This window comes from Macadamia integrifolia, chromosome 1 (genome assembly GCF_013358625.1).
Source record: "Macadamia integrifolia cultivar HAES 741 chromosome 1, SCU_Mint_v3, whole genome shotgun sequence".
In the NCBI taxonomy this organism is placed as follows: Eukaryota; Viridiplantae; Streptophyta; class Magnoliopsida; order Proteales; family Proteaceae; genus Macadamia; species Macadamia integrifolia.
This window is the reverse complement of record NC_056557.1, coordinates 4,568,325-4,637,369: the sequence shown is the minus strand read 5'-3', so window position 1 is coordinate 4,637,369 and position 69,045 is coordinate 4,568,325. Positions and strand designations below refer to the sequence as shown.

At 38.3% G+C, this 69,045-nt stretch overlaps 6 protein-coding genes across 16 annotated transcripts in view; 1 reads left to right on the top strand and 5 right to left on the bottom strand.

Moving 5' to 3' along the window:
• The window catches only part of LOC122079709 (protein CUP-SHAPED COTYLEDON 3-like), an 8,679-nt gene extending 8,607 nt beyond the window's left edge, over positions 1 to 72 (bottom strand). The window contains exon 1 of the mRNA XM_042646396.1: positions 21 to 72. Coding sequence (XP_042502330.1) covers positions 21 to 72 — 52 coding nt within the window. The remainder of the gene's footprint in view (positions 1 to 20) is intronic.
• Positions 73 to 16,632: 16,560 nt separating this feature from the next.
• Positions 16,633 to 17,928, bottom strand: LOC122079701 (NAC domain-containing protein 101-like). The gene is made up of 3 exons (XM_042646383.1): positions 17,757 to 17,928; positions 17,136 to 17,416; positions 16,633 to 17,004 (listed from the first exon to the last, which is right to left on the bottom strand). The coding sequence occupies exons 1-3, from the start codon at positions 17,926 to 17,928 to the stop codon at positions 16,633 to 16,635; spliced, it is 825 nt and encodes a 274-aa protein (XP_042502317.1).
• Positions 17,929 to 26,438: 8,510 nt separating this feature from the next.
• LOC122077371 lies at positions 26,439 to 27,711 on the top strand. Its single transcript, XM_042643340.1, has one exon. The coding sequence runs from the start codon at positions 26,469 to 26,471 to the stop codon at positions 27,561 to 27,563; it is 1,095 nt and encodes a 364-aa protein (XP_042499274.1). The 5' UTR covers positions 26,439 to 26,468; the 3' UTR covers positions 27,564 to 27,711.
• On the bottom strand, positions 27,673 to 34,101 carry LOC122077238 (serine/threonine-protein kinase Nek6-like). Of its 2 annotated transcripts, none has more exons than XM_042643233.1 (14): positions 33,971 to 34,101; positions 33,543 to 33,737; positions 32,783 to 32,849; positions 31,747 to 31,812; positions 31,518 to 31,564; positions 31,358 to 31,403; positions 31,178 to 31,258; positions 31,059 to 31,101; positions 30,864 to 30,913; positions 29,720 to 29,801; positions 29,576 to 29,625; positions 29,379 to 29,452; positions 29,143 to 29,194; positions 27,673 to 29,057 (listed from the first exon to the last, which is right to left on the bottom strand). In XM_042643233.1, exons 2-14 carry the CDS (start codon positions 33,659 to 33,661, stop codon positions 27,834 to 27,836), a joined length of 2,001 nt encoding a protein of 666 aa, XP_042499167.1. In that variant the 5' UTR covers positions 33,662 to 33,737; positions 33,971 to 34,101; the 3' UTR covers positions 27,673 to 27,833. The 2 variants fall into 2 exon arrangements, with proteins under 2 accessions (XP_042499167.1, XP_042499088.1); XM_042643154.1 differs by having other exon boundaries at positions 33,543 to 33,759; positions 33,971 to 34,092.
• Positions 34,102 to 37,147: 3,046 nt separating this feature from the next.
• LOC122074103 (chaperone protein dnaJ 6-like) lies at positions 37,148 to 41,940 on the bottom strand. Of its 2 annotated transcripts, none has more exons than XM_042638944.1 (8): positions 41,708 to 41,940; positions 38,734 to 38,832; positions 38,531 to 38,632; positions 38,368 to 38,427; positions 38,155 to 38,261; positions 37,995 to 38,077; positions 37,728 to 37,818; positions 37,148 to 37,646 (listed from the first exon to the last, which is right to left on the bottom strand). In XM_042638944.1, exons 1-8 carry the CDS (start codon positions 41,810 to 41,812, stop codon positions 37,436 to 37,438), a joined length of 858 nt encoding a protein of 285 aa, XP_042494878.1. In that variant the 5' UTR covers positions 41,813 to 41,940; the 3' UTR covers positions 37,148 to 37,435. The 2 variants fall into 2 exon arrangements, with proteins under 2 accessions (XP_042494878.1, XP_042494887.1); XM_042638953.1 differs by having other exon boundaries at positions 37,148 to 37,643; positions 41,708 to 41,937.
• A 9,073-nt stretch (positions 41,941 to 51,013) lies between these two features.
• Positions 51,014 to 59,975, bottom strand: LOC122075602 (chaperone protein dnaJ 6-like). 9 transcript variants are annotated; one of them, XM_042640708.1, is made up of 8 exons: positions 59,812 to 59,975; positions 57,058 to 57,373; positions 56,911 to 56,979; positions 56,688 to 56,786; positions 56,521 to 56,584; positions 56,314 to 56,416; positions 56,154 to 56,236; positions 51,014 to 52,512 (listed from the first exon to the last, which is right to left on the bottom strand). In XM_042640708.1, the coding sequence occupies exons 4-8, from the start codon at positions 56,736 to 56,738 to the stop codon at positions 52,454 to 52,456; spliced, it is 360 nt and encodes a 119-aa protein (XP_042496642.1). In that variant the 5' UTR covers positions 56,739 to 56,786; positions 56,911 to 56,979; positions 57,058 to 57,373; positions 59,812 to 59,975; the 3' UTR covers positions 51,014 to 52,453. The 9 variants fall into 9 exon arrangements, 8 of the variants coding, with proteins under 8 accessions (XP_042496642.1, XP_042496675.1, XP_042496658.1 ...); XM_042640741.1 differs by lacking the exon at positions 51,014 to 52,512 and adding an exon at positions 55,083 to 55,821; XR_006139313.1 differs by lacking the exon at positions 51,014 to 52,512 and having other exon boundaries at positions 55,083 to 56,236; positions 56,314 to 56,418; positions 56,525 to 56,584; positions 57,102 to 57,373.
• Positions 59,976 to 69,045: the final 9,070 nt, after the last annotated feature.

Sequence of the window (69,045 nt, the reverse complement as noted above, 5' to 3'; positions counted from 1 at the left end):
CTGCTGCTGCAACCACTAACCGGAAGCCACTAAACCTGCAACCAAATCCATCCTCACCTTCATTCCTTCCATTATCGACATCTGAACCATATCACCATCATATTCAACCTCCCTTCTCCATGGAATCGATCCAACCTTGCCTAGGGCCTTGTATGTGTTCTTCTACTGTTTCTAACCAAGCTCTATGGCACCACATGTGGTTGACACTTTGGGTTACGAAGGCATCTGATCATGTCAAGAAACCATGAGTAAAGACACTGTTGTTGCTATAATCCTTACTGGAATCTCTGAAATCAGTTTTGTAAATTGCCAATGTGTTTAAGTCTTGTAAAGTTTGATTTTTCACATTTTTTTTTCTTTCTTTTGTTTTGCAATGTAGTTTGATTTAGTTGTTCTATTAGTTTAATCAAACTCCCATTTTATTATAGCTTATTTTATTAATTTGCTTTGTGTAAATGTAGTTAGTAAAATGATTTAGTCTAATTAGCATAATGTTTATCTCATTAGTCCTTTTGGGGCCTTATGATATGTTCATCTCACCTCCTTTTGGGGCCTTATGATATGTTCATCTCACCTTTTAGGATTAGCTTAAAATATTTTCAATTCATCTAATTACATATAATAATGTATTTGAACCTAGATTTAGGTTTAATCAAGTAAAATAGATAGATTACTTAGATCATCAAATCTCATCCATTCGAAGTAGTCTAGTTCAACTTACTTTTCCTTGATTCAAAATTCAAATGATTTTCTTTTTCTTTTTTCCTCTTCATAACATACGTGGGACGTAGTCTAGGACGTAGGGTAGTATGGGCGTGGCTGGCCCCCCTCAAACCGGCTCGTAGCATTAGATGCATTACTTGGGTTATCGGGTTGATAAAAATGAACCCGTTTCGCTCCATTTCTTTTCATCTCAAATAGTGTGGCCTTTTAGAATTAATTGTGTATTTAATTTAGATTCGGATATCTTGCCATATTGATAATCATTAGATTTAGATAGGTTAGTCAATATCATGTTTGCCATGCTTCGTGTTTATTAACATGTCTTTTTTTATACTTGATGATTCGATGTTAAAAAACTTAATTTATTTTAGGATTAGCTCAAGATAAACATAATTAGGACAATTAGGTTTCATAATTTATTTAATTAAATCATAGGTTCAGTTTGATCTTCTTAAACTAGATTAGGTAGACTAGTAAAATGCTTCCATTTAATGTAATTAGCCCATTTAACTTTTCTAATTTAATTAGGCCCCATTTAATTTATAAATCTTTTTACCAATTAGATTAAGTAGGATTGCAATAATTTATTTCACAAATTATTAGGGATTAGAATTAATCATTTTAATTAATTCAATTTAGGATTTCATAAATTCATTAATTATCCATCTAGGTCAGGCTCAATTAATCGAATTAGTTTAATTTAGAGTTTTATAAGTTGCTAAACTAATCCTAGGTTTAGGCTTATTTCATTAGCTTAATCTAAGACTCATAATACATCAATTAAATCATTTAGGTTTTTTTAATTTTAATTAGTGTAATCATTTCACTATTTGCATCATAACCTAGCTAGCATAATTTAGACACTTGGTTTAGGGTTTTCATATGTCATGCTTAGATACCTAGTTTAGGGTTTTCAGTGACCTAGATTTAGGACTAGTTAGTAGGGTACAAACAAACTTTGGTCAAATAAAAAGAGACCGGCCTTAGGGTCGGGCAGACTGGGTGCCTAACACCTTCCCAGTCTGTCACTTGACACTTGTCCAGAATCTTAGTGCAAACCGGCCTTATCCATCAGAGTCATTAGTCTCTCTCCCTTGATTGGGGGAGACATTTATGGGTCATAGACCATTTCTAGGTGGCGACTCCCTTTTACACATAACGTATATCTCCCCTTGGCATTTGATGACCAGGGGATACTATCTCATCTCATTAGGGTCGAACCCTAACGTGTGCACATGCGCTATGACCCATATCGCGATCCCGGGGACGGAGGTCCATGATACCTACATATACACTTGGAGCAATAAGCGTAATGGGTTTGCAAACATTAGAATTCGGCTGGACCGAGCTCCAGCTAATGTCGATTGGCTCACGGAATTTGCAGAGGCTGTTGTGTTTGTTAAATCAGCAATCGGTTCGGATCATGCCCCTATTTAATTGACACAAATGGTCAAGTCAGTACAGGGCCTCGCCCTTTTAGATTTGAGGCAATGTGGGCACGTCAACTGGACTGCAAAAGGGAAGTATCTCAAGCTTGGGCTAAGACTCAACAAGCTCGCACGGCTACCATTCTTCACAACAAATTGAATCATTGTCAAGGGGTTCTCAAAGATTGGAATAGGAGTTGTTTCAGACAAATTCAGGATAAAATCAAATGTCTTAAGGCTGAGCTCTCTAATCTTCAGTCCTCGCCTATTATGGCGGCCTCTTAAAGCAAAGAAAATGATGTTAGTAAGGAGTTGGAGGAGGCCTTAGCATGTGAGGAAATTCTTTGGTAGCACAAGTCTCGGGTGGATTGGCTAAAGAGTGGTGATTGAAACTCGACATTTTTTCATGCTTGCACCATCCAACGGAGACAATAGAATCGCATGTTGAAATTGAAGGTTCCCTCGGGAGAATGGACCAGCTCGGAGCAGGATGTCTATGTGGAAGTTCATCGATTTTACCGGGACATATTTAGGTCCGAAGGCATTGATGACGAGGTGCTCGATTTGATTCTACAACATTTGCAACCAGGGGTTTCAGTTGCTGATAATCAGCTCCTTTGTTCTGTCCCTTCTATGGAGGAAGTCAAAAGAGCTCTCTTTGTATGAAGCCATTAAACGGTCCAGGTGTTGACGGGTACCCCCCTTTCTTTTTCCAACATTTTTGGGATATTACTTCTACAGACCTCTTTGCTTTTATGGTGGATTTTTTCAAAATAGGGTCCCTCCCATCCCACAATGATACGCTTATATGCTTAATTTCTAAGAAGCAAAGCCCTGAATCAGTGAAGGATTACAGACCCATCATCCTATGCGGAGTTGTAGTTAAGGTCATTTCTAAGATATTAGCTGTTCGGCTCCAGTCAATTCTGCCTCAGATCATCTCAAATGCCCAATCGGCCTTCACACCGGGTAGACTCATTTCTAATAATGTATTCACAGCGCATGAAGCGTTTCAATACATCAAGAGAAAAAAGAAGGGGAAGAAGAAGCTCCTGGCTTTGAAATTAGACATGAAACGGGCATATGACTGAATCGAATGGACCTATCTCTCCTTCATTCTTTCTCAGTTGGGTTTTGCTGGTTTCTTTGTCGGTATGGTGATGGCCTGTGTCACTTCGGTCACTTATTTAGTCCTCGTCAACGGCGAAGAGAGATGTGCAATTCACCCTACTCAAGGGATCTGGCAAGGGGATCTGCTCTCACTTGTTCTGTTTATCTTGTGTGGCAAAGGTCTTAGCTGTTTGTTGCAAGGGACTGAAGAGAATGGGTAGCTTCATGGTCTCAAATTCCAAAACCGATCACAACCTCTAACCCAACTTTTATTCTCTGACGAATGCATCTTGTTCACAGAGGTTAAATTACAGGAGGTTCATAATCTGAGGGAATGTATGGATATTTTCTGTCGAGCTAGTGGGCAAGCTATAAATTTAAAGAAATCATCTTTATGCTTCATCCCAATATAGCCCCAAAGCTGAAGTGATGGTTTTCCAGAATTTTCAAGATTGCTTACAGAGAGGGTCCCTTCAAAATATTTGGGTCTACCAACTGATTTTGGTGTTTCCAAAATAGAGCTCTTTCATTCCATAGGTGATAAGGCGGCCAAGCGTGTTCATGGGTGGTCCCAGAGTCATCTAATTTTTTCAGGGAGAGAAGTGTTATTGAAATCAGTTTTTCTTCCGCTTTCTAACTTCACAGCTTCTCATTTCAAAATTCCATCATCGATTCACGACAGAGTCCGAAAGGAGGCTGCGTGCTTCTTCTGGGGAGGGAAAGAAGGGGAGAGGAAGATACATTGGTTTTCATGGGAAAGACTCTATCAATCCAAGGATCATGGGGGTATTGGGTTGAGAGACCCTGCTCTACATAACAAGGTGCTTCTTTCCAAGGTGGCATGGCAGCTTTTGAAGGAATTTGATTATCTGTGGGCTCGTTTTATGAAGGAGCTATATTTTCCCCGCTCAAGTTTTATGGTGGCTAGATCTGGGAGCTCACCTTCATGGGCATGGAGCAGCATCCTTGAAGGCAGGGGATGTTTTGAAAGAAGGCCTTCTATGGAAAATAGGGATTGGTGATCAAGTAAGGATTTGGGGTGACAAAAGGGTCCCCTCTCTCCCAGGATTTTCATTACATGACCCTCCTGATCCGAACTGCAGCCTAGTGTATGTATCTGAGCTTATAAACTAAGATAATTGGTCATGGAATAAGCCCTTAATCCACAGGTGGTGCAGCAAACAGGATAGTGAAGCGATTCTCAAAATTAATATCCCTCTCTTCCCAGGTCCTGATCAACTGATTTGGAGTGCATCTAAAGATGGGAAGTTCTTGGTTAAATCTTTATATCATCTACTATGTGATATCAAACAGAGAAAGGCCTTGGCAAAACCATCAACATCTCATAGAAGCAATTGGGAATCGATTCCCACTGCAACCTGGAAGGCCAACTGGAGATGTAAGTCCTTGCCCAAAGTCATGTCTTTTTTGTGGAGGGCGTGCGCGAAGGCTTTAGCAACTAAAGAAGGTTTGAGGAAGAGGATGCTACCGATTCATGCCCCTTGCCCCCATTGTGGTTCCAATGCAGAATCTATAAACCATGTCCTATTCCATTGCCCGTTTGCGAAGGTGGTATGGTTTGGGTCTCCACTATCTTTAAAATTTGTAGTGGGTTCGGATGTCACTGTTATTGATTGGGTTGAAGGGTGGGGGAAGTTTCATCAGTCGGGTAAGAAGGCTGGGCAGGAGCAGGTAAGCCTCTGTACATTCATTGCCTGGATGTTTTGGCGCTTGGAATGACGCAATGTTTGGGAGGAAAAAGTGGCAGCCGGGGGAGGTCATTGAAACTGTAAGTAAGCTTTGCCATGAATTCTGTTCAGCTCAACTAGGTTCTCTGCCTTCCTTGAAAATTGATAAGGATCAAGATACCAAGAAGTGCAACTGGACGACCCCTGCTCCTCCCTTTGTTAAGCTCAATTGTGATGCCTCCTGGATCCCGGCTAAGTTAAAGAGTGGGGTCGGATTTATGTTTCGTGACCACAACGGCAAGGTCATCGTTGCAGTGTCAGAGCCTCTCTCTTTTAGCTCCATCTTAGAGGGAGAAGTTCTAGCCATTAGAAGGGGTTTACTTGAAGTGCTTTCCTTTGCCCTTGAGGATGTCATCGTTGAATCAGACTGCAAAGAAGCCATCGACTACATTCTCGATACCAATTCTGCCACTCCAATCCCGATCCAGCCGCTAGTTACAAATATATTGCATATCTCGTCCTACTTCCATGAGTGTCGGTTCACTCATATTCCTCGGGAATCCAACCATGTGGCAGTTACCTTAGCCAGAAAGGCCGTGTCTAGCTCATGTACAATGGTATGGCCAAATTCCTCTCCATGGCTTTTGGAGATTTGTAATATCCCCAACCCCATGAGTTTAACATAAGATGAATGAAGTTCTATTTACCAAAAAAAAGCAACACGTCTGCCCTATTTGTTAGAATTAAGTGTCCATTACTAACTGCCTCTTCTTTGCATCCTCTCTCTCTCCATTATTGGAATAATATATGAAGTGTAAGATATATATACTAGCGGAACCCCTTAAGGGTTGTGAATAGACCCTTATACCGTTTAATCAAAACAAGGGAAGTTTCCTTCTTTTTCATTGTTGAACAACTCTCCACTGTTTCTACAAAAAAAAAAAAAAAAAAAAAAGAACAACTCTCCACTGTAAAACCTCTCTTTGTTCTATGGTGATTTGTAGGCATCAGAGAAGAACGAAGCCCCAACCTAGGTTGTGATCTACCGCAAGAAGAACAAAGCCCCTCCCTCTTCTCCAAAACCCTAACCTATGACCCTTCACCACAAGCTCTACTTGCATCTGTGCACCACTGACAGAAATCCTAACCTGCAGATCATATCCTACAAGCTTTCTGTCTAACAAGCAAAAGATAAAAATGAAGAAACCATTGCTTAAGAAGTTCGGAAGCCTGCTAAAAAATGGTGCAACCAATGGCAACAAGTAGGAGAATTGTTATCTTTGCCGGATCATAAAAGGTTTTCGCCGAAAGTTTCATAGCTGGCCACCACTTGATGTGACTGCCATATGAAACTGAAATCAGACAAAATCCTAATTTTGTTTGTTCTGTTTCGTGTTATCTCAAGGTCAAAGATATGGGCATGTTGGTCATTATTGATATTCTTTTGGACTTTTTAGGTCCTTTAATGATATGAACTTTGAGCATGTCTTATAATTAAGGCTAGGGGTGAAACAGAGTCAGGTTTCTTAAAGCCCAAGCCCAACCCTACATCCCTTTATTTGGGCCCGAGCCTGGCCCAACCTTGCTAAGGCCTGGAAAAATTCAACCCTAAATCGCCCTCAGGGCGGGCTGGGTTGGGTCTGGTTCTTACATCTATCCGCCCCTTTTTTTTTTCTTTTTCTTTTTTTAAATACATCTAATGCCAAGAGTCTTGGCCCAAGACATCATTCCAACAGATTTTTTAAAATCAAAAGTGGGTGATGAGTTTATACTTTATAATCTGTTATGTATTGGGCTTTTTAAAGTAAAAATGTGAGCGGAGTGTGCATGGAACATTATAATATATTATATTATGACCTACAATGTGTATATATTATAATAATATGTACAACTAATGATGTAAAAGGAGTGTATATATATAATCAGGGACTCAGGGTTAAAAGTCAGGGTTGGGTTGGGAACTCAACCCGGCTCGACCCGATCTTGACCTAGGATTGGGGTTTTTCAACCCTACCCCGCCCTCAGGGTCAAAAAATTTGGCTCAAGCCTTGTTTGGGTTGTCAAGGCCAAATCTTCACCCCTAATAAAAACTGTGTTTGGTAGCCAAAAGAAGAAAAGAAAAGAAAAAAGTAAAAAAAAAAAATAATTATACTTTTTCTTAGTTTAAGAAATTATCTTTGTGCTTGGCATGTCATGAACCAAGAGAAGATTCTTTTTTGAATTTCAAAATTCACCTTACGAATAGTAAAGTTTCCTTTTGCTGCAACAAAAAAAAAATCTTTTCTTCTAATGGTAGCCAAACATACATTTTTTTTTTCTTAGCATTTCATTTTTTTTTTTCTAAATTATTTTTTCCTTCATTTCATTTCTTTTCTTCTCTTCTCTTGGAGACCAAACACAGCCTAAATGTGAATGGACTTAAATTTTTTAATGATGAATGGCTGGGTCACAAGTTTTAGTTCAATAATTCATAAGGGTAAAGTGGTATTTTTCATTCAACCACTAACAACTAACACTATTAGGTTTCATGGGGCCTCGAGTAATGATTTGAAACTTTAAGGATGTCAAGCATTCGGGCCATAGTACAGGGGTGTCCATGTAAATTTCTCTAATTTTTTCTGCTTAATAATTATTAAACCTTATTTTCCATTAAATCAATTATTTTTTTTTTACAAAATGGCAATTTACATAGAAAGTTAAGATGCGTATTTAATGGAAAATAGGAAAATTTCTATTTTCGAACAATAATTTGTTCATTTCCATATATTTCTGAATTTTTCATTTTTAATCTTTTTTAATTTCACAAATTGATTTTTTTTTTTTATGACACATCAAGAGTTTTATAATATTTTTGGAAAAAAATAAAACAGGGAAAAAAATTAGTAGATCTCAATACCACATAATTGAATCTCAACTTCATTTTATTTTTTTTTATTATTTTTTTTAATAAAAATTGAAACAAAAATGCATTTGAATGGATATTTTAACGAATTTTTGTGGAAAAATCCACCATAACCCAAATATGATAAAATTAATGTTGTATGTTCAAGTCTGATATACAACATACTTAGAATCTCAGCAACATATATATCATTTTATTATTATTATTATTATTATTATTATTATTATTATTATTATTATTATTATTATTATTATTATTATTATTATTATTATTATTATTATTATTATTATTATTATTATTATTATTATTATTATTATTATTATTATTATTATTAACTGAATATAAAAAAAAAAATGAAAAATCCTACATTTCAAAAAGAAAAAATCTGAAATTTAGATGTAGGGGAATTGGGTAGATTAGGGCAGCTTTTGATATGCAAATCCAGCCTTCAAACCCCCCCCCCCCCCCCCAAAAAAAAAAATGATCCATTTGCAAGGGAAAATACCTTTTTCGGCTCTAGTCCTCCTTCTCACCTTTGGTCTGCCTTGCAGGGGGTGAATAAATTGAATGGTCTCCAAAACATGGTCTGACGACTATTGGGGGGATAGGGAAAGCATGATTTTTGGAGTCGCCATCTAAGATTCAGGACCTAGAACCCTATGGTGGAGCCCAATTTCGATCGAGGGATTGATCTCGAATAGGGGGTTGGATTCTAATGAAATGAAGGAATCCCCAAATTTGACTTCATATTTTGGTCTGTTCCAGAGATAGGGGTTCGTGTCAGGTTACGAGTGTGGGAAGGTGTTAGGCACCCACCTCGGCCGAAATTTTCGGTCTTTCTACTAGAAGCTTGGATTTCTAATATTCTCCCCTGAGAATTCTAACAGCCTAAGCTAGCATGAAAGTCTTATTATATGAAATAACAGTAACACATATACATAAACTTACATGAAAGAATTATAAGAAATTATTGAAATATCACATGAAATATAATCTATATTAAAACCACATGAAATAATAAAAATCTACATAAAATAATAGAAATTACAATTATCCTATCTACATACACGTGCAATGCTCTATAACAGGAAAATCATGATCGTTATTTCATGTGAGGAACACATGCGGTAAAACATGAAATGATGAAACAAATTACATTTCATGGACAGATGCTAAAATTAATACATGAAACTACAATAGTAAATCATTATTTTATGTGTAATAAACTCATAAAACAATATATACAGAAATGAGGCAAATGAAATCACAATATAATATCTACATGATAATAACCGATGAAAACAGTAAATTTTTTTGATAACTTTCCTCGACTCAGGGGTAATGATTTAATTTTCTTCTTTCTTGGAGAAATTAAAAAAATTTCGGCACCTGGATGAGAAAGTTGACAGGGCTTCTTTACTAGGGTGTGACTATGAATTCTAGTTTTCGGGAATCTGAATAGGGCTTCCGTACTATATTTCTAGAATTGGAATCAGCTCTGAAAATTTAGGCAGGGCTTCCACGCCATATTTCTAGGGTCGGAATTAGCTCTGAAAATTTAGACAGGGCTTCCGCCCCGTATTCCTAGGGTCAGAATCAGCTTTGGAAATTTGGGCAAAGCTTCCGTGTCGTATTTCTAGGGTCGGAATCAACCCTTGAAATTTGGGCAGGGCTTCTGCATCGTATTCCTAGGGTCGGAATCAGCTTTGGAAATTTGGGCAGAGCTTATGCGCCATATTTCTAAGGTTGGAATCAACTCCAAAAATTTGGGTAGATCTTCTGCGCCGTAATAAAAGTGTGGAATTTAAATAAAAAGAACTCGAACAGAGGTTCAGTACTAACCTGATATGGACGACCTGGGCTTCCAAAAATGAGGCAGGACTCCATCAACTTCAGTCAACTTAGTAAGCTAGGCTCAGGGTTCTTATAGACTCTTTTCTTCTCTCTCTCTCTCTCTCTCTCTCTCTCTCTCTCTTTTAGACCTCTGGGACAATCTTTCTTCAGGGATTCTTCTCTTTTCTTCTACCGGGCTTTTATAGTGACCCAGGGGTCACTATTTATAGGAGAGGAGGGGTAAGGGTGTAAAAGTGGCTAAGGTTGTGTAAGGGGGGCCAAATCCATGTAAGCCCGGCCAAGTAAGGGGGGCCAAATCTATGTAAGCCCCCACAAATCTGTGTAAGGGCTTACACGGATTTGTAAACCCTTACACAATCAGTGTAAGCCCCCCACAAATCCGTGTGAGTCCTTACACAGACCCCCCTTGTGTCACCCCGTTTGTGTAGATAAAAGGACATGTGTCAACCTGTTATACTCTGAAAGTCCCGTGGCACCCCGTTTACTCCTCCAGACACTCCCATTGACTGGGCGGCTACTCCTAGCCTGGGCGGCAGTAGATTTTGGTGGAGATCTTATCACATAAATAGCCGTGGGTAGGTCGGTAAGTTTTGGATAGGGATTGGTCTGGTCCGGTTTAAGTTTGGGGTTTGGTTTAATTTTAAGGTTTGATTTTGTTTTGGGTTCGGGTTTAGGTTTGGGTTGAGGGTTAGGTTAGGGTTTTGGTTCGGGTTTAGGGTTTGGTTTAAGTTTAAGGTTTGGTTTAATTTTAAGGTTTGGTCTAAGTTTAGTGTTTGGTTTAAGTTTAAGGTTTGGTTTAAGTTTAAGGTTTGATTTAGTTTTGGGTTCGGGTTTGGGTTCGGGTTTAGGTTAGGGTTTAGGGTTAGGTTAGGGTTCTGGTTCGGGTTTAGAGTATGGTTTAAGTTAGGGTTTAGGGTTTGGTTTAGGTTAGGGTTTAGGGTTTAGTTTAGGGTTTAATTTAGGTTAGGGGTTTTGGTTAGGCTTTAGGGTTTGGTTTAGGGTTTAATTTAGGTTAGGGGTTTTGGTTAGGCTTAGGGTTTGGCCTGGTTTTTGGTTTGGCTTAGGGTTTGGTCTAGCTTAGTGTTTGGTCTGGTTTAGGGTTTGGTTTGGTTTAGGGTTTGGTCTGGTTCAGGGTTTGGTCTGATTCAGGGTTTGGTCTGGTCTTGTTCAGGGTTTGGTTTATTCTGGTTTAACTGGTTCAAAGTTCAAATAAGCCTTACGGCACACCTGGGTATCCGTTTTTTTCATACAAGATATCAATGAGGCCGTATTTTCGAGTACTTTCCAACGATATGGGAATCGAGCACCTACTAGGCTCGATTGTCGTCTTCTAGCAAAAGGTATTAATGAGCACTTTAGATCACCCTCTTGGAATCATTACAAATATCGGGTTTGACCAATCACAAGTTCTGGGATAATCTGGACTTTTGCTGAAAATTCAACTTCTTTCCGAAAGAGAAAATATATGTCTCGTCATTACCCGTAATTCATCATTGCCGAGGGGGGGAAAATTTGGTATCTACACCATTAAATAAGGATCTGTAACCGATCTAAGAGCCGATATCATTCCTTGCTCCTAGATCAACTAGCAATCGATATGAACGATGCGATACCGGAACCTGAAATCACGTCTCTAACGCAAAGTATTTTACCCCTAGTTTTGAAATCAAGTATTATGGTGTATATAAGGTTCCATTAGATTATTTTGAATAGAATCAAAACATGAAGTCTACAATTGTATGAAATATGGTAATTACAAATGTTGATCGATCAAGGCATAATGGCATCATCTAATTACTCGTGATATTCTTATAGGAAATACAAAAGCGAGGAGAAGAACATAAGTATAAATATGATTGGAAATATAATAATTGCATGAAGTGTTGTAATTGAGTTTCAAAGAAAAAAAAAAGTGTCCTAATTGTGAATTGAAACACTTTGACATTATCCATCCAGTAGCTTAATGATTTTTTGGGATGAAAAAAAAAAAAAAAAGGGCGTACCCTATGCTCGAGGGTGGGAAGTAAAAAATACATAGCCTTACCCAAGAATATCGAGAGGCTGTTTCGACTTTCGACTGCTTGACCACCAAGTCGCAACATACCTTATAATGAAAAAGTAAGAACAATATGTAAAAATAGAAGTATGAAGACTCTTAATTACATCAAATCTTATAACTGTAAACATTGATCCATAGATTGTGGTTTTGTGTGTTCTGTCTACTCTCCCTTTTGAACTTACTCCAAACTCTCAAAGGGAGTGGGAAGCATAAGCAGTAAAGGAAAGAGAGGGCAGAGGGGAGGAAAATGTAGCAGTATCAAGAAGAAAGCCATAGAAGGGTGCCTAAAAATGTAGTTACTCAGTACCAGTCATGACAACAGCATCCGAGCCATTACAGATCACTAAACACATGCCCGTCATGGGCCTAATAGATAATTCACTAGGTGTGTCACGATGCTCTGTATTGGAACATTATCCCAAGCGAAGATTTCTCATAGAATCAAAACCGGACTGGTTTGATCTGAATTTAAACCTTGTATTGTATAAAAACTATGGGCAAAAAGATCAAAATACCTTGTGGTAAAAGGGTCAGGTTACCAAAACTTGCATTAAATATGCATCAAACTTAATGCTGGAAAGTTTGAAGTGAGAGTGAAACAGAGAAATATGAAAACCAATCTTTCCCAAAAGTACCCCTGGAAGTCATGATCATTTCTGGTGATTTTCATTCTCTCTCTTCTTGCCAAAATAACTCCCATTTCCTCTGCGAAATTCAAACAGATCTTGATTCATTACTAAATCATCCCACTTAAGTTTTGCTAGTGAGGACCTTTATTTAAATTATAATTTCATTAGTTTACTCCAATATCTCACTTAATAAAATATAATGATAAACAATATATTTTATTGGACTAAACACAAAGAAAAAGGATGTTTCCTCCTCTTCAATCTCCTCCCAAACTTCTCTAGACGTCACATGTTCACTGGATTCGGTATCGGATCATGAACTATCCACCAATCCATGGGTATATTGAGAGTCCATTGTTTCCTTGATAGGAATATTCCGTTCCTCAATTAGATTATCCACAATAGGAAGGATAATCTCCAATTGCCCACTTAAGGAGTCCTGATCGTGTGAGACCACCTCATCAACTTGATTTGCGCAATCCTTATGGTGTCCCAACAAGGAATGAGAGCTCGATCCACTGTTGAAAATATTTCTTTCCAACATGGGACTCTTTCCTCCATGGTCGCCGAAGAATTCCTTCACCAGTGTACCATCTTCATCTACACACTGCGCCAGGAATCAGTTCTTGTTTTCGTTCAGCCTCTTTTGCATCTGCCCTTTTTTCTCACTGCATTGATACAGAGAATGGCCTATCTTCTTGCAAAAACTGCATTTACCAAGGCTGTCTTCATAAACGATGGATTGTTTGAACCAGAAGGTCTCCCTCGAGCCCGGTTGTTTGCGCTCCACTTGAATATGTTAAGTCTGTCTCGAATTCTTGACCCGTTTTGAAAATTGACCCGATCCGACATATTTTGGTGGCGACCCGAATGATAATTTTTCTGAGATCTGTGATGGAAGCAGAGGGGTTGGGCCGATAGGCCCAAGCCCGGAGCCCATCATTGATCTCGTATGGGGTGCGGGGGCATATGGTTCGACCGGATCGACCACGACCCGATGGGTCGACCCACGTTTTTGGAGTATATATAATGTACTGTTGCTTGTTGAGAAAGTCATTGTATTCTAGGGTTTTCACGAAGCTAAGGTTTCAGGGCGAGTTCTTCCTCGCTGCTGCTAGGGTGTAATCTCTCTTCTGCATAGTGAATCATCTTCTTCTTCGCCCGAGGACGTAGCACACCACCCTGGTGTGTGAGCCTTGTTAAATCTCTGTGTCGTACGGATCTATTGTCTCCCTTTATTCGTGTTTCTTGGTGTCTGATCTAACAGAATATCTTCCATCCTCTTACTGTTCATCTCCACTTCCACTAGTACTCGAGCATAGTTGCCCATGGATGTAGATGCCATTCGCCGATCCAGCGCTATAGGGCAACCCGCCGCCTTCGCCATTGAGAGAACTCTCGTGCCAATACTCTAAAGGGAGTTCAGGGAAGCGAATCCATACCAGCTTAGTACTTGTTTTCTTCTTGTGAATGTTGAAGTCAGCCGTCCATCTCTGAAAACGAACAAACTGACCACCAACTTTAACATAGTTCCTCCGCCACATTGATGCCATGTCAAACTCGTGTTAAAACTTAAATAGTATATACCCTTGCCATCGGAGCAAGCATAACTCTTCCTTTGAGGTTCCAGGCATCAGCCGCCTCCTTTCTTATTTCATCCATTGTGATGAATCGGAAGTTTGTACGCCTGATCAGAGCAAAACGAAAAGAGGATAGTTTTTCTTCGTAAGCATCTTGGGGGATGATGATCCTTGTTAGGGATCCTGAATGGATAGGCTCTGGAAGGTCCTCAACCGCAGACAAGGGGCTTCCCACAACATTAGCATAAGATTTCTTGGTCTGCTGCAACCCAACTCCCCTTGAACCATTCCCTTCGTCCTCTATCGCCTTTTGATTCCCATTCTCATGACTTCCGATGGGATCCAGAAACCTGTCATCACCCGAATCAATAGATTTCCTTCTGTCTTCTTCCATAGTATCCATCCAATCACCAACTCAACACCGACCCTTTCCACCTTCAATCCAAATCGTCAAGTCATCATAATTGATTCTGAAACCCCAGTGAGCAGAGAAAAGGTGGTTTCATGAATTTGGCATCCGAATACTTGCAGGATCAGATAACGGCTCAAGGAAATTTTATTAACCAAATCAAGGAATCCCAAGTGAAGTGGGCATAGGGTGGGCTAGGACTTGATTGATTTTTTTGATATTTTTTCAGTTCTAGATAAAATATCTTAGGGTAAGAGAACGCTACCTCCTGGTTTAGGTACATGTAAGTGGAAGCGATTAATGGAAATGTGCATGCGAGCATCTTCAATGTGGGGCAACATTGTCTTTTTTTGCTCGTTGTAACTCGACGCAGTTACACGCCAATACTGATCAATGGACTTAAGAAGTGGCGAAAAGATTAACAGCCTCCGAAGATTATTGATCCATGGATTAAGGAATTGATATCAGTTTAACTGAATTGAACAGTTCGATATTGGTAGAGGCCGATACCGATTGTTGCCTGACCCTTGGCGAATCGATATACGGTCTAACGGTAAATAAGTAACACAAAACCAAGGGTAGATTCGTCCAATCTGAACCAATGCGGGCCGATCCGAATCTCTATCGGCCAAGACCCATCACCAATCCATGGATGAAAACGTTTCCTAAAATTTAAGCGGCGACGCGTGGGGCTTTTGATAACGTTGGGTGATGCATTTTGGTTGGTACGCTTCGTATCTCAACCAGTGAATGAGTGTCCTGCTAGTGTCTTCTCTAGAGAGTCTTTCTTCACGGTATCTACAAGTATGATTTTCATATGTAAGATATTGGGGAAGATTATTTTTTTCCCTTTCTTTTGGATTGGTGAATCATTTTATTAGATAAGGAAGAAGCAAAAAATAATGGTGACGATAATATATTGGAAATTAAGTAATAACAAAAAGGAAAACCGAAACTCCTTGAAAAATAATTAAATATTGATGTGTCTTGTGTTTTCTGTAATTCTCACAGAAAAAACTCTGTCAAGTGCATCTCTCCTATTATTTCAAATCGGGTTTCCTCACTTTAGAAACTTGCACTGTTAGTGATTCGTTTAAGTAATCTGTGCGTCCTCATTTGCTAGGGATGGTATTATTTATAAATGGTTTATCAGGTACCATTTTATAATGAGACTAAATCGACCATAGAAGGATTTTAAACTAGCTAATGAGTCATTTATCTCGAAATGGAAATTACACATGTTGGGATTAGTAAATGGGATCTAACGAGCTCTAAGTGGGTTTTAAACATGTAGAGTTGAGTAGAGTATTAGTTGGTGGATGCCAATCAAGTGCCCGTTAAGTAGCACCCTTGCATTGAGAACAGCCGAAGATTAATCATGGCAGGCTTGAGCCTAACACGTTTGATAAGCGGGCTGGGCCGGGACATTTCTGGGTTTTTTTTTATCAGGATGCCGGTACATGCCTATAATTGACACTCAATGTTAACTTATCTCACATTCTCACTACCTTCATATCAAGGTATTGGATTAGGTTAGAAAAACAACTCGATGTAAGGAAATGAATTTTTTTGCTTAGAAATAGATAAATTTAAAGGAAAAAAAAAAGACTTTAATAGCCAACTTTTCCCCTCCAAAGTTGCAAGGAAGTCTAAGGTTTGCTTCACAAGTCCTTCTTCAAGGACTAATATATATATATATATATATATATAGAGAGAGAGAGAGAGAGAGAGAGAGAGAGAGAGAGAGAGATACTTGATATTAGAGCCGAGCCCCTTCATAGGTATGTGTTGCTTATCCTTCCTGATGTGTGGTATCCGTTGATATTGCTGTAAGATCACCAAGTGGCAAATTCAAGTTGGATTGTATTGCATTATGGATCCTTTGATAGACAATCATAGAGCATACTTGTCAATATGAAATAAGAATAAGAGTGGATAAGAAGGCATTGAAACTTAAACACACAGCTTCCAAAAAAAAAGAAGAAGAAGAAGAGGAAACTTAAACACAGCTTTTGATGACGGAGAAAACCCTAGGTAGGGAAAAACTCCGGAGCAGGGTGGATGCTCAGCCTAGTTTCACTATGAAGAAAAAAAGTACAGGACACCACAAGACTCAACGTGGAGGTTAGGACAGTTCCCTAGTTATGCCTCCAACCAAAAGAAAACCTAACATAAAAGAAATTTGAAAACCCACCTTCGGCATTGCCATCAGCAGGAAACCAAATACCATTTTTTTTTTCTAGTTAAGAAATTAATGTTCCAAGAACCCACCAAGGCCACGATCCATATAAACACTAAAAGCCCGATTAAAGTCTTGGATCATCCCTTGGGTCTCTTTCCCATGATTTTGATCTTCTTCCTCCATAGAAGTAGTGCTGAAATCATAATGATTAACTACTTCAGAAAAATCTTCTTCAATATGGGAGGGCAAGAGGTTGGCATAGTGTGACCATGAATCTTCACCATGATCACCTTCTTCTTGATTATAAGCACAATCACTAAAAGTTGACATCATCAGCTCGTTTTTCTCTTGTTGCAATGAAATTCCATATTGATCTTGTTGATCAATCGTAAGAACTTGATCGTCTTTAGCAGCAACTTTATTCTTCTTCTTCTTCGGCCCCTAAGTCCTCTCAAAGATTCTACAAATCACCCACTCATATGACTGAAATTAAGAATAACATAATCAATTATTTAATTAAGTAATTAATTAGTTGTTGATGATGAATGCTAAAATGAAAACAAATAAAATACCTGCTTGGTTTCTTGGGTAGTTGCACGATACTCGTGCATTATCCAGTTGGTTTTAGACTCTTTTGTTTTGTTCTCAAAATAAACAAGAGTCGTCTTATGACCAATAATTTCATTGGATATGTAATCCATCACTTCTTGTTCTCCATTAGTAGCCTTCCACATTGATTCATTTTTTACACTTCGACTTGCCCTATCAGACTTTCCTGCTTCATTCTTCCTCTTCCTTTGCGTGAAAAAGTAATATTCATTCTTTTCATCAGCAGCATCATATCCGCCATGATCTACACACCACCACCACCACCACCACTACAACATGAACATCAACAGTCGATCATATATAATCATGAATTTTAATTAAGCAAACATATAATTAGACTTGGAAGAAAGATTAAAAAAAAAAAAAAAAAAAGAACATCAACAGTCGATGACCAAGCAAGCTTATTAGACTAGATCAAGAAAGGGAAAAAAAAAGAAAGATCGAAACACCAAATTATCAGAACGAATGATAAAAAAATATCGAAACACCAAATTATTATTAGAAAGAAAGATGAAAAAAAGATCAAATCACCAAGAAAAAAAAAAATTAAAAGAGAGTTCCTACGTACGTAGGTACGTACGTACCTGCAGTAAGTTGTCTTGGATGGAAGCTATAAAGATCAACATCTTTTATATAAGGAACTCTGGATGAATCCGGTGTTGCAATCTTCCTCTTCAAATACTCCACAATTAATTCTTCATCACTGGGTCGAAAAAACCATCCAACAGCGATTTCCATTTCAAAGCTGTTCCCCATACCGTAAGCTCTTGACTCTGAAAATTTTTTTGTTTTGTAAAATATGTGAAAATATGAGAGAAAGACGAGAACAGTATATTAGATTACAATGATTTAAAAGATGATAACAATATATATATTCCAAATACCACAGAAAATTATTCAAAACACTCAAGAATTCCTCCAAGATATGAGGCTAAAAGAAGCGAATCCATAAACTAAAACCTCAATCAAACTCACCTGAGAATCCTCAGTGGTGGAAGCCAGACCAGTCCTTGAATGAAGAGAAATCGAAATCAAGATTGCAGGAAGTAACAAACTTGCCAATGCACTAAACTGAAGCAGGGAACAACCACGTTATATACTCAAGTCACTCTGAAAATTTTTATTTTTGTAAAATATGTGAAAATATGAGACAATGACGAGAACACTAGAACAGTATAGATAATGTACGTGAACTTTCCTCGGTTCGTCCGATTGTAACTGACAAACGTATATCAGGTCCGACGGTTGAGAAAAAAAGTTTCGAGAAGTAATGACACAAAGGGTGGGGTGTGGGGGTCCATGTCATCTCGTGATCTCTAAGTTTCTAGTATTGGTTAGTAGCGGTAGCGCACATGTCAGTTGTCGTGACATTAATTCAGGTCTAACTTAACTTGGCTTGAGCCGGATTGTCAACCCTAGCGCACCCTATTGTTTGAAATCACAATCCAAGTTCTGTTTCGGCTCAAGACGAGCTAGGGTGGGTTCTGGTTGATCAGGTTTTTTGACACCTCAGCTGTAGTTGAGGTAGGTGGTTAGTTGTTACACCAGGGCACGATTCGTAGTCCGTACTCTGTACTTGACTCCAACCATTTAACACTGTTGGATTTAATTTTTTAAGTCTCTGATATGTGAATCATACAAAACAACAAACAAACCAGTGGACTAAGAAACAATATTGTTTACTTTACCCAAAAAAACCCCTCTAAAGATAATGCGACCCTAGCCATAGACATGGGTACAAAATGGTTTCCCTGCCCCATGATGGTGGAAATCTTACTTTCCACTCCAGTTGATCAAGTTATATTATATTGGGTGGGTCTGAAGCTAACCTAAATACAATTTTATGACCCAGATTCCGATTTGTGGGTATATCCAAATGTTAGCAAGACCTCATTCTTAGTCCTCTCTTAGCTTTGGGTTGGCAGATGGATTTCCATCCAATGAGGTGGCATTTATTCTTTTTTATTTGATCCTCATTTCAAAAATATAGATAAATAGAGTCAAGTTTTTTGCATATGGTCTTGGGGGGTGCAAAGCAACTCATAATGTATGATGGCATTGATGCCAGAGTAGATTGTAACAACACAGCTCTTCCAGTAAAGGACAACATATTTGATTTCCATAAACTGAACTTATCCTTAACTCTTTCTAATAGTTTAGAAAAAGAGAGGGTTTTAGCCCTTTGATGGAAAATATTGATTCTCAGGTAGATTGAGTTATTATCCATTTTCTTGATCCCAATGACATTACACAAATGTTTTTTGGTAGGAGCATGTTTGAGCTGAATGCTATGCCGCTTTTTTCAAAATTAATGGTGAAGCCAAAAAGATCTGGGTGAGAATCTCGGATAAACATAAATGCATTTAATTTTAAGCAACTTTAGGTTCCTAAGAACACGCAACACATCTGCCCTATTTGTTAGAATTGAGTGTCGATTACTAAGTGCCTCTTCTTTGCATCCTCTCTCTCTCTCCACTATTGGAATAATGTACGAAGCGTAAGATACATACCAGTGCTGGTACCCTTAAGGATTGTGAATAGACCCTTATACCCTTTGATTAAAATAAGGGAAGTTTCCTTTCTTTTTATCTTCTGCTTGTTAGACAGAAAGCTTGTAGCTAGGATATCATCTGCAAACCTTAATTGTCCAACCCTGACAGTTTTGATCCATAATGGTATAGACAGTTTGATACATAATACTATAGCGACCAAGTTTTTACCTTTTCACCACAAATGACATCATATCATGGTTGCAACGGATCAAAAAACAAAGGCAAAAAATATTCAGTAAAGTGAAGTTATAGATTCATAATTGTATGCTATCAAAATAAAGTTTGTGTAAAATATTTTCGTGTTGAATATCATATCTTTTTTTAGAACCTTGAGGTTGACGGATTCTGTGGTTACAAATTTTTTTTAAAATCTTTTCTCCTTAGCCATATTTCAAATGTATTTGCTTCAAGAAGATACACTATAGTTATGGCATGGTTCAAATGAATAAAGCAAGGGTAATTTACAGCGCCATCCCCTGGAGAATGCCAGTATTATAGGAACACCCCCTCTCTTTCACCAAATTAGACTCAGACCCCCTACCGTCAGTCACCGTTAAGAAAGAATTTGAAATGACATTTTTACCCTTTTAACTAAAACAAATAAACAATCATATTTTACCTTACCTCTCACTGCAACAGTAGATACCACTGGCAGTTCAGCTTCTTCTCCGGTCACAGGCAGCTCCGGTCACTGGCGGTTCAGCTTCTTCTCCGGTCACTGGCGGTTCCAGCTTCTCTCTCTCTCTCTCTCTCTCTCTCGGCTGACTTGGGTTCTCTAAATAAAAAAACCCAAATGCTTAGTCATGGATTTTCAATCCTTACAGAAAAAAAATTCCTCTAGATCGGAAATGGAAAAGGATCGAGTGATCACCGCCGCTAATGTCATCGCCACTAACAAGCATTGCAAATCTGGGAAGCAAACACGATTCCGGTAAGTAAAATGATAAGCTTTTATGCTGTTACAATTTCAAGTTCTGAGCAGAGTTGATCATCCCTAATATCCCGCAGCAGATCTGTTTCTTCTTCTCCTCTTAGATTTATTATTGTTTTCACAATTTCAACTTCTGAGTGATCAGATTTTAAGGTCAACTCTTGAAAATGAAAATGGGGAAGGAAGCAAAACCAACGACAAGGGTGGGGGAGAGCGATCAGAGAAAGTAAGAGAGAGAGCGCGCCGTGTGCACATAAACCAGAGACAATCTTCCGTTACAAAACAGGGACCAGAGAAAGTAAGAGAGAGAGAGAGAGAGAGAGAGAGAGAGAGAGAGAGAGATTTCCCTATCCCTTCTGAACTTTTTGGTAAGCTCTTGAAGGGAAGAGATTAATCAATGGAGGAGAAAAGCTATTCCAAGTCCAACTGATCAATGTAATTCTGAGAATCTCAAGACGTGTACACCAATGGTACCCTCTAATCCTGCTCTTGGTGATCTCTTCAACCGTTCAAGCTTTCGATTATGGCGATGCTCTGAAAAAGAGTCTACTCTACTTCGAATCTCAACGCTCTGGACGGTTACCGTACAACCAAAGAGTCACCTGGCGACACCATTCTGGCCTCACCGACGGCTTAGAACAAGGAGTCTGTAGTTCTTCATCTCTGTTTCTTAAGTGTACTTCTCTTCGAATTCCCATTGTTTGAACATTTGCAGAACAGTGAAGACTGTGGCTTATCATTGAAAGGTTGATTTGGTCGGAGGATACTACGATGCCGGCGACCATGTCAAGTTTGGGCTTCCAATGGCCTTCACTGTAACAATGCTTTCATGGGGCGCCATCGAATACGGCGAACAGATCGCCGCAATGGGAGAGTACAAGCACGCACTCGAGGCAATCAAGTGGGGGTCAGTTGCTAACTCTACCGAACCGTTTCAACCATTGTTCTCTTTGAGAGAAACCAAAAATCCATTTTCTTGAGTGATCAGATTTAAAGCCCACCACTGCATCCAGCCTGATTTCTTTCAAGATCAGATTACCGTCGCCGTGATCGTTGATGCAGCTGCCACCGCCGGTGCTCGATCTGGGAGAAAGGTACAGTAAACATGGGATCCTGCCGCCGCCGCCGTCGTCGTGATCGTTGATGCAGCTGCCACCGCCGGTGCTCGATCTGGGAGAAAGGTACAGTAAATCCCAATTGTTTCCTCTGCAACGCCGAATCCATCTTCGTCGATTCCTGTAATCCTTCATTGCCAGATGATGAAGAGCTTCAATTTGGGCAAATTTATTTCCTATTACCAGTCACAAAGCAACACATACCTGCTTCCCTCACCGATTTGTGTGTTCTTGCCATTAGAGCTGCCACCGCTCTTCGTAAACAAGATTTACAAATGCAGGAATCATCATCTCAATTTTACGGTAGACGTGCTTTGAGTTTTCCGGCCAGGTCTCGAAAAGGTCGAAACAGCTCGGCAGCTGCCACCGCCGGTGCTCGATCTGGGAGAAAGGTACAGTAACCATCGATTTGAGGATAGGACTTATTAGATGGGCATTTTAGGTACTTCACATTTAGTAAGGGCATTTTGGTATTTAACATAAAAAACAGTAGCTGACATCAGCATATAAAATATATTCTTTAACGGAGACTGACGGTAGGGGGTCTGAGTCTAATTTGGTGAAAGAGAGGGGGTGTTCCTATAATATTGGCATTCTCCAGGGGGTGGCGCTGTAAATTACCCTTGTTTTTTTCATCATTGTTTTTCCTTGTTTTGTTACCTGTAGAAAGTGACACGTGGACAATTTTAAGATCAACGCATCAGATATAATAATCCTCACCCAATCTTGATCGTTGGTTTCTTTATTGTCCACGTGTCGCATTCTGCAGGTAGCAAAACAAGAAAAAATAGAGATGAGAAAAATAGAGGATTTTGATCTTAAAACTCCCCCGCCTCGCACTGATCCAAACCCCTGCTAGCTGCTCTGAAAAAACGCCGTCGGCTTCCTTCTGTTCTTCATATTCCGGCGACTCGTGAGAAGTAACCGGCAATGGCGTTGGTGAAAATTTCCTTGGCAGCTGTTCTGATGGCCATGGTCCTTGTTCTCTCGGCCATCGCAGTGTATGCTGAGGAGAACGAAATCGCTCCATCACCAGCGATGGAAGACGGTTTCGCTTGTATTTCTTCTGTTTCGGGTGCCGTTCTTGGATTCTCTCTCCTCCTCTGTATCCTCCATTTTTTCATGGAGTGAGCTAGCTATGTCCGCCGCCGGAGTATTTCGTGTTTCTTCTCCGGCATGGTGGTCGGCTTCGTTTTGTCTGTGTTTTGGTTTTCAGTATTTCTATTTATGTAATATAAAATTTATAATCCATTGCTGTAAATTTGTTTACTTCTTCTCATTGCCTATTCAATAATTTATATCCTCTTCTGTTAGTCCTTGTGTCTATGAGGTGTGGAGAGGAAGAGAGAGATTCACACTCGGGATGCGTTGGGTAACGTTACGTATCGTGTCAAAAACCGAAATTTCTGTTTTAGTGCTAATTTTTTTTTTAACTTAAAAAAAAAAAAAAAAAAAACACTATAAATGCACTAAATGTTTTATCCCGTTCATAAAATAAAAAATTTTTAAAATATTTTTATGGAATGTCACCAAACGCACCCTCTTATTGGTTGAGGATCTTCTCCTATGGAATGTGAGATGAGCTCAACCCACATGAGAGAACACACTTTCCTGGCTTCACCAGTTTGGTAAACACACTTGACAATTTGACATTAAAATTTTGAATTTTAATTTTCCTTTATGGGAAGATAAAAATATGAAATAACAGGATCATGTCCATTTTCCCCAAGTTACTTTTGTTTCTCTTGGTTGTTTTATTTCTTTTATTTTTTTTATTTTTTTATTTTATTTTAGAGATTACGAATATCTCACATGGGAAGGAGAGAGAATGGCACATGCTGGCATCCTCCGGGCCTTAGGCCTTTGGCATCTTAATGGCATTTTAGAATAAGCCTACTTTTACAAGAAACATAATAAAAGACATCGTACTCCCAACACTTGTGAGGCACATCTAATGCTTGTTTGAATTGAAAAACTAAAAATCTCATTATCTCTGCAGTCAAATGGATTCTTGAGAGAGAACGAAGAGGATGTGGATTGGGGTGTAGGGCACGTTGGAGGGAGTGTGGTTTTCTCATATTCTTAGTTGTTTCATTTAAGGGGATGAGCTTTTAATTCAATGGCAGGTAATTCGGTAGTTGAGCTCTAACATAAGTCCAAAAAAAGGTCATTGGTTTGACCCTCCTAACTTATCACTTTTTTAGAATATAATAATAATAGATTAGTAGTTGATAATAAATGTGATCGATGATCTTCTTATTGGTCTCTTGTAGATCCCCTCGCTGGCCCAATGAATTCTACATGGCCTAATGTCAAAAGCAATGGTCATGCTTGAAAAATCCCATATACTAAAAAATTAGTTAAGTACTGAAAAATTGTCCCCTTCGAACATACATGTGCATTGAGTTGGGCTGGACTGTCATTGAAGTGAGGCCAATCCAAGCCTGTTCTAAGCATATTGGCTTCAAATGGGACCTGAGCTTGATTTCTGCCCTTAGTGGTTGGCCTTTTGATTTATACCCATTCTCAGTGGATGATTAACTAATAAATACTTTGCAAAAAATGAAAACAAATTCGTAATCAACAATTAGAAAGCCTGATTTGGAATGATTTCTATTTTCGAAATGAAATAAAAATTCTGCAAAATATGAAGTAGATTCATTTTATGTATTTATTTATTTATTTATAATAAATATCCTGAGAGTTAAACTCATGACTTCTTAACTAAGAAGTGTTGATCCTTAGCAATTGAGCTACTCTTTTAGGCTGTGTTTGGTAACCAAAAAAAGAAAAGAATAAAGTACACTTTTTGTACTTTTTCTTTGGGTTAAGAATTTTTCTTTACACTTGGTATGTCTTCACCCAAGAGAAAATTCCCCTTTTCAAATTCAAAATTCCCTTGGGAATTGTAAAATTTTCTTTTGCTCCCCCAAAAACTTTTTTTGCCAAAAACACAAGAAAACATGAGAAAATATGAAAACATAATATGATAAAAATGAATGATTACATAATGATTTCCTATGTGTCTATCTCTCTCTTTTAAAATTCTTTTTTTTTTTTTTTTTTTTCTTTTATTTTCTTCTCTTGGCCAAGAGAAGAAAAGAAAAGAAAAGAAAAAAGAATCTAGAAAAAGTTTTCATGATTTTGAATTTTTTCTTTTCTTTTCTTTTCATTTCTTCTCTTGGTAACCAAACATATATACTCTATTTATTTTCTCACAATTTCTTTTCTAGATTCTTTTTTCTTTTCTTTTCTTTTCTTTTCTAGATTCTTTTTTCTTTTCTTTTCTAGATTCTTTTTTCTTTTCTTTTCTTTTCTTCTCTTGGAAGAAATGAAAAGAAAAGAAAAGAAAAAATTCAAAAATTTTTGAATTTTAGGAGAGAGATAGACACATAGGAAATTATTGTGTAATCATTCATTTTTGTCTTATTATGTTTTCATATTTTTTCATGTTTTCTTGTGTTTTTTACAAGAAAATTTTTGGAGGAGCAAAAGAAAATTTCACTATTCCCAAGAGAAATTTTGAATTTTAAAAGGGAAATCTTCTCTTAGGTGAAGACATACCAAGTGCAAAGAAAAATTCTTAACAAAAAAAAAAATATACAAAAATTATACTTTTATCTTTTCTCCTCTTGACTACCAAACACAGCCTTAGGATATGATTTCTATTTCAATTGCATTCTCTCTTACTCTTCAATGAACACAAAACACTAATTTCATGTCAAAATAAAAGCACCACCTTTCTTCTTCTCTCGACCGTCTCACCACCACTCCATTCCCAGTCCACCCCCACTATCACCATCCGCTTTCCCAGATAAATGTAAATTAAGAATATATTCTAAAAAATTTAACTACTAAATAAATCTCTTGTTCTTAAAATATTTCATATTGTTCTATCCAAAATAATTTATCTATTTGTTCAATATCCCATGAAATTTTAAAACAATTATTCTCTACAATGAATGCAGTGGTGCGGTGAATATTTGATAGTTAAGAGTATTTAGACACATGCCCTGAGATTAGGGGTGTCAACGGTCCGGGTCGGTGCGGTTTCGGTCCGATTCCACCGGTTTGGGTGTGAGTTTGGAAGTGACCGAAACCGACCCATTAAGGATTTATCGGTTTCGGTCCGGTGTCGGCTTCGGTGCGATTTGGGTTCGGGTTGGTACCGGTTTGGATTTATTAGGTTCATTTCGGTTTGGATCGGTTTTTTAAACCGGTATGGAGCCATTAGGAAACAACCAAATGATGAATTGTTGAACTTCGGTTTCTTAAATCGATTTGTAACCGGGTTGGTTTTGGTTTTGGTTTTTGGTCTAGTTTGGATTTGATTTTCCATACAAATGTATACAAAACTATTCAAATTTTGATTTTTTTAATGAATTTTGGAGTGTTTCGGTTTCTTATCGGTTTGGTTTCGGTCTCGGTCCGGGATTTGAGCCGGTTTCGGTTTGGTTTCTGGTTCATCCAGTTTTTGGTGCGATTCGGTTTGGTTTTGGGATTACAATACTCAAAACCGAACTGAACCAATAAGACTTCGGTTTGGTTCAATCCGGGTTGTTATTGGTTCGATCCGATCAATTTTATCGGTTCGATTTAGGAATTGACACCCCTACCTGAGATCCTTCAAGACCATCCGATGTTCATTGCTGGACCACACTCACTGCAGAAGATATTTTTGAAAATCCAAACAACGCGATGTCTACATGGTTCCGTACTTCCCTAGGACATTTCTCATTCCGAGTTTCGGACATGTTAGGAGCAGCCAAACAGGATTGTTGTGAAAAGTCATCACGCAGACTCGCACCCACATTCTGGAAATCCCATATCTCTTTGACTGGTCTTTATAAAATCAGCTCCCACTGTAAACCGAAGCAAAGCCACAAGAAATCAACAATGGCTTCTTCTTCCATCGCTCGTAGATTCACTAGTAAGCTTCTCAAACCCTCTCACTCTTCCTCTATTTCCATGTTTCACGCCTATTCCATCTCCCAAAGCCCTATGCCATTTACCTCCTCTTACTGTCGCTCATACACCGATTTCAGAGGTACAGACCTTTCTGTGTCAAATCTCTCGGGCTCTATCTCCTGTCGATCCCGGTTGATCAGTTCTCTCTTAGATTCTACCACCACCCCTTATAAGTCTCTGGCGGCGCCATTAGAGAAACCCACGAACCATGATCTCAATTTCCTCAGATTTTACTCAAGTTCTGCAACTAAGATCAACCCGTCTTCTCAATTGAAGGAGATACCCACAAACCCTAACACTAAATCAAATCCTGGGCTCAGATTTTTCTCAACCCCTTCCGATGATGCGAACAAGGAGAAACACGAATACCCAAGTCAGGACCCTGGTTTCAAACACCAAGAGATCGAAGGCCCGACGGTTGAGCGCGATCTCTCTTCACTCGCTAATGAGACCAGAGAAGTTTTAGAACGACTGATGAGGACCGTCTATGATTTAAGCAAAGCCGTTGCTATTCTGGGTCTCGTCCAGCTCGGCTGTGGAGCTTGGATATCTTACATCACTCGATCTTCCCCAATTACGGAGGTCACAATTCAGAGCCTTGTGGCGTTTGTTTTCCCGTTCTCAATGGCATTCCTCCTGCGGCAATCGGTGAAGCCTATGAGTTTTTTTAAGAAGATGGAGGAACAAGGACGGTTGCAGATTCTGACTCTAACCCTTCAGATTACTAAGAATGTGAATATCCTCTTTGTGCGAGTACGTGGTGTTTCTTTGATTTGCGCTGCAGGCATGTCGATTGGGCTAGTATATGCTGTAATATCAAGATGAGTTCTTTAGAGTTACGTTGCAGTTACAATAACTATCTCTGCCTGAATTTTACTATTGATGTTTTCTAGTTTGTTTACATTTCCTGGATCTGAAAATTTTCCGTGCGAAATAAAATAATACTTCTTGGAGTTTAGTTCCAATTATGGTATGATTCCTTGCAACACATTTGTTTCTCCTTCAGTGAGCAAATCAAAATCAACAGAATATTTAACACAAGAAATGGGTGGAAATATGGGATATATTATAGGTGCTTGTTATCTCCTTCAAAACTTATGGTGTTTGGTGGCACTGATAAGTGTATTTAAGTGCAGTCTTAGGTCTTGAGTTATAGATTCCCCCATTAAATATTTGTGCCGTCGTTAGGCTCTTTGTCAACCAAATTGCTGTTTCTCTGGATGATGTAGCTTCTTCTCCAAATGGTCTCAGCACGCCCGCAAGTTCCTCAAGTCTGTCCTGTTCAAGTAATTGTGCACATAGCTCCAGCAGGCACTCCAGAGCATCAGCTCTTTGTTGGCTATGATTATTCAACTCAGCCCTTGTGTCATCACTGTTTAGAGCTGTCAATGTACTCATCAGTGAGATATCATTGGTAACCCAATTTATTTCATCATTGTTACCAGTCCTTGATTTCTCGTGGTTGAGAGTATTAACTGTTTCCGGTCCTACATCATCACCACTGAATGTGCTTCCTGATGACATACAGTCTTGGGGAGCACATGGTGGAGAGTCACTAGGTTTTTCCACTTGCTTTGAACAGTGGATGTGTGTTACTACATTTATGTTATGGATAACATTTTCCCTAGCTGACGACGATGTTTCTTCATCTTTGGATGCAACTGGACCCATAGAATCTGCAATGGATGATGCCCCTCTGTGCATGTTTTGTGTTTTTGCACCGTCACCTTGTATATGATTGTGCGCAAGAGCCTCTGGAGCACACAGTGCTGATCCATCCTCTGGGATAACTCCTCCTGTCCTTGTATCAATCTCTTCTGCTAGCAGGTAATGTTCAGGAGAATTTTCCTCCCTTTGTTCATCTTTTTGATTACTAATTGCCGTATTCAGTGAGGTGCTTTCTGTGTCAGTGCTTTCTATTTGTTGGAAACATTTGGCATTGACTTGATCTCCACTATGAGACGTCATCTCACTGTCTCTACTTCCTCCTTGCACACCCCTATTGTTGTGAGATGCTTCGTAACGATAGCTTGTTGGGTCAACCTTTTTGGTCTCTGTTTTATCTACATTTCTTAGATTTCTTGGCTGGACATCAGTGTTTGAGACCACCTCCTCTGGACTCCTCGACTCTCTTGGTGCATCTTTCCTTGACTCTCTGCCTTTACCTTCCTTTCCGGCATTAGACTTATTAGATGATCGGATTTGTGTTGGTTTATCCCCTGAGTTATTTGTAGTTTTTACTGGAAGAAAAACAGAAGAAGGGTTGCAGCATTCAATGAGGTATGGTTGCAAGTGTGGATGCCTCAACAGATCTGAAGCCTAAAACATTCAAAAAGAAAATGTAGATGTCAGAACAAGTGATGGTATTCGATTGATAAGATAGAATGTAGCCATATGAACTTACAGTCGGTCTATGTTCTGGATTCTTTCTCAGCATGCTCTTGATTAACCGTTTCCTGTAATGCAGTAACCCATCATTGGCTTAATACTTGAAGCAATTTGTAGACCAATAGGTTGAAAACAAGAAAAGAATAATGGAAATTTGGCAGAGCAGGTTCGTATTCTATTCAGAACGCACTCTTTTTTCATTCATTGGGAGATAACCAAGAATTATGATGAATTCAGGGCCAAGAGACTTACAATTCAGAGGAATACACAGTTGGGAGTGGAGAAATGGAGGATCTGTTTATCTTGTTGACTAGTCCAGCAATATCCTGTTGAGTTCAGTTATTAATAGATTTGTTTTACTTCCAAGTGTCATGAGGAACTAAGACATATTTTCTAAGAATTGAACAGAAACATGAAGAACTGAGAAGTATAGTGCGGTTTAGACTTACAGAAGCCCTGAATGCAGGATGGTGTGCAGCAATTTCGAACATACAGCATCCTGTTTGAGCAGGAAAATGTTATAGAAAGCCACTAGACATGCATGAATTGCTATACATGGAAAATAAAATAGAAGCATGATGCTGCAGTTTCACCTAGTGACCAAATATCTGATTTGTAGCCATAAGGAATGTCTGCAAGGAGCTCAGGGCACATGTAGTTCGGAGTTCCCACAACCTACACAAGATATTAAGTAGACCATAGATTTATTTTTATACGAGCAGTTGCATTCACCTTTAGCATTTGTAAGCTTGAAGGAATTAATTAGGAGCTTGATAACTACCATCAATAAAAGTTTGTATTGGTAAACATATTATAGATAAGAGAGCAATTGCAATCGTGATGGGCTCATCTCTGAAACTTATGATTTGTCCTCTTATAGGATTTTTTTTTTTTGGAAAAAGGGGGCAGGGGGGTTGAAGGGATGGAGGGGACTGAAAGATCAGAATTACTTGAACTGTGGGTTGTCTGTTTAACATCCAGTGTTCACTCTATAGTGGATGATAATGTGAACCATCAATAATCGTACAAACTGACAAATTTCTTGGGCGAAAATCATATACATACTGCAGATCTTGGTCAAAGATTGTTACAATAAGGTGAATCACAGTGTGTAGGAAGCAAAATGGGTGTTTTTCACAGGATCCCTGGTGGCATGGCGTCTATGGACATTGAGGTATCCAAATTTATTGAGAACACAAGCCACTGTAACTTCTGAAGCACTTTAGCTGGTATCTTCTTGGACACATGCTTTTATTTTCATCCCAACTCACTAAAAGGATTATTCTTTTGTTAGAGATATTGGTTCAGAGGGCAAATACAACAGCTATTAGCCTATTACAGAGAGAAGCTTTTGTGCATTCCTTCAATTTGATGATTACTCCTCATCTTTGGAGGAAAACAATGGGGAACATGGAGGCTATGAGCAGTTGGCATGATTATTAGGCACTTTGACATAGTCCAAGCGTTCCAAATACCTCATGGTTGTGAAACTAGTCCAAGTCCAGCTGGGAGATATGCGGTATACATGTGTTGGCATCTAGATTCAGAATAATTGCTAAGAGGAACTAAACAAGAAGAAGTGTCGTGTAGACAGCTGTAAGGTACACCCAGCTAACAAGAAATGCCCGTTTTGATGGTTTTATAGGAACTGATGGTTAGAGTTTCTCATGGCATTAAAAAACGACGTCTCGAAGTGGTGCATAACAGGAACTACTGATGGGAGGGAAGAAAACATACCGAAGAAGTGAGATCATCTTTACTGAGTAGTTTTGCAAGTCCAAAGTCACCTGCAGAACCACATGTAAGCCAAAGATCATTTTACAAGGTACCAGCTCTAATATATGTAAGCGAAACAAAGCCAGGTCTTTCTGGGGTTTAATTCTTTTAGAGAGGGGAGAGGGTAGAGGGTAGAGGGTAGAATGCCCTTCTTACCAAGGCGGATGTCATTCTCCTTTGTTAGAAATATGTTGGAGCACTGAGAATCACAGAAACCATGTGTTAAAATGATCTCAGGTTAAACTTTTCATCCCAAGAAGGGGTATAGTACATACCTTCAGATCCCTGTGGAGGACCCTGTTGGAGTGCAGGTAATCCACAGCAAGCAACAACTGTGTCAGCCATTTGCAAAGCTTCTGAATAACAAAACATTAGGGTATGAAACAGAACAGATGCATGTTAGCACTGGTGTAAGAAACAAGTTAAAATTTCTAGTTGTCTTCCTTGAACTTCACCTTCTCAGGGAGAAAAGTTCCTCTAGCTTTCTTTATCATCTCAGCCCTGATGATTGAAACATTTAAGATAATTCAGTGCACCTTCTCAGGATCTTCCCCCTCCCCCTAAAAAAGAAAAGAAAAGAAAAGAAGATGGTGTGCCACATATTATATCTCTTACATGTCTCCAGCTTCACAGTAGCTTGTCACAATGCAAACACAGCTTTCCTGTATAATTTAAAGAAACCCAAATCAAGTTGGCTTGGCTAGAAACTTGGAATCTGTATAATATGCTACTGTAACACAATTCTAGTTTTCCTAAAAATGTTCACATCTAGACTTATTATCCGCCGTTAATTTGTACGTCTGATGAGTGTGAAGCAACATACTGCACATTGCCAAGATTCTACCTTTTCCACCCAAGCATCTTTATAATCTACAATGTATGGGTTTTTCAATTTTGAGATCAAGTTCATCTGCAAAACAAATAAATCAGTGAGAGTAGGGATTAAACCATGAAATTCATATACTTATATCAGAACTGAGATGGCATTAACTTGACATGTATATGACAAAGTATCATTTCCAATGATGAAATGCCCTTGTTCAAGAACACCATGAAAATTTCAATTTGACCAAGTTCTCCTTCCCCTAAGGTGTAAGACCGCACGGGATCTGATCCTTTGATCGAGGCTAGGAGGATATTTTGGACATTTGTTAATAAGAGGTAGCAGTTGATGATGAGTTCACTATTCTAAGATTCCAATCATAACGTCAAATCAACTTGGATGAGAAGATTTTTTCTTCTCGAAATGCTTTCTCCATTTCAATGGGTCATACCATTGTCCTTAACTACTACGGGTTCCTCACTAGCACTATGTCTGTGTGCATGTCAATATGAAACTAGTTCTACGGAGGAGATCTCCAAAAGAAATTGTTTTTTCAAATTGGATTGATCCTAAAGTGGATTCTTCCTTTTGTGTTTGTTTTCTTCTGTTTTTTTTGGGAGGGGCTGGGCGGGGTTAAGTATAGGAGATCTCCGATATATAATAATATTTCATTTTGATTCATATTTATATTGAGAAAGTTTCCTCCGCACATGGGTGAAGGAAAAGTACATCCATCAAGGGTCATTATTACTTTGTCCATTTTTTGTACAATGTTGATAATAGCCTCTCAACTGTCCCTAACCCATTGCAAGACACCCAAACTCGTTGGCAAGGGATTCTTCATTTACCATGGGTGAACGGAAATTGCCTCTTATTTATATTATCTAAAATATTATTTGATTTTTATCTGAAAACAAGCAGACCCTAAAAGAATGTTTATAAGATTCAGAGAATTTTCCTTCATATAAAACATTGGTTGGGTTTAAAAACCATTTTTTTCGGAGCTTATATAAAGAGATGAGAGAAATGGGAAAGGGGAAGTGTCAAGAAAACAGACCTCTTGATAAGCTGTTCGCTTGAACTTCTCTGTTTGCTTAGCCAAACGGATCTTCTTCAAAACGTACCTACAAATTGTCATCAATAGATAGAAGCATGAAGTAAACAGATGAACAGAAAAGTAAGAGATAAGTAGGTGAGAGGAACTAGGATTTGGGGCCAGAATAGTTAGGGTGGGTTCACTACCCAGCTGGTTTTGCAGCTCATACCAACCTTAGCCCAGGTTGGTTGGACGCCTTCAACCTCAGTGTTGGCTTGGTCCTCAGTCAACGGAGCCTGGTCAAAGGTCAAAGCAACCATTTGGACCAGTTTTGGAGCCATTTCTCTCTTTACCCACCAAAACAGCTTTTTCGAGCAAAAGAGAACTGTATTTTGAACAGAGCATGCCTGAAATGGAAGACTCGGGCTTTGTTTGGTTTCAAGGAAAATTCAATTATTTTCATGAGAAGTAAAATGTAATTAATAAAAAAAAAAATCATTTTTGGTGCTTGATTGTTGCAAGTTCTTCCCTTTCCTCCTGTTCTCCCCCGCCCCCCTCCCCCCTCTTAACCAAAACAGAGCCCGATAGGGAATTTTTCTCTTTACTTATTTTTTGTGAAAATTTAGTTTCCAGAATTGATATGTTTCAGAAAAATAGGGAAGAAAGAACTGATCTTTTAGAACACGAACAAAACCTTGAGAAGAAAATGGGAAAACACAGAGAATAACACAATGCTTAAGAGTCTTGAAGGCCTGAGGCGATTCATTCCCTTTTTCATTACCTCTTTTTCTCAGTCTTGTGGAGGACAAGAAATGCTGACCCAAAAGCTCCCCTCCCAATCTGCTCTATTACTTCAAACTCTTCCATCTTTGATTTCGATTCTTCATTCATAAGCTCCATTGAAAGAAACCAAACTCAAACTCTTCAAGCCCAAAAGCAAGCTTCAATGGCAACTGCTACAACCCTCCAACCATTTCTGTTTTAGTTTCACCCAGGAACTACATTAAATGAATATCTCAGGCTAGTCAGGTCAGGTCAGAGAGAATTGGAGTTGAAGAAATTCATGAAATAACCATGACAGACAACTCAGGGTGTCTAAGACCATTAAATTCCACATTTACTACACACAAAATACAAAAATGTGATAGAAGTTGCAGATAACAGAGAACAAATAAAACAGGAATTTCAATCAAGAGCAACAGAGATTACCAAATTGGGTTCAAAGCTTGTATTCTTTGGAGATTGTCACACTACAGAGGCGCCTGTTCCACTGTGATTCTTACTCTTTGTTGTGTATGTGTGTGTGTGAGAGAGAGAGAGAGAGAGAGAGAGAGAGAGAGAGGCAAAAATGAAAGTATAAAGAGGGGAAAGGTTGGGTGAGGTGGTTGACAGGTATGTTGGATTCTTAGAGGCCACTCTACCTAAAGCCTTAAACGTGAACTTTGGTTGCTTCTTCCCGGTCCTTTACAAATCATTATAGTGGCCCCAGAATGCTATATTTTTTTGAGATGGTCTATAAACCATGAGATGGGGACCGCTCTTAGGCTGCATGGCCTCTTATCAGTGTAGGGGCCAATGAGAGTACATGTGGGGGTATTCAATAGTGGTGGGATTTTTCATTTTATAGGAGTGGGATCATCATTTCACCTTTTCTGGGTTTAGACATAGGCACCACACAACCCAACAGGCGGCAGTATTCTTTTCCCATAAAATTATTTTCTTTTAGGATAAAGTTTTCCAAACATAGGGTGAAGAAACGATACCTCAATCTAAAGTAATTTAAAACTATAATTGGACTCCTAAATAGTGAATATCATCATTAACTCTTATTTGTATTTACGAAAGTTTTAAATCTGAATACCCTTAATCCAATAAAAGAATTAGTTCGTGGGGTGTAAGAGATTCTTTTTTCACTATGGATGAAGGGAAACTTGATTCTAATTTTTATCTTTAAACCTTTGTCTCTCCGTCACAATTTTCCAAGGATGGCAATGGACTGGATTTTACCCGATTTGTTTAAAAAATCCAAAATGCTAAAGTGAGTTAGGGTCACTGACCCTGCAATCAAATTTACAAAAATTATTTTTAGGAGAATTGAACACTACCCGCTTGTGTGTATCCATGCCCAAATACAATCGGATGCTAAAAGATGGCACTACCCTCCCAACAACCAAATGCCTCCACGCGTCCTCCCATTGGCTTCAGCATTGGGTGCAGTGGCCGCATAAGCAAACCAGGTTCTCTTTCCCTTATTTTTATTCCCTCTCCTGTTCTATAGCATTTGTGTGGGATAGTCCAATGGTATATTTGTGTATCCTAGCACAATCCTCAAAAGATTAAATTTGACTTTCACCTCATTGAGAAGCTCAACAATTTCATGAGGCTATGGAGATCCCTCACATTCTCTCTCCTTCATTATCATTGCACCTAGTAACCATGCTCCCACCTCCCTGTGTTTAGGAAGCGCAAGCTACACTAATGGCGTGGCAATCCTTTCCTTATTTTACAAATGACAGTAACTATGGTTTCGGCAAATCATATAATCATATTTTTTTTTTCAAGAAAAAATTTTCTTCCAACCGTCAAGGGAGGGTACACCAGCTACCTCTCTATCTCTCTTAGATAAAACGACCTAACTACATCTTATTGATCACTCCTCTATGCTGCTTACCTAGAGAGCCTTTCCTTTTTATACCATACCCTCATTAAGGAAAGATTGGGTCAAAGTGCCCCATTTAAACCCTCCCCATTCCCATCTATGATGGGCTGCATACTTTGTTGTATTTAAGTACTCTGGTGATGCATCAAATCAAGCTAATTATGGCTTTTATCATAATAGAAAGTGATAGTCTATCTAATGCTTTAAGTGTAATACATCATTAGATTCCTAAGTGTCCTTTGGGCTTGTCGGTTGGTCTAATCTATTATACATATACAAGTAGAAACTCAAAGAAGACCCATGTCTCTTTTCTGCAGTAGCTTTTAGCCTTTTTTTCACTAGAAAAAAGGCACAATGCAGCATTTAGATGATAGGAGTATAGTCTCAATCACTAATGATTATGCCACACCATCCTCACTTATTATCTTGTTTTTAAAAAAATAATAATTAATAATAGAAAATAAAATTGCTACATCGTTGGTGTGTGTGGGCTCTCTCACATGAATTTTTTTTTTATTTTTTTTCTTATTATGAAAAATATGGATGATATTTTTTTAGAATGCGTATTGATGTGTTATGTAGATTCCTCCCCATACTAGCAATGTGGCAACGTGAGGATTTGTATTTAACAGGAGACATTTATGAGGGATGTGCGAGGGCATTACTTGCAAGACTCAAAAAGGAAGTGGAAAGTAACGGAAGTATGGAGTAACAGACTTTTTGACCAAACTATCTTTATAAACCCTGAAAGCGCTAAACTTTTTGTGTAAAACCAATTATGGATATAGTTCTTATGATCTCTTAGTGGGCTTATCGATCCTTGCACCGTTGCACAGAATAACGGTTTATCTTTAATGAAATTTTCATTCTTTTCATTAAAAAAAAAATGAGGATTTGTCTCCCTTAATAATAACAATGATAAAAGGAAAGTATTTAATATCTCATAATCAACCTCTTTTTTTCTTTTTGCATTTTTCATTTTTCCCTTTTTTAAAACCCCCATCCCTTGGTTGTCAAAATGGAACCCGAATTGAAACTGATCAGATTGAACCAAAAATATGAACCGAATAGATTGCCTTACCACCTTCGATTTGGGTACTTACAAACAAGGAAAAATTTAAACTGATTGTTAAGAACATTCGAATGGATCGAAACTAGAAAACTATTAAAAGATGGAAAACCCGATCAAAATTGCTCTTTTTATATTATTTTATTTTTTCTATATGAAAAAAAAAATATGAAACTAAACTTATAACAAACAGATAAGAGCCGGTTAAGAAAAATGATAAGAAATTGAAACGATCAAACTGATAACTATCAATTTCATCGGTCTGGATTTTAGATATCAAACCCTCATCGATCCAGTTTTGGTCCTACCTGATAAATGCCAAAAAAAAAAAAATGATTGAAACCAAACTGAACCAGTCATTCATTTTTTTTTTTTTTGTTCTCATTAAAAATGCGAAACCCCTTCTCTTATTCAATATATCATTTCATTATTAGTTATTGGCTTACCGTATAAGGTGCCAAAATTTAATGATAAATAGATTCTTCACCATTAAAATTAAAAAAAAACATGTCACAATGCGACGGTTCCTAAGTTCTGTATAAAGTTTCGTTTTGTAATGCTAATTTAACCCTTCTTTTTCCCAGACTTACTAGCACCCCTAAGTCCCCAATGAAAATGCAGAATTCCTGATAAAATATCCATCCACTGGTCAGCTCACTGAAGAAATAAAACCACTATTTTGATAGTACACAGAATCCCTCCCTCCCAACTGTACATTCCCAATCACAACCCCAGGTGAGGCAGGACCAACTCGATCCTAAGTCATATATCTACAGCTGCAGAGTGACACCTTGAGCATTAAATTCAAGAATGCATTATGTAACAAACAAAGCACAAAAGAAAATTAATCACTCAGGATGAGGTCAGATGGACAAATAAAAAGATTAAGGAAATTTACAACGTCTACCCAGACCATGAAGGGCTCTTATAGACTGGTACTAGTTGTTCATTTCTGTCTTGCCTGTTTAGTTGGCTTACGACTTTCAACCCTCTTCCTTGCAGCTTCAAATTCTTCTTCAGTGGGTTCAGAATTTGACCGACCCCCATTGTATTTTGCCACAATTGACGAGAACATAGATTCAAATTGTTCTTCCCTCTGGCCTTGTCGCTGAGAAATGATAGCATATAGGTCTGTATCTGACTGTTTTTTAGATCTGCTAAAAGGTTTCCAAAGATAATAGAATTCAGAAAATGTAGTTACTAAAAGAGCACGTGAACAGAATCAATGGATTACTCACTTTCCCCTCCTTTTAAGAGGATTGATAGGTGGTCGTGTTTCAGACACTTTCTGCACCCACTTGCGATAGTCTTTGGTTTCCTTCAGCTCTCCTATAAAGAATAGATATTAGTGGTTTAGCTGTACTAATGTAGTGCATGATTCTTTCAAAGCATCCAGAAACCCACAAAGAGCACTATAGAAATATCAGATGTCTCAAAAAGGAGGGCAGAAAAAAAGGATGCCACTGATAATGCAAGTCTTGACACGAGAGGTTTGAAATCCATACCAGCTGATATTGCCTCACCAAGGATATCCTTGAATCGATGTGAGTCCAGGGTAGGATCTGAACAGATCATTGAGCAGAAGAGCCTGTTGGGCAGAAACACTTTGAATATCAGTACCCTGCAAAACAAAGTAAAGCAAAGGACTGCTTCGTACCCTTATACCTGCTCATATTACCCTTGTACTTCTGATATAGATCCTTCAAATCGTTCAACTCTGAATCAGATCCTCTGTAGTTTGCTTCAAACTCTTCAATATCAGCTTCAGTGACCTGCAAGTGACGACAGCAAGTAATTCTACTTCATGCACCCAGAGAAGCATGAGGGCAATAACTGAAGTGGATTCTGATGTTTCTCTCAAACAAACAAAAGTGTTACCTTTTTGTATATTGTTCTGAAATACTCTTGCAGATTTTGAGACACTTCCCCAAGAAGGTCCTGTTAATCAAGCCAGACATACAAAAACAAGATATTTAACTCCAGACCAACCAATGGATAGTACAGGGATGCCAGAATGGATAGAATTTTAGGAGTCACTCACAGCATCATCAACACAACCAGTCTGATCGTAAAGTGCCCTTTTCTCTTCGTCTCCAAGAATTGATATCACCTTTTGGAGTTGTTGAAATTTCTCTTTGGCTTCCTACAAGCAGAAAACTAGGTACAGTTACAAAATAAAGTAACCCAATATGCAACAGCCAAAAAAAAAGAACAAGTGTATAGCTTCATTAGGTCATGTTTCACCTCATCATCAGGATTCTTATCTGGATGAAGACGCAATGCCAGTTTGTAGTACGCTTTCTTTATTTCCTGTTGAGATGCACTCCTCTCCACTCCAAGAATCTACAAAGGCACTAGGTTAGTAATGGCCATCTTTTGCTACATTTCAAATTGGATTCTACATATCATGCACAAGTATACTTTCAAATATTTGAAGAGAAAAAGGGGGGGGGGGGGGATGGAGTACATAGCTATCACGGTGGAAACATAACAGGGAAAGACCCAGCCGACCTGCCCAGGGCTCGAGGGCAATCCATACAAGAGTTCACCCTGCCAGTGTTTGACTTCTCTCCTAACTAGCTTGCTTCACAGCTTTGTTATTACCATCATCCAGTAACCACAAGGCAATCTACAAGAAAGGTGGCAGGATTCGAACCTGTGGCCAGCCTGCCCCAGCTCTGCTGGGTTGGGTGGTTGAAGAGGAGGGGGGCATCAGATGGCTATCAAAACTGCCTTCCCCTGGATCCAAGCATTGTAATATAGGATAGAAATCAGGTCAGTTAATTTTGGTAAGGCTTTGACAAGTGGTCATCTTGAAACATTAGCTATGAATGCCCACCCCCCTTTTTTTTCGGAGGGGTGGGAGTTGTGTTCTCCACCCTCAAGCAAAACTAATGGCTACATTGAATAAGAGGGATTCATAAATAAAAAAGGAGGTACGATAATACTAGTCCTCTAATAAAGGGTTTCCAAAAAGTAGTGTAAGGGTAAAGACTTAGTAAATCATCATCCAATGATATAAGAGTAGAACTGCAAATTTTAGCCACCCCGGACCCTCCTTCAGAGGTTGGGCACAAGGATTTTATTCCGTTTAGGCTAGAATGGTAGTGTAAGGGTAAAGACTTCCTTTCACCTGTCCTACCCATTTATAAGTCTAAAATAATAAATAAACAAATAATATATAACATATACAATACATATGATTTGGCCAATTCTGCTAGCGATGGTGAGAGGGGAGGGAGGAGATTGAAGGGGACAGATGACAAATGGAGACAATGAGCTAGATAGTTTTTCATTATTTATTTATTTATTTTTATATAAATGCGTGATTAAGCAGCTGGTCCCATAAAGTGGATCGGTTGGTGGCATCAAACCCACTCCAACCTGCTTCACCCAATTTGATTCTGAATTGGTATTGGCCAAGACCGATTCAATCCCTAGTTCTGATACCTTCGACCATGCTCCTCATCCTCCACTTTTAAGTGATAGACTATTTAAGACAAGTCATTCACTCCGATAATATTATTGATTCTCTACAATGCTAACTCTTAGATCGACTAATGCAAAAGCACTTCCTTGGACTGGGCTGAACTCATTTGAGAACCCAGAGCGAGAATCAGGTCCAATCTTGGGTTTTAGGTCTAGTAAGATATTAGTAGTGTACTTATTTATCTGGATTTAATTTCATTTTACTTCGAATAGGCTAGCTTGTAGTAGAGTTCCATTATATTTCAGTTTTAGAGTTAGAATAGGAGTGTTTTGTTTTATTTATACCATGTAACCATGATAGAGTCTTGAGATTTGAGAATGAATTCAAGTTGAATGTGTGTGTGAGCTCCAATCACCCCCCCTCTCCCTTTCTTGTTATGCTATTTCCCCTCTCCCTTGCATCACTAAACACTCATCTCAGAGTTCTCCCCTTGTCCTAACCTGCCCTCCACCACTAACTCTCAGCTTAAATGTGAAATCATTTTCTTGTTGAATAGACTCCAATCCAAATGCACAGTCAGTTACAATAGTCATACACCCTTCAGCGATTTTTTTCTCAGCACAAAGGGTATCTAATAGATATAAATATCATAACATAGTGTTGAGGAAGGATGTCTTGTATTCCGTTGCATGGGTTTCTAGGCTGATTCCGAAGGACCGCCAAAAGGCCCGTAGAGCCCGAGGGCTTGAGGCTCCGAAGAACTAGGCCACCTTGCGTGTTATTTTTGTTATTGGGGTCTCGACGAACTTGGGGTCCATGTGGGGGTGATTAGAGAAATTCATCTCTCTCCGTTTCCCTTTAAATTGTTGTGATGGTGGACCATTAGGAGCACTTGGATTTCTTTGTAAATAGAGATAAGTGTGAGGAAGAGAGCTTGTAGCCCTTTCTCTATTGATAGTGAATACAGCTCTCATCTTTCCATAGACCTAAGCACCTTTCCAAACCACATAAATCCTTGCGTTGTCTGATTGTTTGCTTGTTTGCTTGTTTGAGGGGCTCTTGATTTCAAAACATATCTCAAGCAATGCTATCAATAAGCATTTATCCCAACTAAATGGGTCAGCAATGAGCATCAACATGTTAAATTACATATATTACCACAGGAACTACAATTGTTTCAACTCAAGAAGAATTAAACACATCACTTTGGGACAACTCCAGAGATAGAATAGAACTTGTATACTCTTATCATGCACGAACTGTGTAACACCTTTCATTCGTAAATTTTTTTTCAGATCTGGAGAAGCTTCATCAAAGTGTGTATCCAAATCTTAAGGAAACAACAAAATTTTCAGCCACACATTGCGAGTTGTGTGCAGCTAATTTTGAGAATTAGAATAAGTTGAAATGAGGGCAATCAAACATTTAAAAAAATAATAAAAAAGTCAAAAGATACGATTAATGGTGCGCGCTCCTTAAACCGTTAGACCTAGAAAAATCAAAATCAAAGATATTTTTGTCCAAAAATGGATGTTTATACAAATTATTATGAGGGGATTGAACGGAGCCAAATTATCCCACCGATAGAAGCGTCTCAACATAACTACAGATCAACAACATCAAAACTTCTGACATGCTAAGTGAATTTAGACCTAACAACAAATCTAGGGCACGGACTCATAATTTCAGGGCAAAGAAAACCATCAGAAGTCCAAGAAACACAGAGAGATACAGAAAGAATATAGTACACGAAGAACATCTATGCAATGGATGAGAAGATAGAATCACCTCATACAAACTTTTCTCTTTCTTCGGAGACTGTCTGAGAACCTCTTGGTTCTGATCTTCCTCTTTGTTTTCTTCAGAAACCCTACCTTTCTTCTTCTTCGCCATTTCGTTGAAGAAAAGATCCTCTCCAGAATCACAGACAAATGCGATTACTCACAGTGTAAGCAGAGGAACGAAGGAGCAATATTTCCTATTTATACCATTTCTCTGCGCCTGCGATATATACCATTTATAACATTCCCGCAATTTTCTTCGTTCCCGCCCAAGAGTTTCGCCTTTAGGAGGGATCTACACGCGGCTGCATGATTTGGCTTTTAAAACTTGAATCGCATCGGTCAATATCGGCCGGATAAGATCAGTATCGGCCTTTAACCAATCCTGATCCTTGACCGATAAGAAACTGAATCGAACCAATTCAGCTAGACCGAAAGGACCAATTGACAGCCTTTACCATAGCATGCTTCCACACTTACTATTATATATTTTTTTAATTTTTGGAAAAAGGCTCTGAGTCACTAGAGCATGGTTTAATAGTACTTTTGTGTCTATATAACTTCTCCTAACATGAAATGACTTCATTGCTTTCTATTTATGATATACCGTTTTGTTGCATCTTATTGATGCACTCCTCTAAGTCATTTGCAGAGATGGCATTCTCTCAAATTTTTTTAAAAGTAATTTTGGGAGAAGGTTAGGTGTGCTGCTAACGCCGAATCAACTAATGGGAGGGCTAGTATGAAAGGGGCATAAAGACTTTTTAAGATGACGAGGAGAGAGACACAGATTTAGGCATACCCACAAGCATATTAAGCTTGTGGGTAACTTGGTGAATGATCTTAGGTAGACATGAACCCAGTGCACGAGTCTCGATTGGAATCCTATTCAACCTTTGATTGGATTCGGCCAACTAGATTCCAATTCGAAAATCCCCGATGAAAAGGGCTTTCCATGGATTAAGCACATGTGTAATTACAATATAGAAAAATGATAATTAATACTTGAACAAAGTTTTCGCTTCATACAATATCCAATTGGTCTCTATCAATTTAAGGCCTTATACTATTCCAACTATTTAGAACCTTTGGGTAATGGGTTTCTCAAGCCAAGTCATTAACACACTTTTAATCAATTTTGTATGAGCTTATTGTCTAGTAGTCGTTTAGATATGGATTGTGCAAAAATTAGTATCAATACAGATCAAGGTTTTAAAACTTGAAATCGATCAAGAACGATATTAATCCGAATCGCCATGGATAGTACCATAACAGATAGATTTACCCTTGTTTTTTAGGGGATCAACATAAACCTGACCCTGTTTTGTGGAAGTTTTAAAACCAAAAAGTTCTAAAACCTTGGCAATGACAGAGTTACAGTCTAGTAATAAGAACATAAGTTTCCAGAAAGAGCAACAGTCATCGATGATATTGGAGAGTACCTGCCGGAAACTGTGGTAGTGGATTTCCGGAGAACTGGATCTCTGATGCAGACACTAATAGAAATCTCCATTAAAAAGAGCCCAATTAAGTTCAAGAAATCTGCATCTACTCTTCCTCAAAGTTACTCTCAAGTCCCAACACTATAGAAATCTCAAAACCTCAAATTCTGGGCAAAGCTAGATCCTCTAAATCATTACACATGGTATAGGATGAACTGATCGGCCAGCAAGATATGTTCCATGTAGTTGCCATCGATACCCAAAAGCTAGGAGTTGAAGATATAAGAAGCACCAGAGAAACCTACAGAGAAAATATCATGAACATTATCTCTGTTTTGTTTGTAACAAGACATCCCCACCAGAGGATAAATTATAGGATCGCCCCCTCCCCCGTCCCCTCCCCCTGCCTCTAAATAACAAACTTCACCACCAGCTTATCATCAAACCAAAGATAATTAACTCCCTTACCAGAATAAACTCCCTAACAAGAATTGGAACTGAAATAACAATTTGAAATCCACCAACAACAGCTGGACAAGGTCCAATCAGCCCCTAATCATAACTGTTTTCACCCACTTCACCTCTAGCCAAACAGAGAAGTAACTACCCAAGATAAATTAGAACTTGACATTAGTTTCCTACATAATCCTACGGTTCCATTTTGATCCGATATTGATAATAAACAAACTAAAAACTCTCTCTCTCTCTCTCTCTCTACCTACCAAAATTAGAATTGAAATAACTAATTTGTAACTCCATCAACAAACAATGGCTGGCCCTTAAATATATAAGGGCTCTTCTTCCCTTTAAGCACTACATCTTATATAGTATCCCCTTCTCCTCCATTATAGAAGATAGACGACGACGCCATTAAAGTTGTAGAGAAGCTGAAACATCGATCAGATCTCTTTTCAGAAGTTGATCAGACAGTTGAAGTCTCCAGAAATAATAGACAAAAGTCGTTCTTGTATCCAAGACCACTACAATAGGCTGACTTCTGTCTATTATTTCTTGGAGCTTTCATCTATCTGAAATGGTGAGTGCACTACAGCTGGGTGAGCTTCTAAATTTGTTCTCTTGGTCGATCTCCCCATTCTCCTTAAGGCCTACCCAATGGGCACAGCCCTGTGCCCCTACACTGTGGATCTCACAAGCTCCTCCTAAGGTAATTCAAGAAACCAAGGAATGATCAGATTTTGCAAGAAAGAAGACATGGTGAGTACTTGCAGATTCTATTCTTTTTTTTTTTTTTTTTGATACTCCCCTACATTACATTAAGACTTTTAAATCTTCTTGTTCTTACTATTTTTAAATATCAAAATTACCCTTCTTTTGCACAAGGTAACCGGTTACTTTATTTTTTCAACATCTCGCCCTTGATGGGATCCACATTATCTTCTTCAACTGGCTTCAGATGAACCATCCTCTTCTAAACCATCTCCAGACTCATGGGTTTTGGATTATGGTTGCTATGGCAGTGCTGTGTGCGGTGGTGGCTGACCGGACTTCCAGCCATGGTCCTAGAGTGTAGTGGTTGATGTTTTCTTGGACATTTTAAGGCCTAATTCAGTAACTAGATGTTGAAGAAGACCATCAGGATGTTTAATCCAAGAAATGCCAAATGGGTACTCGAAGGTCATTAATAACCCTAGCTTTAATTTCATTACAAATATGTGATTGCAGAAAACATGGGAAACTCCGACAAGAAAATTTGATAGACATGAAGCTGTGGGAGCTCACTGGAAACTGGGTAAATAGGAATCAGGTGTTTTTTTTTTGGGTAGAAGAATCAGGTGTTTATTTATAACACAAAGTTCTTTGATTTCATTGCAAATATGCGATTGCATTATGTTCAGGGGAATTATTTCTTTGATTAAGAGTATTTCTGCTTTTCCTGAAACGAGAGAGAGAGAGAGAGTATTAACGAGTGCCTAGTAACAGAGAGGTTAAGGAGGGGTGGCATGGGCATGGGCATGGGCATGGGTAGGGGCAGGGGCAGGAGCAAGGTAAGGGTCGGTCGAACAAAATTTAGCTGCTGCCTTGGCTGCAACCCCTGTGGCACTCAAAGAAATGGATTCAAAAAGAGTATTTTGGAAAAAAAAAACAATAACTTAAGAGGGTATTTGTGATCCCTAGGGGAAGAGAATTATTCCATATTTTTTACTCCCACCAGGGGATTGCAGTTAATTTGTTACAATCTGGGCAACAATAACAACTGCTTAGTGCAGTTGGATGCTGCTACCTTTTTTGGTAAATAAGGCTTGCCACATTCAATGATAGTTAGTTTCCATCCAAACCAAGTAGACCCAACCATCTAACCAACACCAGGTTAGATTCAGCAACTTGCCCCAATAAACTTCATTCATTGCAGATCTAGGTATTTAACAATCAACATGCTTAGTTAAGTGGGTTGGATGCAGGTTCGTTATCATAGGTCCGATCTGGGTTCCCCACCCTCACCCTACCTACAAAATAAAATTTAAATAAATGGAAGGAGAAACCTAGAAGGCAACATGGTCTCTACACTTAGACACAAGGAGAAGCGAAATGACCATCCGGCCACATGAAAAAAGGAAATCTCGTCACAATTAATGTGTTGGCAAGTGTTGGAATATGTGTCCAAATCATCCCAACCGTTGGATGTAGTGGTGTCAATCGGTCGGTTCGGTTTGGTTTCGGTCGGGTTGAATACGTTTTGGTTTCGGTCCGGTTTGGTTTTGGTTTATTTCAATTTCTCAATATCGAGTTAATACCGATTTAGATCGGTTTATTATTGGGCTTGAATGATAATGAAATCTTACATTTATAATTTATAGTGACAAGATTTGACCAAAAAAACACTTTAAATCATGGTTTATCGTTGTATGGGAAAGATAACTAATAATTGAAATTAATGGATAACAAATTTCTAGAAAGATTACTAATATTGAAACCATAAAATGAACCCGAGTATCCAATCATTCATTGATCTATCCAACTAGTTTTGTATAGTGAACAAGGAAATCAATGGAAGCACTATTACAATTTATAAATCAATTTCTCTATTTATAGCATAATATTCAATGATTTGTAACAATTCCTCTTACAATAAAAAAATTTCTCACTAATATTGTAAAAAATGGACAGTCAATTCACCAATTTATAATCTCATAATCATCTTTTAATCGGTTTCATTTGGTTTGGTTATTAGTCGGTTCGGTTTGGATCGATTTTCAGTCGATCCCAACATACCTCAGTCCAAAACCAATCCAATTAGGATCGGTTTGGTTCGATTTGAATTTTATCAGATGGTTTCAGTCGGTTTTATCGATTCGGGCTAGATTTTGACACCCTAGTTGGATGGATAAAAGGTAAATGATTGAACACCCAAATTGTTCGAGAGAAGTTGAATGCACCACATTGATCCTGTGCTGGTACAGGGGCCAGATTGTCTTTTAAGGAAACACCCCCCCTCCCCCCGGCATAAACAAATAGGGTCCTTGCTATATGCCTTTCTAGTTGCGTATGAGTGGTGAGTCTCTCTATAGTATTTTTTTTTTTGGGTAAAGGTGAGACTCTCTAGTTGACTGTTAAGATCATTGAACTGCAGATTATCATCAAACCCAAGATTAACTCCCTTACCAGAATAAACTCCCTAACAAGAATTGGAACTGAATAACAAATTTGAACTCCACCAACAACGGTTGGACCCTTAAATTAAGGACACTCCTCCCCTTAACGACATCTTATCCCCCGCCCTCTCTTTCCCTAAAATTTTCCTTAATTTCCATTAAGGCAGCAAAACGATTACCCACCTTAGAAGAAAAGCAGGAAGACTGAACACTGCCTTCCTCTGCCTTTCTCTGCCGTTCTCTCCTGTGTATCTTCTTGATAATAAACATTGTCAGCCTCTTATTTCCATTTAGTTTTTCTCGACAGCGATCATTTTTCCGGTGGTGCTGGAGTTGGTGGCATATTAGACAGTTGAAAGCCCAAGAAGTAGGAGAAAAAAAAAAGTTGTTCTCTGGACCCAAAGGCCACTAGAACGGGCTTGACATTTTCTTCTTCTTGTTGGGCTTTCACCTATCTGATATCTGATATAGTTGAGGTGCACTGGAACGGGGCGACGTGTTAAAATTGTTCTTTGTTCTTCGGCAACAGAGCAGAGCACTTGCAATGATGAGCGCTGGAATATGTGTTGGAATTATTATTATTATTATTATTATTATTATTATTATTATTATTATTATTATTATTATCATCGACCTACTCTTTGGCAGGAAAGAAGAAATGATGAGCGCTGGAATATGTGTTGGAATTAAGTATGATGTCTTGAATTTACATTTGTGATAAATGTGGGTTGATTCTAAAAGACTGTAGGACTTAGAAACTCGAATTCCCATTCATAGAGCCGCCCCCTTAGAACTTTATGCTAATATTAGGGAAATGGATTTTTATTGCACGTAGTCTCACCCTTGACAGAATCTGTTTTGCAGTAAACCCAGTAGACTTATCAGAAGCAATAAACAAATCATGTCCAATACGCAAGGTTTCAGTAAATTTCCTATATAGGGTTTTGCTATATATTTATAGTGAGACTTTTTTCTCTATAAACAATCTAAGAGATGTGAAAAGACGATCTTTGTAATCTTATTCCTCATTGATAGTGAAACAGTTCTCATCTCATCGTGTACGACATAAATATGTGTTCATTGTATGATTGTTTGTTCTTAAAGATTATGTCACTTCTTTCTTCTTTATTAGCACCAATATTTTTTTAAAACAAGAGCATGAGATAATATTAAGTTGAAGCCTTTTTTTTTTTTTTTTTTCTCTTGTTTTATTAGGTTTTAGGTGTTGGTACTTGGTACTAACGATAACATACCTTTTATTTTCTTATGGATTGTTACACTATTGCTTCATAGTGATGTTCTTGACCTCTCTCTATCTCGTTCTTGAATCTTGAAAGCATGAAATTGGGCACAACATTCTCTTACGACAAAGGGCTTAAAACTGATCCAACATTTCACAACCTCATTGGTTAAACATTGCGGTCATTCCTTATATATATAGCTCACACCCCTTGGATTTTCAGTGTGAGGATTGTTATATGATGACAATTGCCCAAGTTTTTGACATTTTTATAATTTAGGCTATCTAATTATGTTTTTATCTTATGTTCACTTTTGTAATTGATCTCAATTCCCAATCTGTAGTAAGAACGTCATTTGCAGAAGACACATCACGCCATGGGAGAATGTCATAGGCGGTTTCAGCTACTGGATGGGAGGAAGGGGATGTTAGGAGCCCGATAGTGGTGATTCTATTGATTTACCACTTAAGTCAAGAGTATTTATATGGTGGGTGGAATCATGGGTTTCAAATGTGAGTTTATCTATTTAGCTTAACTTCTCAACGAAACACATTTAGCTGTAAAAGATGCTTCTATAGGATTACATACTTCTAATTAGATTGAATCTAAAATACAACCACACACATTAAAAAATTTAGAATCACGGTTGAAAACACTCTCCAGGGGTTTATGTAACCAAATACATCCTAATTAAATTCCTGAAGCGTGACTTTGTAATTTGAGAATATTGGGAGTATTGAAATAAGAATTGCGATAATTCTTTATTTCTAAATGAAACTAACTCAAAGATTCTCTTTATTCTATTGGCTTTAATATTTATCACATGCATGGATTATTTTTAGCTCTTAAGTATGAGATCAAGCACAATCTAAATGCTTACTCCAACTTTATTTCTACCCTTTTAAATACTGGAATTAAGTCCTCATTGCCCTCATACGAATTATCTAATTCTTACTCCTGGAAAATTGAAAGAATATGCATAGGTGAGTAATGCAATACCTCGTGGCCACCAAGATGTTCCCAACCACTTTATTGCAAGGGGGAAGAAGATGAAGAAGAAGGAAAGAGAAATGAGGAAGAGGCAGATAAAGGCGTCACCAAAAGGATGGGTCAGCGAGAGTTGTAGATGAGATTCGCAAAATGGGGAAGAAGATGAAGAAGAAGAGAGAATAAGAGATGAGGAAGAGGGAGAAAAATCCCCTCTTTTTGTTAAGAAATCCCATTTCCCCAAGGAAGCTGACTGACACCCCTCCTGACAACAATACAATACCGTATGTGGTCGACTGGTATACTCTTCTCGCTCCCTTAATGTATTTTAGAATTAAGACAATAGATTTGAATCTAAGGGTTTAAATCAATTTGCTTCAATCCAACGATCAAAACTTGCTAGCATTCTTAATCCCTAAGTAACCCACTAGCATTCCCAATCCTCTTCCTACAAATTGATAGTTGAATGAATATTAGAAAAGGTAAGAGAACGATACCTCCTACCATAGCATAGGTTCATGTTAACGGGCGCAGTCAGTGGGAGAATGAACCCAAGCATATTAACTATGGAACAACACCATCTTTTCACACCTATTATGTCTAGACGTAGATAAACGAGGTAGCATTCTTTCATCCATTCAAAAATATTTTAGAATTTCTTTTATAAAAGAAATATTTACAATGATCACATGCCAAATTTCAAGGCATCCTCGCCAGATTCAGATCGTCTATAGTGTGGGGGTGTGCTACATCTCGTGTAGCACAGTACCAAAAATTGACACGTGTAATATTCATAAAGTGTGGTCCAGATAATTAGTGCAAAGAAGCCTTTGTACATGCGAAGTTGGGGAATAACGTGTTTAACAACGACATCGGCGCAAAAATCCATTGGCAAGAACTTCGGAGTTCAACCCAACTCAAGACCAGACCGATCTAAAATTTAAATCCCAAAAACACCCAACCACATGATCTAAATACTTTGGTCTAAATCCATCTCAGCCCCTGAGTTCAACGCAACAACACATCGGAGGAAGGGGGGTTAAGGGTTGTGAGGAAGCATAGGGCAGCGGCACAAACGAGGAAGAAGCTAGGCCAGGGGCTACGTACCGGACCTAGAGAACACAACCGGTGGCTGCTGCTAGGCATCTCGTTGATACCGAAGCTCGGCCTTGGCGTGGCCATCCCGACAAATGCAAAGACCACAAAAAGAAAGACAGAAATCAGAGGCGGATGGGTGTACATTACAAACAAATTATAAAATAAATGCAAAAAAGTAGAATGAAGGTATGGGTTGCAGCGGCTTCTCCATATCAGAATGGCACACTCTAAGACTGTCCCTTGGCCTGTAGGTCTTGACACAAAGGTAGAATTCTAACTCTTTCAGAGTGGTATCTCACTGATGGCTCAAGCCCCCTGGAAGGAGCCCTTTTTCGCCCTCCACCTAAGTTGTGCAGAAAAGGCCCAAAGCCAATCCGGGATAGTAAAGCTTCATAGAGTCTTTCTGTCCAGGTGCATGTAGTCCGTATCTTCACAGACATGTCTATTTCACCGAGCCTCTCTCCGAGATAGTGCCCAGATCGTCACACCTTTTGTGACACTAATTACACACCAAAGACCTTGTCGCTTGCTTCTTGAATTCGAACGATCAACCCATGACTTCACTGCTATGATTTGGTAGACTTGTTTTTCTATTTCTAGAAACAAGTGGAAGCCACAAAAATTATGAAAAACCTGATACTTCACTCGACCTATCCAAACCCCCAACCCATTGTTGAAACTTTTTGCTATCCAAATGCGGCAATTCCAACCTGGTTGTGTAATGCTTACAGTTTCGGATTGCCTTAATCCTTCTGAAACTCATCTCCATGAAGCATACCTGCAACTCCAACGTCATGCCTTCACTCGTGAGTTGCATTCCTATAACGTTGTGCCTTCACTCATGAACTTGACTACATTGTTGAAAAAATTTTGGGAAACAGAAAAATCAAACATCTTTTTGCACTTCCAAAAATCGTTTTTTAGCGTAGAAACGGAAAAAACCGTTTCTACTATTTCTAGACATAGAAACAAGAGAAACAAAATCAAATGAGCCCTTAGTTCTTACCATTTAAGCAATCAAAGATATTGGTGGCTACTCTTGTTGCACATGATCAACAAGTAATTGAATCTGGATCCTAATACCCCCACTAGTAATGAATTTATTGGGCCCAGTTTTGGTTGGGCTGAAACTGTTTCAGTTTGGGAATGAGCGAGACCACAACCATATCATTAAAGGAACTTCGATTTCGGTACAGTTCAATTTCAGTTTATTTTGATTTTTCAGTATTGGATTACTACCGGTTTAGATTAGTTTGTTTTTGAGCTTGAACCACAATGAAATCTTACATTTACAATATATAGTGAGGAAAGATTATGTAAAAACACTTTAAATCATCTTCCGCAAGTCAAACATATTAAGAACTAGGAATAGAGAAATTGTTTTGATGTGTTAATGTTGTAATCAGAACAAAAGGGAATACATTGTGAGGGGAAGATAAATAATATTTAAATAATTAATAAATAGAGATTGTAGCAGATATCATTGTTACAAATCCAATCATTATTTATCATTTTTAGGGGAAAATAACTATTATTGAAATCAATGGATTACAAATGAGTGAGAAACACTAATATTGAAATTACAAATAAACCCTACTATCAAATCATTCATTTAATCCAACTAATTTTTATATAGTAAACAACGAGATGAATGTAATCATTGTTAAAAATCAATTTCCTTTTTATTTTTTTGTAGAATTTAATTTTCCTATTCATAACCTCGTACTCATTCACTTGTAATAATTACCCTTACAATCAGAAATCTTCTCACTAATATTTAAATCAATGGATAATCAATTCTCTTATTCACAACGTACTCAATGATATTTTTATCGGTTTCATTTGAAGTTATCGATCTGCATACCATTAGGTTCAGTGCGGTCCAATCTTCAGCCGATCTCATTAAAAATCAGTCCAAAACCTATCCAAAAAGAATCAATTCAAATTGATTTGGGTTTTTTGGGTTGGTTCCGGCTGGTTTTACCAATTCGGGCTAGGTTTTGTTACCCATTAGCTATATGTGAACAAAGTATCATGCTTGAGCATATTTCAATCAAAAACGGGCCACTACTGAACCTAGCAGGTTTAAGTTGATTACTACTATCTGGATCGGCCCAATACCAATGGCTCCAGGAAATCTTTGTTCAAAGCCAACTCACCCAATCATCCTATAATCATAACTGTTTTCACTCACTTTACAACTAACCAAACAAGAAGTAACTACCCAAGATAAACCCAAGAGCTAAATTCGAAGTTGCTAGATTGGGCTCCTCCGACTGGTCAGTTTTGATCTGATATTGTTAATGAAGAGTGTAAAAAGTCACTTAGCCCTCTTTCTCTTGTCCCAAGCCAAAATTTTCCTTTTCCAAATACTTCAGATACCATTGATACCCAAAACCTTGGAGTTGAAGATACAGGAAGCAGCAGAGGAACCTACAGAAAAAATATCATGAACGTTATCTCTGTTTGTTTGCACCAAGGCATCCCCAATATAGGATAATATAACCGTCCCCTCCCCCTGCCCCTAAATAACAAACTTCACCAGCAGCTTATAATCAAACCCAAGATTAACTCCCTTACCAGAATAAACTGCCAAACAAGAATTGGAACTGAATAACAAATTTGAATTCCACCAACAACAGTTGGATCCTTAAATTAAGGACAGTCTTCTTCCCTTAACTACATCTTATCCCCCGCCCTCTCTTTCCCTATAGTCTTTCTTAATTTCCATTAAGGCAGCAAAACGATTACCCACCTTAGAAGAAAAGGAGGAAGACTGAACACTGCCTTCCTCTGCCTTCCTCTTATTTCCATTTGGTTTTTCTCGGCGGCAATCATTTTTCCGGTGGTGTTGGAGTTGGCGGCATATTAGACAGTTGAAAGCCCAAGAAAGAGGAGAAAAAAATAAGTTGTTCTCTGGACCCAAAGGCCACTAGAACAGGCTGACTTTTTCTTCTCTTTCTTGGGGGCTTTCACCTATCTGATATCTGACACAGTTGAGGTGCAATAGAAGGCTTCCGATGCTGTGTATCTCACAAGCTACTAAAGGTGATTCAGGAGGCCAAGGAATAAACAGATTATTATTTTATTTGTTATGATCATCCTCATCGACCTACTCTTTGGCAGGAAAGAAGAAATGATAAGCGCTAGAAGAGGTAATGGATGGAATATGTGTTGGAAGTATGATTGTCTTGAATTTACATTCGTAACAAATGTGGGGTGATTCCGGAGGGTCTTAGGGCTCGAAACTCTGATTCCTACTCATAGAGCTTACAACTTTATACCAATATTGGGGAAACAGCTTTTATTGCATGTAGTCCCACCCTTGATGGAATCTGTTTTTGGGTAAGCCCAGTGGACTTATCAGAAGTGATAAACGAATAATGTCCAATGGGCACAGCCCAGTGCCCTTTTACCGTGGTTCTCACAAGCTCTACCTAAGGTGATTCAAGAAACCAAGGAATGAACAGATTTTGCAGGAAAGAAGACATGGTGAGTACTTGCAGATTCTATTCCTTTTTTTTTATAATCTTTTAGTCTGTTTTTTATTTTTTTTTCATTAGCACCTATTTTTCTGAAAAGATTAGAACATGTTCAGATGAAGCTTGAAGAAAATTTTGTAGTCTTTATAACTACGTAGGAATTATTATATTTTGGGACTCTTTTTCTAATAGTTAAGGTTGAGTTCCCTGTTGGAATTCTTTCCTAATAGCTGCAATTGAGTTTCATTTTTTTTTTAGCTTGCTTGCTGTCCAAGATCTTTGTAATATGTAATATATATACTCCCCATCAGTTGAGGATGAATTTACAACAATAGATAAAAACATTATTTTTTATTTTTTTTGTATAAATTGATCTGCACATTATACTAAAGCTACTCTTATTTCCGGACAGAGTAAAGGCAGCCTCTAGACACCTAGTCTCTTCCATATCATTCACCATCTGCCAATATTGTTGAATGCATCACATTAGATGGATGGCATCATCATCTTGATCATCCTCATGAACACATTCTCCTTCACATTGTTCGTGTCAATAAATCTCGTAATTTCTAGGGTTCCAACAATCCTATCAGTTTGTTCGCAACAAGCCTCTTGATTACCTTCGTTCATATCATAACTATAAAATGAAAATGGAATTTCATTCCACCCCTTGTCTTCTTAAGGTACAGCCCCTCCCATTCTGGTTATCATATTGGTATCGACTAAGACCAATACCATACTTTATATTGTTAACTTAAACTCTCTCTCTCTCATATTGGACCGCAAATGCGAAAAGATCATGCACAATTAAAACCTAATGTGGCAAAATAGGATGACTTGACGACCACATGTGAAGAAAGAGATTACTCCTCAAGAAATGATTTGGCAAACAAAGATAAGTTTGCTAGGAGCCATCTCTTGCAAGGGAAATAAAGGGAGGGAGGTGAATTTTAAATCAAACTTGAAAAATAAGTTTTTTATAATCATTATATGACCGTGTCTTCAAAGGATTCCGGCACTAAGTCAAAATCCTTTAAAAAATCGAATAAAAATTATATTTGAAAATAAGGTAGAAGCTTTAAGATTAAAAAATTGAGGTATTGACAGTTTAAACAGTATGGTTTTTACCGTGTCAATTAGGTTTGAAACCAGTAGATTAAACGGTTAAAACCGATTCGACCCATTTAACTAATCAATCTTAAATTTGAAATCAAAACCGAACCATTTACTAAATAGTTTTTCAATTTCAATGTAAATGGTTGATTCGATATCGGTGAATAGTTTCTATTTCAAATTCACATCTATAGTAGATGGAAAATGATTGGACACTTAAATTGTTGGAAATGAGCCGGATACATTACATCGATCCCATGCTTATACAAGGGTCACATTGTCTTTTAAGGAACTTCCCTTCCCCACCTCCCGTAATCAAGTAGGATCCTTGCTATATGCCTTTCTAATTGATTCCTTTTATCTGCGTGTGGTGAGACTCCAATTGACTGATATGATTGGGCTCGTTAATTAAATTCTTATCTTGAATGTTAACTTGTTCATCAAACAAAACCTTATAACCTAATACACGCTAAGAAAAATATTAGGGAAATTTACATCCACCTCCACTCGCGTTTGCCCTTATTACATACACTCCTCTAGCGTTTTGTTTATTACAGATAAACTCACCCAATCTTTTTATTTTTTTTTTCCTGATAAGTGGGGAGGGAAATAGGTAACAACCAAGAAGCTCAAACTTGAGAGATATCTGAGCATGGATTTTTTGCACACCACAACTGCACACCACCCAACCTAACGCGTGAGTGAGATGTTAACTTTTGAAATGGAAAAGACTTTTACCCTTACTATATCTTGAACTAAAACATCCTAAATCTAAAGACCATTTCAACCCTAAAATCCCTAAATCCATAAACATTATCTCGGTTTGTTTTTTCCGAGGCATCCCCGCCGGAGGAAAGAGAACCAGCCCCTGCCGCTAAATAACAAACTTGATCACCACCAGTTTATCAAACCCAAGATTAACTCCCTTACCAGAATAAACCCCTAACAAGAATTGGAACTGAAATAACAAATTTCAGTTCTCTCTACCAGAATTAGATTTGAAATAGTAATTTTGTAACTCCAACAACAAACAATGGCTGGGCCATTAAATATATGAGGGCTTTTCTTCGCTTAAAGTACATCATCTTATTATCCCCTTCTCCTCCATTTTAGAAGATAGACAGACGCCATTAAAGTTGAAGAGAACCTGAAACATCAGATCTCTTTTCAGAAGTTGATCAGACAGTTGGAAGTCTCCAGAAATCAGAGACAAATGTCGTTCTTGTATCCAAGGCCACTACAATAGGCTGACTTTTATCTATGATTTCTAGGAGCTTTCATCTCTCTGAGATGGTGAGTGCACTACAACTGGGTGAGCTTCTAAATTTATTCTCTTGGTCGATCTCCCCATTCACCTTAAGGCCAACCCAATGGGCACAGCCCTGTGCCCTTATACTGTGGATCTCAGAAAGGAGGGCTGTAAAAAAGGATGACACTGATATTGCAAGTCTTGACAAGAGAGGTTTTTGAAATCCATACCAGCTGCTATTGCCTCATCAAGGATATCATTGAATCGATGTGAGTCCAGTGTAGGATCTGAACTGATCATTGAACAGAAAAGCCTGTCGGATAGGAAAACTTTGAATATCACTACCCTGCAAAACAAAGTAAAGCTAAGGACTGCTTCATACCCTTATACCTGCTCAAATTACCCTTGTACTTCTGATACAGATCCTTCAAATCGTTCGCCTCTGAATCAGATCCTCTGTAGTTTGCTTCAAACTCTTCAATATCAGCCTCAGACCTGCAAGTGACAACAAGAAGTACTTCTACTTCATGCACCCAGAAAAGCATGAGGGCAATAACTGAAGTGGATTCTGATGTTTCTGTCAAACAAACAAAAGTGTTACCTTTTTGTATATTGTTCTGAAATACTCTTGCAAATTTTGAGAAACTTCCCCATGAAGGTCCTGTTAATCACGCCAGACATGCAAAAACAAGATATTTAACTCCTGACCAATCAATAGATAGTACAAGGATGCCAGAATGTACAGAATTTTAGGAGTCACTCACAGCATCATCAACACAACCAGTCTGATCGTAAAGTGCCCTTTTTCTCTTCATTTCCAAGAATTCATATCACCTTTTGGAGTTGTTGAAATTTCTCTTTGGCTTCTTACAAGCAGAAAACTAGGTACAGTTACAAAATAAAGTAACCCAATATGCAACAACTAAAAAAAAGAACGAGTGTATAGCTTCATTAGGTCATGTTTCACCTCATCATCAGGATTCTTACCTGGATGAAGACGCAATGCCAGTTTGTAGTACTCTTTCTTTATTTCCTGTTGAGATGCACTCCAAGAATCTACAAAGGCACTAGGTTAGTAATGGCCATCTTTTGCTACATTCCAAATTAGATTCTACATATCATGCACAAGTATACCTTTAAGGAAATGTTTGAAGAGAAAAAGAGGGGGGAGGGAGTACACAGCCATCACGGTGGAAACAGGACATCAGGGAAGACCCAGCCGACCTGCCCAGGGCTCGTGGGAAATCCATACAAGAGTTCACCCTGCCAGTGTTTGCTTCCCTCCTAACTAGCTTGCTTCCCGGATTTGTTATTAACATCATCTGGTAACCACAGGATACTCTACAAGAAAGGTGGCAGGATTTGAACCTATGACCAGCCCGACCCAGCCCTGCTAGATTGGGTGTTTGAGGAGGAGCGGGCATCACATGGCTATCAAAACTGCCTTCCCCTGTATCCAAGCATTGTAATATAGGATAGAAATCAGGTCAATTAATTTTGACAAGGCTTTGACAAGTGGTCATCTTGAAACATTAGCTATGACTACCCCCGCCCCCCTTTTTCTTTTGGAGGGGAGGGGGTTGTTTTCCACCCTCAAGAAAAACCTTAATGGCTACATTGAATAAGAGGGATTCATAAATAAAAAAAGAGGTAGGATAATACTAGTCCTCTAATAAAGGGTTTCCAAAAAGTACCAAACAAAAAAATGCTAAACACAAATAAAGAAAATTAAAAAAAATTACCAATTACAAAGGAAGACCTTGCATACAACAATCTCGGGGCCAAATTTCTCTCTGTTTTAGTAAATCATCATCCAATGACATAAGAGTAGGACTGCAAATTTTAGCCACCCCTGACCCTCCTTCAGAGGTTGAGCACTAGGATTTTATTCTGTTTAGGCTAGAATGGTAGTGTAAGGGTAAGGACTTCCTTTCACCTGTCTTACCCATTTAGACGTCTAAAATAATATATAACATATACAATACATATCATTTGACCAATTCCACTAGCGATGGTGAGAGGGGAGGGAGGGAGATTGAAGGGGACAACAAAAGGAGACAATGCTAGATAGTTTGTCATTATTTCTTCATTTATTTTTATACAAATGCATGATTAAGCAGCCGGTCCCATAAAGTGGATCAGTTGGTTGCATCAAACCCACTCCAACCTGCTTCACCCAATTTGAATCTGAATTGGTATTCGCCAAGACCGAATCAATCCCTAGTTCTGATACCTTCGACCATGCTCTTCATCCTCCACTTTTTTGTGATAGACTATTTAAGACAAGTCATTCACTCCAATAATATTATTGATTCTCTACAATGCTAACTCTTAGATCAACTAATGCAAAAGCACTTCCTTGGACTGGGCTGAACTCATTTGAGAACAGATCAAGAATCAGGTCCAATCTTGGGTTTTAGGTCTAGTAAGATATTAGTAGTGTACTTATTTATCTGGATTTAATTTCATTTTACTTCGAATAGGCTAGCTTGTAGTAGAGTTCCATTATATTTCAGTTTTAGAGTTAGAATAGGAGTGTTTTGTTTTATTTATACCATGTAACCATGATAGAGTCTTGAGATTTGAGAATGAATTCAAGTTGGATGTGTGTGTGAGCTCCAATCATCCCCCCCTCTCCCTTTCTTGTTATGCTATTTCCCCTCTCCCTTGCATCACTAAACACTCATCTCAGAGTTCTCCCCTTGTCCTAACCTGCCCTCCACCACTAACTCTCAGCTTAAATGTGAAATCATTTTCTTGTTGAATAGACTCCAATCCCCATGCACAGTCAGTTACAATAGTCATACACCCTTCAGCGATTTTTTTCTCAGCACAAAGGGTATCTAATAGATATAAATATCATAACATAGTGTTGAGGAAGGATGTCTTGTATTCCGTTGCATGGGTTTCTAGGCTGATTCCGAAGGACTGTCAAAAGGCCCGTAGAGCCCGAGGGCTTGAGGATCCGAAGAACTAGGCCACCTTGCGTGTTATTTTTGTTATTGGGATCTTGACAAACTTGGGGTCCATGTGGGGGTGATTAGAGAAATTCATCTCTCTCCGTTTCCCTTTAAATTGTTGTGATGGTGGACCATTAGGAGTACTTGGATTTCTTTGTAAATAGAGCTAAGTGTGAGGAAGAGAGCTTGTAGCCCTTTCTCTATTGATAGTGAATACAGCTCTCATCTTTCCATAGACCTAAGCACCTTTCCAAACCACATAAATCCTTGCGTTGTCTGATTGTTTGCTTGTTTGAGGGGCTCTTGATTTCAAAACATATCTCAAGCAATGCTATCAATAAGCATTTATCCCAACTAAATGGGTCAGCAATGAGCATCAACATGTTAAATTACATATATTACCACAGGAACTACAATTGTTTCAACTCAAGAAGAATTAAACACATCACTTTGGGACAACTCCAGAGATAGAATATAACTTGTATACTTTGATCATGCACGAACTGTGTAACACCTTTCATTCATAAATTTTTTTTCAGATCTGGAGATGCTTCATCAAAGTGTGTATCCATATCTTCAAGGAAACAACAAAATTTTCAGCCACACATTGCGAGTTGTGTGCAGCTAATTTTGAGAATTAGAATCAGTTGAAATGAGGGAAATCAAACATTTAAAAAAATAATAAAAAACTCAAAAGATACGATTAATGGTGCGCGCTCCTTAAACCGTTAGACCTAGAAAACTCAAAATCAAAGATATTTTTGTCCAAAAATGGATGTTTATACAAATTATTATGAGGGGATTGAACGGAGCCAAATTATCCCACCGATAGAAGCGTCTTAACATAACTAAAGATCAACAACATCAAAATTTCTGACATGCTAAGTGAATTTAGACCTAACAACAAATCTAGGGCAGATAGAATCACCTCATACAAACTTTTCTCTCTCTTCGGAGATTGTTTGAGATCCTCTTGGTTCTGATCTTCCTCTTTGTTTTCTTCAGAAACCCTACCTTTCTTCTTCTTCGCCATTTCGTTGAAGAAAAGATACTCTTTAGAATCACAGTGTAAGCAGAGGAACGAAAGACCAATATTTCCTATTTATACCATTTCTCTGCGCCTGCGATCTATTCCATTTATAACATTCCCGCCATTTTCTTCGTTCCCGCCCAAGAGTTTCGCCTTTATGAGGGATGTACACGCGGCTGCATGATTTGGCTTTTAAAACTAGAATCGGATCGGTCAATATCGGCCGGATAAGATCAATATCGGCCTTCAACCAATCCTGATCCTTGACCGATAAGAAACTGAATCGAACCAATTCAGCCCGACCGAAAGGACCAATTGATACCTTTGCTATAGCATACTTCATCACTTACTATTATATATATATATATATATATATTTTTTTTGGAAAAAGGTTCTTTGAGTCACTAGAGCATGGTTTACTAGTACTTTTGTATCTATGTATCTCCTCCTAACATGAAATGACTTCATTGCTGTCCATTTATGATATCATTTTGTTGCATCTCATTGATGCACTCCTCTAAGCCATTTGCTCATATAGTATTCTCTCAAATTTTTTTAAAATTAATTTTGGAAGGAGGTTAGGTATGCCGCTAACTCCGAGCCAACTAATGGGAGAGCTAGTATGAAAGGGGCAGAGACTTTTTAAGAGGACAAGGAGAGAGAAACACAGATTTAGGCATACCCACAAGCATATTAAGCTCGTGGGTAACTTGGTGAATAATCTAAGGTAGACATGAACCCAGTGCATGAGTCTCGATTGAAATCCTATTCAACCTTTGAGTGGATTCGGCCAACTAGATTCCAATTCTGAAATCCCCGATGAAAAGGACTTTCCATGGATTAAGCACATGTGTAATTACAATATAGAAAAATGATATTTAGTACTTGAACAAAGTTTTCGCTTCATACAATTAGTTATGTGTATCCAATTGGTCTCTACCAATTTAAGACCTTAAATCCAAGAAATGCCAAATGGGTACTCGAAGGTCATTAGTAACCCTAGCTTTAATTTCATTACAAATATGCCATTGCAGAAAACATGGGAAACTCCGACAAGAAAATTTGATAGACATGAAACTGTGGGAGTTCACTGGAAACTGGGCAAACAGGAATCAGGTGTTTTTTTATAACACAAAGTTCTTTAATTTCATTACAAATATGCGATTGCATTATGTTCAGGGGAATTATTTCTTTGATTAAGAGCATTTCTACTTTTCCTGAAATGAGAGAGAGATGGAGTATTGACGAGCGCCAAGTAACAGAGAAGTTAAGGAGGGGTTGCAGGGGCATGGCAAGGTAGGAGGAATAAAATTTAGCAGCTGCCTTGGCTGCAACCCCAGTGGCACTCAAGAGAAATGGATTTTAAAAGGATATTTTGGAAAATACAATAATTTAAAAGGGTATTTGTGAACCCTATGGGGGAGAGATTTATTCCATTTCTTTGGCTACCAGCAAGGAATTGTAGTTATTTTGTTGCAACCTGGGTAACAGTCAAATTTTTTTCGGGTAGGTGAGGGCTAGTGAAGGCAGGGTTTCCTTCTTGGTATTCACAGAAGAAGAGTAGGAGGAGTAGGAGGAGAGAAAAAGGGAAATAAACTTAGGTGAACAATTACCATGTAAAAAGGAGGAGTTTCTGGATATTTAAAAATAGAAGGAGAGAAGAAGATGTAAAATTTTAAATATAAGGGAGTATTAGAAAAAAAAATTGAAAGTAGGGGAGTTTTAGAAAATATAGGCTAAGCATAGGGGAGTGATAGTAATTGTTGCAGACATTATTTTTTTTATCACTTGATCTACCATAGTATCAGAGTTATAGAGCTCCACCGAGCCATCTACTTCCTATGCCGCCAGCTTGTCTGGAGCTAGTAAACATCTACATAGATGTAAATTGTCCTATACAATGAACGATTGATCATAGATTCAACAAGTTTGCATTCATTTCTAAATAATCTTGGCTATCTAAGGGTGCCAATTTGATATTATAAAAGGCAAGAGAACGCTTCTACCTTTTTTGGTAAGTAAGTAGTATTCATTCAATTATCAAATTTTCACATTGCATTTTATTTCATTTATTTATTATTATTTTTATTAAAAATTTGCCACGCTTCACACATATTACAAATAGCCAAGCACTCAGCACACCAAGAAATAATGCACAGGCAAGGATGGCAAAGAAAGGCAAAGAAAGTTTGCTTAGAGAATAACCCGGATCGAACCAACACCAAGGTCACCAGGTTAGATTCAGCAACCTGCCCGATAAACTCCATTCATTGCAAATCTAGGTCTTCAACAATCAACATGTTTAGTTAAGTGGTTTGGATATGGGTTCGTTCTCCTAGGTCCATTTCAGGTCCGATATGGGTTCCCCACCCTCACCCTCACCTTCACCTTCACCTTCACCTTGACTACAAAATAAAATATAAATAAAGAAAAAAAGAAGCCTAGAAGGCAGCATGGCCTCTACACCTAAACACAAGGAGAAACGAAATGACCATCCGGCCATATGAAAAAAGGAAATCTCGACACAATTATGCTACCACATTTTCTCCCATTGGGAAAGAGATCCTCTCGAATACCAACCATTTACCTCCGACCCATCCAATGGTTGGGATGACTCGGATACAGATCACCAAGTGTTGACAAGTGTTGAAATATTTATCCAAATCATCCTATCCGTTGGATGGATAAAAGGTAAATATGATTGAACACCCAAATCATTCGAGAAGAGTTGAATACATCACATTGATCCCGTGCTAGTACAAGGGCCACATGGTCTTTTAAGGAAACCCCCCTCCCATAAACAAATAGGATCCTTGCTATATGCCTTTCTAGTTGACTCTTTTTGTCCGCGTGTGTGGTGAGACTCTCTGAAGTATTCTCTCTTTTTTGGGGTAAAGGTAGACTCTAGTTGACCGTTAAGATCATTGGGCTCTTATTGCTTAAATTCTTATGTTGAATGCCTAACTTGTTCATCAAACAAAACCGCCCCCTCCCCCTGCCCCTAAATAACAAACTTCGCCACCAGATTATCATCAAACCCAAGATTAACTCCCTTACCAGAATAAACTCCCTAACTAGAATTGGAATTGAAATAACAACTTGAACTTCACCAACAACATTTTGACCCTTAAATTAAGGACACTCTTCTTCCCTTAACAGCATCTTATTCCCCTCCCTTTCTTTCCCTATAATCTTTCATAATTTCCATTAAGGCAGCAAAACGATTACCCACCTTAATTAGAAGAAAAGGAGGAAGACTGAACACTGCCTTCCTCTGCCCTTCTCTACCGTTCTTTCCTGTGTATCTTCTTGATAATAAGCATTATCAGCCTCTTATTTCCGGTTAGTTTTTCTCCGTGGTGTTGGAGTTGGCGGCATACCAGACAGTTGAAAGCCCAAGAAGTTGGAGAAAAAAAAAGAAGTTGTTCTCTGAACCCAACAGGCTTGACATTTTCTTCTTCTTGTTGGGCTTTCACCTATCTGATATCTGATATAGTTGAGGTGCACGAGAACGGGGCGACGTGTTAAAATTGTTCTTTGTTCTTCGGCAACAGAGCAGAGCACTTGCAATGATCTGTCTATCTCTAGTTCTCCCTGTTCACCTTAAAGCGGCCTTGCTCTCTAAACGCCTAGCCAAGGCTTCCGATGCTGTGTGTCTCACAAGCTCCAAAAGGTGATTCAGGGGGCCAAGGAATAAACAGAATATTATTATTATTATTATTAGTATTTCAATCTTCATCCACCTACTCTTTGGCAGGAAAGAAGAAATGATGAGCGCTGGAAGACGTAAATTCATGATGTCTTGAATTTACATTTGTGATAAATGTCGGTTGATTCAAAATGGCCGTAGGGCTCGAAATTAAACTCTGATTCCCACTCATAAAGCCGCCCATTAGAACTTTATGCTAATATTAGGGATATGACTTTTATTGCATGTAGTCCCACCCTTGACGGAATCTGTTTTGCAGTAAACCCAGCAGGCTTATCAGAAGCGATAAACGATTTCTGTCTAATACATAAGGTTCCAGTAAATTTCTTATATAGGGTTTCGCTATATATTTATAGTGAGGTTTTTTTCTCTATAAACAATCCGAGAGATGTCTGAAAACAATCATTGTAGTCTTATTCTTCATTGATAGTGAAACAACTCTCATCTCATTGTGTACGACGTAAATCTATGTTCATTGTGTGATTGTTTCTTCTTGATTTTCCGTTCTTTTATGCATTGTTTTAAGATTAAAGATTATGTCACATCTTTCTTCTTCATTAGTGCCAATATTTTTTTAAAACAAGAGCATGAGATGATATCAAGTTGAAGCGCTTTTTGTTGATTTCTTCTTGCATGCATATATTATTAGGTTAACAATAACATACCTTTTAATTTCTCATGGATTGTTGCACTATTGCTTCATAGTGACGTTCTTGACCTCTCTCTATCTTGTTCTTGAATCTTGAAAGCATGAAATTGGGCACAACATTTTCTTACGACAAAGGGCTTAAAACTGATCCTACAGTTCACAACCTCATTGATTAAACATTGCGGTCATTCCTTATCCAGTATATATTTATAGCTCACACCCCTTGGATTTTCAGTGTGAGGATTGTTATATGATGACATTAAAACACAACAACTGCCCAAGTTTTTGACATTTTTGTAATTTAGGCTATCTAACCATGTTTTTATCTTATGTTCACTTTTGTAATTGATCTCAATTCCCAATCTGTAGTAAGAACGTTGATTTCCAGAAGACGCATCACGCCATGGGAGAATGTCGTAGGCGGTTTCAGCTACTCAATGGGAGGAAGAGGGATATTGGGAGCCCGATAGTGGTGATTCTATTGTGTTAAGTTTGTCTCGAATTCTTGACCCGTTTTGAAGATTGACCCGATCCGACATATTTTGGTGGTGACCCGAATGAGAATATTTCTGAGATCTGTGATGGAAGCAGAGGGGTTGGGCCGATAGACCCAAGCCCGGATCCCATCACTGATCTCGTATGGGGGTATGGTTTGACCGGATAGACCGCAACCCGATGGGTCGACCCACGATTTTGGAGTATATATAATGTACTGTTGCTTGTTGAGAAAGTCATTGTATTCCAGGGTTTTCACGCAGCTAGGGTTTCAGGGCGAGTTTTTCCTCGCCGTTGCTATGGTGTAATTTCTCTTCTGCATAGTGAATCATCTTCTTCTTCGCCCGAGGACATAGCACACCACTCTGGTGTGTGAACCTCGTTAAATCTTTGTCGTACGGATCTATTGTCTCTTTATTATTCGTGTTTCTTGGTGTTTGATCTTACAAAAACTATTACTAGGCCCCAAAAAGTGAACTAAGAAAAAATTGGAAACTAACCTAACATTTGTTACAATCCAAATGAGCCCTTACGGCCACGCTTCCATCACCAACTATGATAGATTGCCTCTTGACAACGCTTTGTTACTTGTTAGTGCGTGTCATAGGCTCTCTCTCTCTCTCTCTCTCTCTCTCTCTCTCTCTAGTTTTGTTTAAAAAAAAAAAGTGAGAATATCACATTCTCCTTAGTATTATTCAATATTCTTACAAGTGGTCTCTGAGGAATGAAGACCATGTAAAGATACCACTATCATCGTCACCCTCAAATCAAATGGGCCCATCAGAACAGTTTTCCGTTGATTAGGGTCGTGCGGTGTAAACATGCCGTCGTTGATGATGATCAGATACTGTGGTGATGTTTGGATGATCACAAATTTGCTTATGTCACACACCCTCAATATATGCGTCAACATTACATTTCTTGTCTTCTGGAGGGGGAGGGATAAAGGAGTGTAATAAGATTAAGGTCGGTAATAGTGACGTACGTAGTGACTACAAGGTCAATCACTTGTAAAGGAAGCCCAAGAATCTGGATCAGCCCAATACCAAAGGCTTCAGGAAATCATTGTTTAAAGCTAACTCACCTATCCATCCATCCCCTAATCATAACTGTTTTCACCCACTTGATCACCTCTAAGGCTCTAATCAAACAAACAAGTAACTACGTACCCAAGATAAATTAGAATTGAAATAACTAATTTGTAACTCCATCAACAAACAATGGCTGGGCCCTTAAATATATAAGGGCTCTTCTTCCCTTTAAGCACTACATCTTATATATTATCCCCTTCTCCTCCTCCATTTTAGAAGATAGACGACGACGCCATTAAAGTTGTAGAGAAGCTGAAACATCGATCAGATCTCTTTTCAGAAGTTGATCAGACAGTTGAAGTCTCCAGAAATAATAGACAAAAGTCGTTCTTGTATCCAAGACCACTACAATAGGCTGACTTCTGTCTATTATTTCTTGGAGCTTTCATCTATCTGAAATGGTGAGTGCACTACAACTGGGTAAGCTTCTAAATTTGTTCTCTTGGTCGATCTCCCCATTCACCTTAAGGCCTACCCAATGGGCACAGCCCTGTGCCCTTACACTGTGGATCTCACAAGCTCCTCCTAAGGTAATTCAAGAAACCAAGGGATGATCAGATTTTGCAAGAAAGAAGACATGGTGAGTACTTGCAGATTCTATTTTTTTTTTTTTTGTGGATCTCCCCATTCACCTTAATGCCTTGCTCTCTAAAAGTCTACCCATTGGGCACAGCCCTGTGCCCTTGTACTGTGGATCACACAAGCTCCTCCCAAGGTGATTCAAGAAACCAAGGAATAAACAGATTTTATTATTATTATTATTATTATTATTATTCTAATAATCATCTTTCTTGACCTATTCTCTAGCAGGAAAGAAAACATGGTAGAGTACTTGCAGATTCTTATATTTTTATTTTTTTATTATCTTTTAGTCTATTTTATTTTTTCTTAGTACCAATTTTTTTAGAGATTAGAACATGTTCAGATGATATTAGCTTGAAGCAAATTTTGTAGTCTTTATAAGTACGTAGGAATTATTATATCTGGGGACTCTTTTTCTGATAGTTAAGATTGAGTTCCCTATTAGAACTCTGTCCTAATAGCTGCAATTGAGTTTCTTTTTTTTTTAATTGCTTGCTGTCCAAGATCTTTGTAATATGTAATATATATACTCTCTATCGGTTGAAGATGAATATACAGCAATTGATAAAAACAATATTTTCTGTATCACTTGATCTGCACAAGATACTAATATTTTCTTCGAAGTTCACCCATCTTCTTTTTTTGTGTCAAGGATCAAACAACCAAGGGTACTCTTCTTTCTGGACAGAGTAAAGGCAGCCTCTACACTGCAGTCTCCTCCATATCCTCCACCATATGTCAATACATTAGATGGATGGCATCATCATCCTGGTCATCCTCAGCACATTCTCCATCACATCATTAGTGTTAATAAATCTCATAAGATCTAGGGTTCGAACAATCCTATTTGCTTTTTCACAAGTATCTTGATTACCTTCGTCCATATCATAATTATAAAATGAAAATGGAATTTCATTCCACCCCTTGTGTTTTCTTAGGGTACAACCCCTTCCACCCTGGTTATCATATTGGTATTGGCTAAGACTGATACCATGATCTATATTGTGAACTTAAACCATTCTCTCTCTCTCTCTCTCTCTTTGAAATTTGACCGCATGAGTAAATCCAATGAATCTGGAGTAGGGGCCTCATAAGAGATATTCCTTGTGCACGTGTGGTTGAGTGAGATCAATCTCAATTGTATTAGATCAGGTAGTTGAATTTAGGGAAAATTACATGATTACCCACTTTTGGGTTTTCTTTTACAAAATTACCCACAAAAAGTTTTGGTCAACAAAAATACCCAAAATTGGGTTTGAGTTTGCAAAATTACCCACCCAAAGTTTCAGTTAACAAAAATACCAAAAATCAGGTTTGGGTTTACAAAACTACCCAAAATAGTGAGTCTTCATCTTCCACATATAATCATGTATTTTTTTATTACTGAATCTTTGTGTGGGTAGTTTTGTAAACCCAAACTCAATTTTGGGCAGTTTTGTTAACTTAAACTTTAAGTGGGAAATTTTGTAGAGGAAAACCTAATTTGGGGTATTTTTGTTAACTGAAATTTTGGTGGGTAATTTTATAAAGGAAAACCCATAAGTGGGTAATCAAATAATTTTTTCCTGAATAATTTATCCCCGAGGCACCACTAATCTCCCTATGGTGTGAAAAGATCATGCACAATTAAAACCTAGTGTGGGGAGCCATCTCATCTCTTACAAGGGAAATAAAGGAAGGGGAGGTTAATTTTAAATCAAACTTGAAAAATAAGTTTTTTATAATCATTATATGAAAAAAATTGAGGTATTTTAGAATACCTCTTTGAGGATATTTTCCATGTGGTGGGCTATAATACCAATACTCGAACCTTGGTTGTTTTCCAATAGAAGTTGGTTTCAACCGTTTCCGCAACCAAGAAATTGGTGGTAGCGTCTCCTAAAATATGAAACTTTGTTACATAAAAACAAGTATTCAATTCCCCATGCCGCCTATTTTGTCTTCAATGGAGGGATTGACAGGTTGCCCACGTATATTAGCATCTCCCATCCTAAACCTATGGGTGTAAATTAGGAAATGCCTCAAGATTAGGGGTGTCAATTCCAAATCCACATTGATAGGCCCGACCTAGCCTGACACATTTATCGTTCGACCTGAATTGGTTCGATTAATAAATGTATTGGGTTTAAGCCCAGACCGTTTATAAATAGGTAGTACACGGTGCAAGGGGTAAGCCCAATGTGCCTCCCGACCAGCCCGGCCCATTTACAAGCCTGACTCAGACCGACACGTTTTGCCCCACCGTTTGTATAGTTATTTTGATTTTTTCTTTTTTTATAGAATAGGGTATATAGTAATATTTTATCAATTATTAATTGTAATTAAGTGTAATATATTTTCAAAATTGTTGATTTAACAAAATAAATTAAAATATCTTAAATCTAAGAAAAGTAAAGATCATTTAAGACCCGTTTAAAGTTTTATTGGTACATTATCCATTTAAGGCCCAATTATAGACCGATTAAAACCTGGAACCCGATCAAGCCTGACACGACACCGACTGAGATCAACTCATTTCTTAAATAAGTAGATCATGGTCCGAGGACATAGGCCCACCAGGCCTTGCTAGACCCAACCGAGACCGACCCAACCAATTGACACCCTGC

Excerpts from the sequence above, each read along its gene's own strand:
- LOC122077238 (XM_042643233.1), bottom strand. The coding sequence starts at position 33,661 with ATGGAGCTTATGAATGAAGAATCGAAATCAAAGATGGAAGAGTTTGAA. Across the intron at positions 29,802-30,863 it reads AAGATGATCTCACTTCTTCG|GTTGTGGGAACTCCGAACTA; the intron begins GTATGTTTTCTT and ends TATCTTGTGTAG. Across the intron at positions 29,453-29,575 it reads ATCCTGCATTCAGGGCTTCT|GATATTGCTGGACTAGTCAA; the intron begins GTAAGTCTAAAC and ends TGAACTCAACAG.
- LOC122079701 (XM_042646383.1), bottom strand. The coding sequence starts at position 17,928 with ATGGGGAACAGCTTTGAAATGGAAATCGCTGTTGGATGGTTTTTTCGA. Across the intron at positions 17,417-17,756 it reads TCCAAGACAACTTACTGCAG|ATCATGGCGGATATGATGCT; the intron begins GTACGTACGTAC and ends GGTGGTGTGTAG. Across the intron at positions 17,005-17,135 it reads CTACCCAAGAAACCAAGCAG|GGGCCGAAGAAGAAGAAGAA; the intron begins GTATTTTATTTG and ends GAGAGGACTTAG.
- LOC122075602 (XM_042640693.1), bottom strand. The coding sequence starts at position 56,738 with ATGAAGAGAAAAAGGGCACTTTACGATCAGACTGGTTGTGTTGATGAT. Across the intron at positions 56,585-56,687 it reads CTGGTTGTGTTGATGATGCT|GACCTTCATGGGGAAGTTTC; the intron begins GTGAGTGACTCC and ends CGTGATTAACAG. Across the intron at positions 56,417-56,520 it reads AACAATATACAAAAAGGTAA|CTGAGGCTGATATTGAAGAG; the intron begins CACTTTTGTTTG and ends TCACTTGCAGGT.
- LOC122074103 (XM_042638944.1), bottom strand. The coding sequence starts at position 41,812 with ATGGCGAAGAAGAAGAAAGGTAGGGTTTCTGAAGAAAACAAAGAGGAA. Across the intron at positions 38,833-41,707 it reads AAGAGAAAAGTTTGTATGAG|ATTCTTGGAGTGGAGAGGAG; the intron begins GTGATTCTATCT and ends GTGCCTTTGTAG. Across the intron at positions 38,428-38,530 it reads CTGGTTGTGTTGATGATGCT|GACCTTCTTGGGGAAGTGTC; the intron begins GTGAGTGACTCC and ends CTTGATTAACAG.
- LOC122077371 (XM_042643340.1), top strand. The coding sequence starts at position 26,469 with ATGTCTACATGGTTCCGTACTTCCCTAGGACATTTCTCATTCCGAGTT.